Genomic DNA, 72,089 nt, shown 5'->3' on the forward strand with positions numbered 1-72,089 from the left:
CGTCATCTACTCGAAGTGTATACCTAGTGAAATACAGTCAGGCAAATTTAGAAAAATTTCCTCTTTGAAGCGACTTTGCGAAGGCGATAATTGCCTTGTTCACCCAAGGTTCTGCCCGAGTGCTTCATTGGTGCTGTAGTCTTGAACACCATAGACACGGTGGAAACATTATAACATGGCGCTGAAACTCAACAAAATACAGAGATGGCTACCTTCCAAGACTACCTTCCATGGCTATCTTACAACAATTTGGTCCCAGCGTTCACTATTCAAACATCCACCATGATTACTATAGCTCATGGCTCTATGTTACTAGAGTGACGAAGGACATAAGAGAGTGATGGGCACCCAGATTTAGCAATGCTGATGTGCAGAAAACCACCAAAGCAAGCATTGCAAAGAAAAACTTTAGAGGCTAAGTGAGTGTCAAAACTATCACTTAAGAGAAGATGAAAGCAAAGCGGGTAGGAAAGACAAAAAAAAGTCTAACGCCTTTGGATGTGTCAAATATCATTCTGTTGAAGAACATAAAGACAAAAATTGAACTTTTCATACACCAGTGAGAACAGGGAAAGAGATCTGGCAGGGTTTATTTTAAATAGGTTGCTGAAGGTGGTAGTGGACATACTCACTAGGATGTGGCAGGGGTTTCATTATTTTTGAAAGTAGCAGGCGCATTAAGGAAAGTAGGCGACAGGGCTAGCAGTAGCACAGCCATTTGTTAGGGGGGGGGAGGAGGAGGTCGGGGCCGATGGTGGACGTGGTAGGCTATGTTGATGCCGAAAATAATTTGAATCAGATGCAGCTGTGAAATACCTTTTTAGTACTAAAATAGAAAGATGAGATTTGTCATTTGCCTACATGACATATTACCAAAACCTATTGCGGCATTTACCACCAATTCTGATTTATACTATGTATCAAATTTCACTTTTGAATATTAATTTTATTAATATAGTCATATTGATGTATTGGAACAAATACAAACAAAACTTCAAAACTTTTATTCAGCGTATTCTGTATGAACACATATACAATTGGAGTTTAATTTAATAAGCCCAATTATTCATCATCGTCAGAACTTGACTCCGAACTATAAAGGTCACTGCCTGAATGAGGTAGATTCATCAACTTTAGGGCATTGTTTACTTCACTCTCTGAGTCCAACAGTTCATGTTCATCAGTAACTTCGTCTTCATCGTCCCTCCATTATATCCACCGTGTCAGTCAAGTCCATAACCTGGTTGCAGTCAGTTGAGGAAAGGTCTACTTGCACTAAAGCATTGGAAAATGAAGAAACAGTTTTCTGGAAGTTACTTTCACTTTTTTTTGCAATTTTTCTTCTCTATTTTATTTTCATCCATTCCTTCACTGTAGCTTTAATTAGTTTATCACACTCGGATTCCGCCACCTCTGGACGTTTATAGTGATAGAGCACTCAGCATGTCATTTTTCATTGCGCTTCTCATTCTCGGCTGAAGTCTCTTAACTGCAGAAGCTCCCCTTTCAGGCCACGCATTACTTACAGAAAGTGAAGACAAATCTCTTCCCAGTACCCCTGATCACAGCCAAAAAAGTAAATATTTGTGCACAAAAATATATTTAAAGGGCTGGCTTAAAGCAAACTAAATTAGAGCATTTTTTTCATGAACTATTATGCTATATGTTTTATATCAACATTATATTGACTTTATTACAATATTTACCTGTTCAACATAAGACTTTATCTCATAATCATGAATGTCATGGATAGAGGCATATGCAATAGCTTTATTGATATCTCCAGTAGCAACATAATAATATTGGGAAGGTGCGAGATAGGGAAATCCTGGCCCATTTTGACAAAGACTGTGTGCAATCATGGTGCCTAGCATTTTTGGCATACCACACGTTAATGCAGTGTGGTTGTAGTGAAACTGTAGCTTATCAGAGGGGCCTTCAAAGATAAGAACTGATGGGTTGTTGACAAATTCCTTAAAATTCCTTGTATCTTTGCTGATCTTGATGCTTAACAACTCAAATACACTCTTGGTTGGAACCTTTTCATGATCTATTCCATCACCTTGGACACTTTCACTTGTGGTGACTGTTTCTACAAAGCAGTTACAAATTATTTCACAAATTTCGTTCTTGCCCATTTCCTGTTCCTTACTCCAAACCAACAAATTTACAAAGACCACTGTATTTGAAAGAGGATCCAGCTACTGAAAATCATGTAACTTTTTTAAACAAATTTGTTACACTTACATTTGTCCTGAACTAAACAATTTTAATAAATTAATTAAATAATATAATTAAAAAAAGAAAAGACCAATCTTAATTGGCCAAATTTATTATAAACAAACTTGTTACATACACACACTTCAAAAACAAGTTTGTTGGGTTGTGTAAAAAACTGGTCAACAAGATGACTATGATACTTTCCATAATCTCAATGGATCAATAAAGGAAATTATTAGGTTATACCTCCAATTTCAGTTGTAGTATCTAGCCCTTTAATAAGCTGAACATCATCATCTAAGAGATCAGCTATGGAAAGGTCTATATCTTCATGATTTTTTGATAATACTTCTCTGATTTCTGACTCTCTTTTTTGTGAAACATCATGCAAAGTTGAACTGTACTGCTACAATTTAATCTGGAAGAACCTGGAAAGCCAAGATCAGATCCATCTTTTTGAATATTGGACGATCCTAGCAAATCAGTTGACTGATTCAAACGTTCATAAAGTTTTCCTTCACCAGCAATCACTTTTACTTGTGAAAAATCCCAGAACTGGCCAGGGCTACACACTGGTGTTGAAACAGTTTTCCTACTAACTTTCACAAAATCAAAGTCAACTTCTGTAACATTTGGAAGTCTAACGCTGATAAGTTGTTCACTGTCATCTGTCATGACATCCACAGTCCTGCTAAACAGAACATCATCTTTGCATACAGAGTAGTTTGGGACAATACCACCAGATTCCTGTGATTCTACTTCAGCTAACTGAGAAACATGATTTAGGCATATAAGTTCAAATGTCTTCTTTTCAGGAGTTTTTTTCTTTTGCTCTTTTGCATATGAATGGCTTACTCTGCGGCACATATTTATGTAGCAGTTTATAACAACATGTTGTAGGTTTGATTTCTGTCAACTCATTCATACAAGCATTAATAAAATAGGCTGTTTGATTTTAAACGTTACTATAGTTTGCGTTGTTTAATACTCTTAAAAAAAAAGCGATATTATATTATAAACAATACTGATATGGTACATACCTAGACGACTTTGACTTGTGACTCGACTATCTGATTGCTAGTCGATTGCAGTCCACCACTCACAGCCGTACGATTCCTTTCGGTGATAACCTCCTCTACAATTTGCGTATTTCAGACTTTCTCTCCATAGATTATAAATGTAAATTTATACTGCTCGCAAAAGAAACTTGGAAAAAAAAACGGCAGAGCACATGCAGCCTCGCTCGCCTCGTTTTCAGGCAATAATGACCACCGTATATGGACTATGACTATGCTATGGTCAGTAAACTGCTATGGTAAATTGGGAACTATGGTCCATTAATTCTTTTCCTGTAGACCGCTGTTCCAAAGCTATTGAATATTTTTCGAGATTTTATTGAATATACTTTTTTCTGAGTTAAATATTTTACAGTGTAATTTAGTGAAGATTTTGCCTGTCGCATTGAATATTTAACGCAGTTACAAAATGTTACACAAAGGGGTATATTGAACACTTTTGCGATTATTGAATATTATATGAGTTTATTGAATATTTTAACAGTGTATTGCAATATAAATTGCCTGTATTGAATTTTGCTACATTTCGGCAACCATATACTCGAGCCCCAACGGATAGAGATGCTGTATTAGTCTCTCCAACACCAATTTCCTGACTCGAACTGTTGCACCCCTCACTACACCATCATTTCCCTGTATTAAACACTTCACAATTCCCATTTTCCATTTCCTGCAACTCCTTTTGTCTGACTTTATCAGTACAACGTCACAGACTGTGGGCGCTGTTAGTTTGCCGCCATGCATCATGTTGTGCCGTTCATGAAGACTCTGTAAATACTCCCCCGCCCATCTCCCCCATACTGCCTCTTTGCATCGTCGTAAACGTTTTGCACGCTTCCCAAGCTCTTTGGATTTGAATCGGTGTGGGTCTAAATCAGGGGCAAATTAAGACCAAACAGGAGCAAATTTGGGGTGACGATGGGAAATTGGACGTTGTCTTCTACATAACTACGTGGACGGTTATGGTTGAGGGGTTGCATACACCCTTGCTTGAAACCTGTAACATCCTTTGCATAATTCAATAATTCTTCTTGCTAGTCTTCGAAGCAGAGGAATCCAATATCGTTCTCGAACTCGGGTCATTGTAATCCTAATTCCGCTGTGTAACAATCTCAGGTGTCTGTCAAAAGTATCTGTCTCCTCACCCTCGATCTGGCTCAACAACTTCAGTGCAGGAACATTGGAGTACCACTTATGTAGCTCGAAGGCAGAGTTTGCAAATATCTCGGTGGCAGTGGTCTTCATTCGCAATGCTTCAGTTGAACTTTGGCTGCCAGCGATTAGGTCGTCCACATAAAGCCTCATCTCGATTTCTTCAACTATTTCAAGATCCATGGACCAAAGGTTCTCGAGGTGATCCGTTAAAACTCCCCCAAGCAGGAATGGTGAAGAAGTGAGACCAAACAATGCTCAAGTGAACTGAAGAACTTCAATAGATCTCATCTCTAGATCCTTTAGCCGATGGAAACATAGCGCATATTGGTCTTGTTGGCGGATTCGTACTTGAAGAATTGCTGAAGCTGTTCTCAGAACTTGTCGTAGATAACCATCTGAGCCCCGGTTGAGGAATCTTCTAAGCCAAGCACATCCAGACGACATAACTTATCGTAATCCACGCTAGACATTTGGGTAAGGAACAGTTTGTTTACATTAACTTCCTCATACTTCCGCATACTCATTTGCACAAATGACAAGGTGAACTGGCAAATCAGGCTTCTTTTCCTTGTCTGCCATCTCGACACCCTTTAGATGGTTGTATTTTGCAATGGTTTCGGCATATCTTGGATTCTCCAAACCCAAAAGTTTTTCACAGTCAACTTTACTTACTCGCATTTCTAAGGAATAACTGCTGTTGAGTATAAATTTTAATCTGTTTTGAGACCGATCCAAACATTATTTCAATATGCCGCTTCTCAGTCCTTATTGGCTTAATCTTCAATGTGTTGATCAAACCACTAGATGAATAAGAGCTACCCACCCCAGTGTCAAGCAAGGCGCGACATTTAACTCGGTTTATTTCAACAACGACCACTGGGTAACATACTGATCGGTTTTCCTGACACAACGCTGTCAACAAGAGGTTATCTCGCTGATCGCAAATAGACGTGTGATGTCTGCATCGGCATTTGCAGCATGCATATTTGCTTTTGCATTCCGCGGCGCAGTGCTGTCCCCTCGTAAAGTTAAAGCAAAGGCAGCTGTTAGCAAGATATTTCCAACGCTCTTTGTTAGTTTTCACCTGATCGCAATCAATGGATTTGTGGCTTTCACTATTGCAGTAAACACATTTTTGACTGCCAGGTTGTGCCTGTTCGCGAGTTTGGAAGTGCGATATACCCCCAGGCAACTTCCTTTTCTTATCATAAGGCTCTATTGGGTTAATATCTTTCCACAGCTCTAGGGCTTGCACTAATTGTGTAAAATCCCAATCTTACCACCCGCTTTGACCTCTCACCAGATCCGCCTTAATTCCCTTCAGTTTATCAATGACACATTGCCTTTAACATCTTGGATCCAGGGTCTCGAGAGATTGAACATTGTATAATAACGTTTTGTAAAATTCATGCATTTGAGAGGGCTGGGACCCACTGATGACTTGTAAATTCATTATGGTTTGTATATAGGCGTTCACAATTTGGCTTGTTTTCCCATACTTGCTCTTCAAAACTGCTTTCACATGCTTGTATCCTTCAAGGGAAAATGGCAACCCGTCTATTTCTGACCGAATTTTTGGTTCAAGCACTTCTTTAGCAAGGTCAGACTTATCAATCTCTGTCTTGAATTTCTTCCAGAAAATCAACCACTTTTTCACATCACAGTCAAACTTCGTTATTTTTAGTTCTAGAAGCTTACATTTGACTTGAATTTTAGACGCATTTGATTCATGATTTTTGCCTTTGTTTACTCGGTTTTCGTCAAGTTTATTTTCGAACTCAAGTTTCATTTTGTACTGATGTTGCTCGAATTTTAATTGTTCCTCCTGTCCTTTCTGCTTTAAGGCATGCTCCTTCTCTCTCTTTTTAGTAAGTTGGTTAGATCTTACCTCTTTTAATTTGTTCGTCAGTTTGCTAACCATGTCATCTGTCTTCTCTGCCTTCATTAATTGCCGTTCCCCACAATTCCACCACCTCGGGTTTCTCACCCTATTTATAACACTCTTAATGATATGCAAAGATAGAATTTGGAATAATAATCAAGATAAATATTAATGAATGGATGGATGATGTTGTGGAGATCATACAAGACACGTCCGGCCAAAGTAACGCTCTCTTCTCGCTTGGTTTTCAAACAACGGCTGTGTTCCGCTGAACGTTTATTGTAGCCGTTGTTTGACCGCCATGAATTTTTGAAGATTACATCTCTCATTTTATTTTCCTCATGGCAGAAGAAAATTCAGATAATATACAATTCCCTAGGGACGGACCAAGTTGTCGGGGAAAAGAAACCACAGTACAAAATGTAGTAGAAAGCGGATCCAAGTACACGCAGATAATAACCTCAAGGTGAACTCAAGGTATATATAAGCTACATTTATACCTTTACACATTGTATATCGTTTGCTAAATCTTCCTAATTCTATCCAAATACCTGTTTCTATTAATATCATCTGATATATATATATATATATATATATATATATATATTATTATATGTATATATATATGTATATATATTATATATATTTATATATATATATATATATATATATATATATATATGTATATATATATATATATATATATATATATATATATATATATACCTTTGATGACATCTCCCGCCCCTCAGTAACAGCAGTTAAGAAGAAAGTAATTGATTATGCTATGCATCCCGCCGTGGAGTTTAGCAAGTATGAAACTCTGGAACTGCTTGAGAATCTACATAATACTGCATCTGATACAAAAGATGAAAAACGTGATTACTACCGGCTTGTCTACCACACTGCCCGCGCGAAGATGAATTTTCCCACGGAAGATTTTTGCTCTTTGGTACTTCGCCTACTCAGAGACAAAGATCACCAAAAAGTGTTTGACACAGTTGCGAAAGTGGAGAAAACGATGATAAAAGCCTCGTCTGATTTACGCTATCCTTATGCTTATAGACGACAGACACCAATGTTGGGCGGATATTGTGGCCAAGGGAGAGCCCGAACATTCATGGCGTCTCAAAACTGCTATTATTGTAATCAACCTGGACATCGTGTTGCAAAGTGTTTCTTATGGATGTCACAATCAGCCTAGTCATTATCAAAACAGCCCCAATCGAAGCCGGAACAACCAAAATAACTTGTCTTAAGTGTGATGATGAAAATCAAATTACCTTAATTATTTAATATGTAAAAGAAATATTTGAATGAAACACCTAATTGTTATAATTATAGTTGTCATTCGACTAAGAAAAACACTATATGGGGGAGGAGGATAACTTTGAAAACAGGGTATCTAAATCAATCCTCCCGGTTATACTGGGTCAGAGTTGTCCTCCCTCTGCTGTCTGGCGCTTTCGCCATCATAATTCTCCCTATATTGATTTTCTGCTTTTAGTCGGACATGTTCTGGTCCTGGGAAAAATCCTCAGCTTTTGACCATTTGATATCTGAGACCCAAAAATGCACAGATGAACATTGGGTCAATGCTGATGGCAAGACCAGTTTGATTGGCGGAGGGAGGACAGCCAACGACACTCGTTTTTTAAACCTTTGGATGCAAGATAAGCCTTTCGTCCTTGATAGATAACCAGATCTCCCCCGCTATGTTTTCCACGATTCGTATCAGACAGTGTTAGATGATAAATCCGGTTATGACCACCTTTTCATGACTACTGATAGTTGCACATATTTCGGTTTCCAGTGGGGCAAGCTGCCGTTTTTCTTGTTGTGCATACCTTAATACGTCTCGGCTACTTCCTTGGTCTTAAAAAGTTGATCCTGATACCCCAGAAGAGTGTACCTTATCTCGGTTTCCTGGCTGATTCTGCAAATGAAGCTTTCCATTTGATCCTCGAGAAACAGAACAGGTTTGTTGCCCTAATACACACTACCTTACAGAAGAAATATGTGTCAGTTAAAACACTCCAGTGCCTAGTGTGTGTCTTTTTCCCTTGCTGTCCTGGCGGCACGTTTGTTCACCTGTGAAATGAATTCAGCGATTCCGCGTGGAACACTCACAAAACAGCTCATCCCACTCACCTCCCAACTCCGCGCAGAGATTGCTCACTGGCTCTTCCTAGAAGACTGGGATAGTCCCCTGCCATGGAGAGATGGGCGTCACATGCAAGTTAGAATGGCAACGGATGCGTCCCAGTCTGGCTGGGGTGCAACTCTTTTAGGTGATCAGCAACACCACACGTCTGATTACTGGAATGAGGAGAAGATCTTATGGATTATTGCAACAAAGGAAGCAATTGCCATTGATTGCGCTATTCGTGCTTTTTCATTTCTTGTTACTAATTCACGCGTGGATGTGTTGGTTGATAATCAAGGAGTTATCCAAGCGTGGAACAATCAAGGGGGTCGCAGTAACTCCCTGAACACTACACTGAAAACCTTGTTTACAACTACAACTGAACTGAATGTTATGCTACACCTCTCTTATGTTCCAACCAAGGAAAATCCAGCAGATGCACCGTCATGGAGATTATTTTTGTTAGATACGAAGTTTGCACCATCCATGTGGCAAAGAGTACAACATGAATGTGGTGGAGATACTGGTCACTCCTGTGATTTGATGGCCCAGGATTCAAATGCCATGACAGACCTCGCTGGATCACCACTTCCCCACTTTAGTCCATATCCCTCACCTGGTGCCTTAGTGGTCAATTTGTTTGCTCAAAACCTCACCTCTTATCCTTCAATCGTGCGCCGACCCTACGTTTTTCCCCCTCTCGTACTGGTGGGTCCTCTGCTTAAATTTCTCCAAGCTCAACATCAACTGTGCACACTGATTGTTTTGGATACATACCCTCGCAAGTACTGGTGGCCCCTCTTGCACTCATATTCCAGCAGGTCATTTGTGTTAGCACCTCGTGGTCATGATCATGCTTTGTTGATCCCCACGAACGCGGATGGTCCCCCCATGCCACGTCTTTCAACTGATCTCTGGGTTTTTATGGTCGAATTCCCGTAATACTTTAGAAAATGTCTAAAATGCACATAATTCATTCATGTCTGGCCTACCCTTTGTGTGCCTAAGTGTATGTAGAAGACAAAATTATTGAAAAAAAAAACAAAAAAAAAAAAAAAAAAAAAAAAAAACAAAAAAAAAAAACAAAAAAAAAAAACAAAAAACAACACATAAATAAATGAATGAAATAAATGAAAATTCTGCAATAGTAATTTTGTCTCTCTTTTCTTCTGTGTGCTTCTTATAGGTTCTCCCTTTTATAGCTAAGCTATTCTGTCCCTCTGTTCGATGTCCTTCATGTGGCCACGCAAATGACCATACCTTCCGATTTTGTCAATGCTGTGGCTACTGTCGGAAAATTATTAGCAAATCCCATTCTCGCGTGGCTCAATGTGACTTTAACCATATTGATGCCCGTCTTAACCACCTGTTAAAGACTGACAGCAATTCCAACTACTCGAAGCAATAAGAGTCTCTAAAAAATGAGTTGGAAGCGTTCCTACATCTTTTTTCTACTTACACAACCTTGGAAACTGTGACGCCCCGTGATCTTTGCTGATTTCTTATTTACAAAGATCGACATGGCAAGACCCAGGTCCACCAACATGAGTGTCCACATCTCGGCCTGAAAGGTCAACATAAATGTGGATGCCCAATGAGACTCTCCTACAAGACTGTTGATTCCTACATAGGAAAACTTCAAGCTATATTCCATGGCATAGGCCGAGGTGGTGAATGGGATAAGCGCCTTGGTCTTGGCAATCCCGCTGCTGACAAAACTGTGAAAGATTACCTCCGAGTCGTGACCGCGGAACAGCTCCAGGCGAGAATCGCATCCAAACAGGCTACTCCTTTCTTTATTGATAAGCTTACCCAGTTATCCCTACACCTTGAAAGAAAATCGTCCAAAAAATCTCTGGATAAGTTTATTATTGCGCATGACCAGGCATACCTTAAGATGGCTTTTTTCAGTGGTGACTGGCTAGGTGATTTGGGCCAAATAAAAGTCGCCGAAATTCTTCAATTTCCCAACGATGATGGTTTTCTTTTTAATCATGTGTGGGGAAAAACCCTTAGAGACGGGGATAGTAACGTTTTTGGCATTAGACGAAACTCACAGACAACTATCTGTCCGATTCGCGGTGTTGAATTATACATGGACGTAGCTCGTCAACTAAGTATTGACCTTACGTGTGGCTATCTGTTCAGACCAACGACCCCTAAGGGTGGTATCCAAGATTCCCCCCTTACCTCCTCCACCGCCGAAGCACCTCTGAAGCAATATTTACATGAGATGAATGCAGATGCAGGTGAAACAATTCATGGTTTCCGGGCGGGCTGTGTGATAATGCTAGCTCTTTCTGGGGCAGAGCTTTCAGAGATTATGGACCACGTTGGGTGGTCTCGACGACACACGGCTCTGTATTATATGCAACTGGCAAAAGTTCTTAACCCTACTGGTGCGTCTGCAAAATTGGCATCCAATACGACTACAGATTCGTCCCAAATGGTACAGGATCTGAACAAGCTAAAAACATTTGTCTGTGCATTTCCACCTAAGAGACCTCATAAGCAACTCCGGCCTGACAATTGATTATATGACAATGCTTGAAAATCGGTTTTTGGCTATTTAGGGTTAGGGTGCTAGGGTTTGGGTTTTTTAACATTTGGGGATTGAGGTATGGGAATTGAGGCTTGGGGCTTTGATTCCGGGTAATGGTAGTGGGGCCAATAGGGGAGGTGGGTCACCATAGTGCTAGCTGTATGGCGATGCCAGGCACATTTTTCCCATTCCTTATTCTAGCTAAGCAAGAAGTGGAGTGTTATAGTGAAATAGTTTACTATTCATAACACTCTTAATGATATGCAAAGATAGAATATGGAATAATAATCAAGATAAATATTAATGAGTGGATGGATGACGTTGTGAAGATCATAAAAGACACGTCCGGCCAAAGTAACGCTCTCTTCTCGCTTAGTTTTCAAACAACTGCTGTGTGCCGCAGAACGGCCCACCCATGCTGCCCACCCCAAATTTGTGTGGGTCGAACTCCGGCACATCGCATCCCAGCCATGCTGCTGCAGTCTGTCTGGGATCATGCCAGGCACATTTTCCCCATTCCTTATTCTAGCTAAGCAAGAAGTGGAGTGTTATGAGATACTTTACTTTTCAAACTTGTGCTGTTCTATTCGGTTTGCTAAGGATGATGGTTCTCTTAACATTGCAGTTGTTTTTCAACAACACCAAATTGGAACCGCAGACTGTGGCCTTTTCAGTACAGCAAATGCTGTTGCTCTAGCAAATGGAATCGACCCAGAGACAGTTTCATGGCATCATGACAAAATGCGCAAGCATCTTTATAAATGTTTTGAGGAGAAAAGAATAGAAATGTTTCCTCATGATGAGAAGAAAATCGCTTGCACAAAGAGCTACTATGTGGTGAGCATTTATTGCAGCTGCATGAAGGATGTTCCTGTAGCTGAAATGGTTCACTGTAATGTATGCAAAAATTGGTTCCATCAGGTACCACAACAGAAATGTCTTACACTTTCAGCAACTGAGGTCGCAGCACTGGCCACAGATGATTCTTTCATATGTCAATATTGCAAGAGACAGTTCCAAGAGCGTTTCTACGAGTTCTATTCTAATTTCATAAATTTCACCTCAAACAGAGTAACTTTTTTTATCTGCTGCCACAACTGGAACTTTGCAGATCCTTTCCTTTTGACCATTTTACTAAAGATTTACTGCATGTGTTAAATCTGCCACTGTTGGAACATCTTTTGCCTTTGAACATTTTAGGCAGCAAACCTTGGAGAAAATACAGTTCCTAAGGAAAGCGATACAATGTCGCAGAGATTTGGACCTGTGACATTGAGCGCCAGCTTGCCACCAAAGCCAAGATGAGGGATTTCTTCGGGGAATTGGAGGTATCTGAGCCTTTGGAACCACAACAAGCTTTCTTTGGTGGTCGCACAAATGCCACACGTTTTTACTTTGACGTCAAACCAGAAGAGAAGATCCGTTAAGTGGATTTCTGCAGTCTCTACCCCTGGTATGTATTTTGTTAAAAAACTTTATTTAAACTCAAGGGTGCTTATCACTAACCTTGTTAAGCAATTTTTCTTTTTTAGGTGCAACAAGTACGGAGAATATCCACTTGGCCATCCTCATATCATCACCGAGAACTTTGCACCAATCAACCAGTACTTTGGTTTGGTGAAATGTTCCGTTCTTTCTCGTCGTGCCCTATATCGTCGTGCCTTATTCTTTTCTCTTTTCCAGGCGAGTGGACTTCCAGCAGACTGCAATACAGAGGAAAGGAAAGCTCAGTATATTGCTGACTACGCGGTAAAGGAAGGCATTCAGCTGAATTCAAGAAAAATTGTGAAAAATTCCGGTCTGAGGGCGTTAGCAAAGCTCATGTGACCGTATGCAAGGTTTGAGGAATCACCCTAAACTACAGGACCAAGCTACACGTCAATTTTGATGTTATGTCCGAGATGGTGAGAGGCATTGGACCTCATACTATAACCGTCGACATCCCATACAAAATTGTAAGAAATAAGACGGGAAAGAAATAATCACCAGGAGCGAGACAAAGGACTACAGGATTGTATATAACAAACATGTTATTGTAAATAATTTTGATACTTTACCTTCTGGTTTTTAACTTTGCATATTTTTAATTTTGTATGTAAATAGGAAAATTGGAATTATATCGATCTTAACACCACTTGAGATTATTTGTGATTCTGGGGTGAGAGCCACTGATGGGTAATGCCACAGTTTCGGGCCATGAGGCCACAAAAAAGGCCCGCTAAGTTAAAGTCAAAATAGTTTAAATAGTTTGGGAAAGTATTTCAGACCTCATTTTCAACATGTATTCTATACAGTTAACACATCCATTCCGTCTCTTGGTCTCTGGTAGTACAAAGTCGGGCAAAACTACGTTTGTGAAAAAACTTTTGAGTTATGCTAATATCATGATAGACAAACCTCCAGAAAACATTGTGTATTTTTATTCTGAATATCAGGAAACATTTGGAGAAATTCACAATTTAGTGCCTAGAATAAAATTTATACAAGGCATACCTGACGATATACTAGATAGTATTAATCAAGAAACATGCAATTTATATGTCATTGATAATATGATGGGCGAAAAAGACAGAGTGATTTCAAAATTATTTACGAAAAAATTGCACCACAGTAATCTGGGTGTAATTTATATCGTGCAAAATTTGTTTCAACATGGAAAAGAACACCGAACCATTTCATTGAATGCCCAGTTATTTGTGTCTTACCAAAAACGTCCACGATGCTAGTCAAATTATACACTTAGCCAAGCAGATATATCCCAGTCAAACGAAATTCTTTCAACAAGCTTTTCAATTAGCGACGAAAGAAGCCTATTCATATTTATTTGTCGATTTGACACCGACTTGTCCTGATGAAATTTGATTACGATCCGATATCTTTCCACCAGACACTCATTATGTCTATCAACCAAGATAACGTGTGACTAAAGTCGAACCTTCTGTGACTGAAGATAAAGAAGAAAAATGCCAGAGATAAAGGACAATGACGAGATTGAATCAGACATACTGGATAGTGTTCCAGCTACAATGAAATCTAGAGCATGTCAGTTGGTGAAGAAACTTAAAGCAAACAAAGATGTTGTTGGATGGAATGAACAAGGTCAAATGATGTTCAAAGGAAGATCAGTACCCAGAACAAATATCGTCGATTTGGTCAACAATTCATTGCGTCAGAGGAAAAACTTTAATCCACAAGGTTGGGAGTTATTTTCGAAGGCGTTGGGACATTTAAACGTACCTGAAGGCATTATCAGAAACGAAAATCGCTTAGCACTTGTTCGCGAATATCAAACTAAAGGACTTTCTGATCATGTCCCCCAGCCCTCACCCGAACCACATCTTACCCTGATGCAGCAAAAACGAAAAAACAGCGTAAAGTCATAAACAGTAGTCCATATAAATGGTTAAAATAATTTATTTCTTTTCACACACTTCCGAGTTGGGTGCTTGCAAAGCCCTCGTGTTCCAACTAAATGTACTGCAATGTTTCTCAAAAAACCTAGAAAGTGTTGACTGTAGAATCCTGGCGCTTTCACGTACGAGTCCCAAAACTCTCCTCTCCCATCTTCTGTGACAAACAAAGCACACCAATGACTTCCGGGTTTGTTACTCGGATCAGTGTTGACAACGAAACCTTTTGGTCTTCTTCTTACTAGCCCAGGTAAACGATCTGATGGTAAAACGTCTGTAAATACCGTATTTGTAAACAAGTCACTTTTTAATATATTCAAAATCTGCAGCGTATTCATGTTCAGTTAGTGAAGTCACACAGAACGTTCCTGTTCGCGTCAATTTCGATAAGACTTTGAAATTCACCAAGCACCACAATATTTATAGCCGCCGCTAAGGCCCTTCTAAACTGACATTCAATCGAGACATTTCCGTTTCTAATTGGTTGTGCATGATCACCAAGGCACAGGTCTGGAGTGAAATCGAACACCAATAGTGTAAAACCGTCTGCATATTCTTCATGAGTTATACCATAGCCCTGATTTTCAAACATTTTATGTGTCCCAGCGTACAGTGTTTGGAACGCTGAAATGTAGTTACTTCCTCTCGCACTCGCAAATTTTAGTTGAAATGGTTTGCCAGGTAGATGTGGCAATGGTTTACCGTTTACATTCAGCCCAAAATTTGTGATGTCATAGTTCTTGAAGTTTAACGCATTCTTTGCATAACTACCATTGAACGCATCTGCATCGACCATACCAATAACGACACGATTTGGTAGAATACCTTGAAATATATTGGGTTGATTTCCCGACATGTTTCCTCAAGGGGCAGTGACAACTTTACATTCGACGCAATTGATTGGATATTTTGCTGTCGTATGCTGTAGGGCTTGGGAATGGTTTATTATTACACTTGGCGATACATTGACATGTCGCACACGAAATACATATTCTTCAATAACTACTTTTAAACCTGGGTCCTCAGCAGATGAGGCTAAACAAAATAGGTTTCGTGATCTAACCAGTTTAATCTTTATTGGAACAGCCCTGAGAATATAGCGCCCTTGTGCAAATAGATCCCAATGAAGTCTCCCTTCCATAGCAACAGATCTACTCCAACGAGTATGTGTATGACGTTCTTTTAGACCTGTATTCATATCTGCTTCAAGAGCTAGCGAGTTAACATTGTCCATTTTTCCCGCACTATCTTTGTAAAATAAGGCAAAGGTGAGATGAGAATCCTTGGCATCCTTTCTAAAGTTCAGGATAGTTTCCATATAAGCTCGGTAAGGATAGGCCGTACTGGACGGGGTTACCAATTTGTTGTTTAGGAACACTTCTACTTGTGAGAACAGTGCATGCATCCATAGGTTCACAGGACCGACCTGGACATCTTGAGCAACATTTGCACCGTCTGGCATAGTAATCTTTGCTTTAACGTGTAGGTAATTGTTTGCTAAATCAATATAAACTCCAGAGTTTGCTGCGCAAAGGAATTCCATTGTGTCAGAGGCTGTTATGCTTGTGACAGGATCAATATCCTCCCAAAATCCCTTTTCCATTTCTACTTGCGTCGGTGGTACAGAAAATAATTCAAGTTCAGATTTGGAGCACATACAAGAGTCTTTATGAATTGTTTCAACGACTTGAGCCATGCCACTTTGGTTCATAGTTATCAAGAGATGTTTTCTGCTTCTTTGCTCGAAAAGAAACGATGGATTTAGCTTGTGCTGATCTTTTTAAACATTTTTTCTGTCCACTACCAGTCCTCAATTTCTTGATAGCTTTATCGGTGACATCAGTGACAGCTTGTTTCCCACAGGCTTTTATTGACTTCGAAATATTCTTTCCTTGAAGTACATCCTGACCTACTTCTGTTGCTGCTTGTAGTGCCCTTTTACCCGTCGCTTTTGCCCCTTGCTTGAAAAGCAGAATAGCAAACCTCGCAATGCTCTTGAAAATTCCACCAATACCATAACCCCTCTGCATGCGTGCATCACGAAATCCCGCAATATTACCACTTCGTTGATTATTTAAATAATGTTCTTTTAGTAGTTTTTGATCAACAACTAGTCTTCCCCACATCTTCAAATAAAGTACTGTGATCGCTTTTGTCTAAAGTGAAGTGTCACGATTGACTTTCCAAACTCAAATGAGACATTTTCGTTGCGGTCGTTTTTTATATTGACTTCAACCGTTTCAAAAGAGTTCACTTTAACTGGAACGTATTGTAAATTCCAAAAACTGGCGTGAACCGTCTTTCTATAGTCGCCTTTGATGTTAACAATTCTTAAAAGTGGAACTCTAACATCGCCTACAAACTGCGCATCTACAATGTCCGTATAGATATACATTGAAGAAAATCCGGCATTTATATCCGCTACAAAAGGGCTTGTTGTTTTCTTTTTGATCACGATTTTATCACCAAACCCCAGCGTCGCAGCTATGTCACCAGTCATCCACACCCAAGCCCTGTGTTTAACATCAACGCTTACTTTGCGAGTGTTACGATTATAAGCAAATTTTATTTTCGTTTGACCTTCCTTATTTAGGGATGCATTAATCGCTTTAACAAGGTCTGCAACGGTTGCAAAATGTGTGTCTTATAACAAACCAGTTTCATGCTTGTCCACATGATAAATAAATGACTGTTGCACTCCCTGTCTTAGTGTACTCCATGTGTGTGGGTAATGAAGTCCGGCCAGCGCGACCTCCCACTGCCCGGGTAGAACGATAATTTCAGCTAATTTTACCCAAAAATTTGCAATGGTATTATTTGGAAAACACCTCATAGAACTATTATTCGGCAGGGTGAGATAAAACTGTGTTGTCATGATGAATACTTGGACACAAATGATGTTGGGTTCAATGATATTTTATTTATACATCTTTTACACTTTCTGCTGGCACCCATGAATTAAACTTCTCCGGGTACTCACTGTCTGTCTTATTGACTTTCTGCAATTCTTGTTCGTAGAATGTTCCGTGTAACTCAACGTTATTGTAGTCAGCAATTCTGTAGACTGGTGGTCGTCCAGGTATAGGTTTCGTTACAGTAAATACTTCCTCGGTCCAATTTGGTAGATAACCTTTCTTGAATGTTCTTTTTGCCTTGCTGATCCGAACCTGATCGCCAACATCAAACTTAAATCCAATGGGTTTTTCGGGCTCTTCGCTGTAAAGTTTTTGCCATACAGCGCTTTCGTTAGTTTCGTTTACGTCTACTGGTCTCATGCCAATACTGCGATGCCTTGAGTAATGATAGGACTGAACCAATTTCTGGAGAACGTCCATGTACTTTAATGTGTTATTTGCTGTAAAGTATTTCCACATTTTTCCCTTAAGTGTACGATTGAATCTCTCTACGATTGATGCTTTCGTTTCATTTTGCGTTGTAAAGAACCAAATACCTTGTTTTTTTAAAAATGTTTGAAATTTTCGGTTGGTAAACTCCATTCCTTTATCTGAGTAAAACATTTCGGGTTTGCAATGGTTTTTAAGAACTTTCGCAAACGCACTGACCAAATTTTCACCCGTCTTTGTTTTTATCGGTTCAACCCACGCATACTTGCTAAGTACATCTATCACGGTTAAAATATACTTGTAGTTATTATTGTACTTTGCTAAGGAGTCCATAATGACTAAATCTGCCTCCCACTCTTCGTCCATGGCTGCTACTATAACACAATTACGCTTGAAACGAAATCGAACTGGCTTGTGAAGAGTGTACGTATCTTGAGTTCTCAACCATGCTCGTATTTTATTCCGTGATATTTGATACTTGCCATCGTCTCTAACAGCACGATAAAGGGCGTCTATGCCACCAAAACTTGCTGGACATTCTGGGCTGTAATACAGGTTGCTCAGATATTTTTCGGCCATCAAAGTCAGAAGCCTGAATTACAATACTGCCCCCGCAACAGGCGGAAATGCAACATATTTTGCGAAAGAAATTTCTGATTGAGATTTCAGGGAGCGCTTTACCACAGCAAGTCATCCTCTCGCCACAAAGGTTTCAGCAAAGTGAATGTCCTGAGGTTTACAAACTGATATATAAAGCTAATCACGTACATGAAAATGTTAAAACAATCGCCCATTTTTTGCTTGGTTGTGCTTTTGGAACGCTTATATTCCCGAAAGACGGAATACAATACCTAACATTGCGTTGTATACACTTCTCGCTTTTGCAGTTTAAGTATACGCAAGCTAAATAGGCACAAAGTTGACCAAAGTTTGAAACATTTATTTCTTTGTTACAACTGTTCGTAATCACGGCAATGACCTTGCAACATATCCCCATGGTTTAAAAGCATAGTGTCTACATAAAACTTTAAAGTTTCTTTATCGATTTGAACATGATTTTGCTGCAGCTCGTCAACAATCATGTCGAAACCATTCATTGTGCACGACCAAGATCCAAATGAATACAGACAAGCAAGCAGCGTGATATTTATGCAATACATTTATTGAAATTTAAATTTGTACAGACAGCTGCGAAATTAAGGATAAACATTTATCTATATACACACATAGTTTCACTCTACACTATGCATTATGTTATGCAGTCTATTAAATGTTATGTTCAGGATTACTTAATAACATTCTGTTTGTGCCTTTGTTGTCATCGGTAATTCTCCCATGTATTCAGCGTATGCGTGGTGAAGATTTTCCCGTGCGCTGGAAAAGGTAAGGCCTGTTTCGGATACCATATACGTGTACAGAGCTGGATTACTCTGCAATAGGCCAACTCTCTGAATGTGAGGAAAGTGATCTTGGTTAAAAGGATTCTCTAGTACGATTTTCCATTCAAAGAAGCCACAAGATTTTTCTCTGTCGTTTGGGCAGCAGAAGAACAGACAACCTTGATTTTCTCCCTCCTTTTTAACTTTTGGTACACAACAGTTTAACCCGTGCTGGCACTTTGGTTTGGGAAGCTCTAATCTGTCACCCCATTGCCAAAAGTTACAAGGATTTTTAAGATCGCAACAAACAAAAAAGGTCTCCCAAACTTACGTTTACTTTGATCCTTCCCAACTTTCATCTTGGTCAGTCTTTGGTGAGTATCACACAGCGGATGAATCGCACCATTCGCCCTCCACATCATCCTAGTCGTATCAAAGAGCGAACGATCTTGTTCAGGGCAAAAGAATTCACAACATTTAGGGTTGTTCTTGTTACAAACCCAAAACTTTCCTTTCTTGGTAGAGAGATTGCGGTCGCAGGCACTCCATGTAAGCACTCCATTGCTATGTTTTCTCGGGCAAATTCTGTTCGATGTGCGATATTTATGTGCAAGCTACCCTTTGTTTAGAGGCGAACATGTTCAGGTTTGTCCAGTCATTAAAACCTATTACCAGTAATGTATGCATAAACATGTTTGGACAAGGTCATTAACTGACAATGGGTTCCGTCATTTAGTTAATTAATGCTCAATTAAAGACGTGCTGCTGGAACTTGCCTGCTTAATGACTTCTTTCATTGTCCTACTGCGTGCAATTTTTAATTCTGCCTAACACCTACTCGTTTGAGAATATTGGTTGAAGGAAATATTCAAGTTGTACAAATTAATGTTGACAATTTGGTTGACAACCACGAAAGCATGACTTCAGATCATGAGAGGTTTATATCATAGCTGCCTAGGTCAATTCGTCTTAAACAAGGTACAGTTGTTCTAATGATATCGCTTGCTTAAAAATTAATATCGATTAAACTGCAATTCTACCAAAATTTAATGACTGCAAACATAAAAAAGCATAGTGCTAGGAGTAGGAATCAAACCCACGAAGTGCAACGCACATTAGATCTTGAGTCTAGCGCCTTTACCAACTTGGCCATCCTAGCATTTTGTATTTTAAAGTGATAAATATCTAAAAAACTTGCGTTGTTTGCGACTGGAATAAATTAACTGAAAGTTGTTATGAATACATAATCAGTGACACAATCTTCGGGTGATTGTCGGATGCGAATCGGGTTGAATAATTAATTAGGGTTAAGGTCTTAAAGGAGCAAGGCACGTCATGAATACATAATGTGCACCAGGCCTTTGCATACTAATTACTTTCAACATGCCTGCATGCATGCATATATACATACATACATACATACATTCATACATACATATACACATACACACATAGACACATATACACGTGTACGCAAATACGCATATACATGTACATATACATCCTAGAAAGTCATCCTAGACAGCATCAACACAAAAATTAGAGGTACCACAAAAGTCAACCAATCCGTCTGGTTCAAGAACATTGAAGAAAAGTCCAACTGCACCTTTCTGTCTTTTGACATAGATGAAGTTGACCCTTCTATCACGTTCTCGACCAAGCCAAGTCCTTAATATCAATCCCGAAGAAGGATATCTCTATAATCAAACATGCTCGTAAATCCCTCTTATTCCACGGCGGTAACGCTTGGACAAAAAGCAGCGATTTGTTTGATGTAACTATGGGCAGTTATGATGGTGCTGAGATTTGCGAGTTGATTTGTTTATTTGTCCTAAATAAACTTGCGGACATATTTGGCAAAGAACACGTTGGACTATATCGAGATGATGGACTTGCATTAATCAAAGGCATAAATGGCAAGGGTGCTGACAATGCGAGGAAGATCTCACATGACATGTTCCAACAAATTGGTCTAACGATAATGGATGAAGTTAACCACCAAGTTGTCAACTTTTTGGACATTACATTGAACTTAAACAATGGAAAATACACCCCTTAAGGCTAATTTCCACTCCGGAAAACGAGCAGCGGATCAGATCGGAACGAGAGATGATCCGCGTGTGGGCCATCAGTTGAAATTTTTGGCTTATATTGATCCGAAAGCGTCCGAGACCGGATAAAAAAAAAGTTAAAATAGTTTTATCTTTTTTTATCCAATCCGAAATCACTTAATGGATCGGACCAGCTTGGAAAAAAGTCCGATCCGCTGCTCGTTTTCCGGAGTGGAAATTAGCCTTAATTTCCACTCCAGAAAACGAGCAGAGGATTGGATCGGAATGAAAGATAATCCGCGCAGTCTGTTGAAATTTTTGGCTTATATTGATCCGAAAGCGTCCGAGACCAGATAAAAAAAAAGTTAAAATAGTTTTAACTTTTTTTATCCAATCCGAAATCACTTAATGGATCGGACCAGCTTGGAAAAAAGTCCAATCCGCTGCTCGTTTTCCGGAGTGGAAATTAGCCTTAATTTCCACTCCGGAAAACGAGCAGAGGATTGGATCGGAACGAAAGATAATCCGCGCAGTCTGTTGAAATTTTTGGCTTATAATGATCTGAAAGCGTCCGGGACCAGATAAAAAAAAGTTAAAATAGTTTTAACTTTTTTTATCCAATCCGAAATCACTTAATGGATCGGACCAGCTTGGAAAAAAGTCCGATCCGCTGCTCGTTTTCCGGAGTGGAAATTAGCCTTAAATTTCCGCTCCGGAAAACGAGCAGAGGAATTGATCGGAACGAAAGATAATCCGCGCAGTCTGTTGAAATTTTTGGCTTATATTCATCCGAAGTGTCCGAGACCGGATAAAAAAAGTTCAAATAGTTTTAACTTTTTTTTAACTGATCTAAAATCACTTCATGGATCGGACCAGGCTCGGAAAAAATTAAATCTGATCCAATCCGCTGCTCGTTTTCTGGAGTGGAAATTAGCCTTTAGCCTTTACAGGAAACCAAACAATGAACCACTGTACCTCAACAACTGATCTAACCATCCTCCATCAATCCTAAAACAAATCCCTACATCAATCAACAAACGCATCTCATCTCTTTCGTCCGACAAACAATCCTTTCATGAATGTAAACCATTCTACGAAGATGCGCTTGGGTAGAGCAATTACAATGATGCCAAAGAAACATCATCTGCTTCAATCCCCCGTTCAGCAAATAAGTGAAGACAAAGGTCGCTTGGACATTCCTGCAACTTATTGATAAACACTTCACCTCTACAAGTGCTTTGCATAAATTATTCAATTAAAATACAGTCAAAGTTAGCTACAGCTGCATGCCCAACATTAAAAACATAATATCTTGTCACAACAAACAAATATTATCAAAACCCGTAACTGCTCCAACTCAAGATGATTGCGACTGCAGGAATTCGGAAGAATGGCCTTTGAATAAAAACTGCTTAAATTAAAACATTGTGTATAAGGCAAGGGTGGCATCAGTCAACGGGAAAATTAAGGAATACGCAAGTATGACAGCAAATACGTTCAAGGAAAGATACCGTAACTACAAGAAATTGATTAACAATGAAAAATACAAAAAATAGGTCCGCTTAAGCGTACATGCGGCTACTGTAGTTTAGGTACAGTCACATTGTTTGAATTAGCCCTATTACTGTAATGTTCGTAAATAGTTTAATTTGTACATTGCCACTGTAGCAAATGGGTATGGTAAACACTGGTATTTAGCAGCTTAAACAAAGTTAGAAATTGCACAAAAACTCAAGAGGAGCGGACGAAATTTTTGGCTTATTATTTTAAAGGGGCGAGATTGGCAAATTTTACTCCGCCGTGCAGGGTGAATATCGCTGAAAATTGCTGCACGGGCCAAGAGCAGAAAAAACTTGCAGCAAAAACTTGCTAGCATGAATTCTAAATTTTAAGACGACGAGGTTTTGGATGCAAAATGTGCAACCCAAAATGCTTGGAAGATTTAGACGCTTTAGACAGATTTTATAGTTAAATAAGGAGCGGGCATGTTCCGGTTTGTCTCACAATTAGGTACTGCAGGTTTCGCGTAAGTACGAATGTACAATACGTTTGGGTGACCTGTAAATTAATATAAATGTGTTTGCTTCCTTGTGCATTTTGCATTGCAAGATATTTTGTGCAAGCTAATCATTTTATTATGTCAGGGAAAGGCGGAAAGCTATTTATGGTCGATTTCTTACTGTAGAGTATCCGATCCTAGAGGCATCTACTCCATAGAAGGGTTAAATTTCGAGATTAGAGAGGTTAAGATACCCCAGTTCCGGTGTATGGGTGCGGGTATTTTACCTGTACCCGTAGTCGTAAACCGGGTAAGAAATTCCGGTTAAGATTCCCGTTCGTTTTGGAATCCGGGTAAAAAACAAACATGGCGGCAGCCCAAGAAAGGTAAATACTTATTTGACGTTGTTATACCTTTTTATTCTTATTTTCCTCAAAACAGATTAAATTTTTTATAATTGTATTCTTGCAGGAGACAGTTGGATGATTTATTGTTTTGTCTTGCTGCTGAGGGCGATGAGGATGAAAGTTTTGAGGAAGATATTGAAAGTATCTTAGCATTTTATATTATGAACGAACCACAAAGCCATTTGTCATTTACAATAGATTTGGATAAAATTGATGAAAATGCGTGCATTAATTTGTTCAGGTATGTCATTGACTGCATCATAGTAAACTATTTGACTACGGAACAAATGGCTCCGATGTATTAAACCATATACTTACATTCATATCTTATGATTGCTTTAAATTTTGTTACAGATTTGCCAAGAACGATATTCACCAATTATTGTTGCATTTTTCTATCCCTGCATTTTATAAGTGTCCAAACGGAACTGTTGCTAGTGGATTGGAGGCGTTCTTAATATTGCTGAGACGGCTAACATATCCAAATCGCCTTTCAGATTTATGTTTCTTGTTTGGAAGACCCGAACCAGAACTTAGTATGATTGTCCATCAGGTAAGGTCAAATAGGATTCTGAAATGCTGGCTTCGGCTACTGAGACACCATGTATACTACTGGCCTGAGAACATTACCGTCAGATCTTTATTTGAGTTGTGTTTGATATTTTCTCTAGATTCTTAATGACATTTATGAACGGTATCATTACCTGCTTGAAGAGCTTGATCAAAACTGGATTCAAGTTGATGTATTTGCTCGAGCTATTCATGATTCCGGAAGTCCTATTAAAAATGGCTGGGGATTCATCGATGGAACGTTGCGGCCATGCTGCAGACCAATAAGAAACCAAAGAATTCTCTTCTCTGGACATAAGCGTGTACACGGTTTAAAATTTCAGGTTTCACTCATAGGTTTTATGTTTACTCCCATTTAATTAATTAATTTTGAGCTTTTGTCTTTGTTTAGCCATAATATTATTTATATTGTAATGTAATTTCAAAATGAATATTTTTATTCTTTAGAGTGTTGTTTGTCCTAATGGACTTATTTCCAACTTATATGGTCCAATTGCTGGGAAACACCATGATGCATTTATGCTGCATGAGAGCAAATTGTTACCTAAGCTTGAAGATTATTTTAGACCACCCCAAATATTTACATTGTACGGAGATCCAGCATACCCACTTCGACCACATTTACTTGCACCATATAGAGGAGCAGCAGTAACAAGAGATCAACAAAGTTCCACCAAACCATGAGTAAACTACGTGTATCAGTTGAGTGGACATTTGGTAAACTGGTTCAGTACTACTTTGCTTTCCTCGATTTCAAAAAGAACCTCAAGGTACTTTTACAACCAATTGGCATGTACTACGTTGTGGGTGCCATTCTAATGCCTTTATGCCTTTATGGCAGCACCACATCAAGATTTTTTAATTTGGCTCCCCCTGATCTCCAAAATTATTTGGGTCATTAAATTAAAGTCTGTAATTATACGCAATAAGTTGAACGATTCATTTTTAATAATTTAACGGCGTCACTCTAACATAATTTTCATTAATGTGGTGCTAGCAAATTATTTTATAACAGAGAAAAGCATTTACAATAAACGTGTGTAAACATGAACATTGATAACTTATTTGGCAAGGGCTATGAAGATTTGAATGGGGGGCAGATGTTTTCTAGGAAAAATTAGGAGAATCGACAAAATTTGTTGACCTTTATTCATTTCTAGTGTTTCCTGACAGTCAGTTGCTGTACTTCTAGTACATTAGTGTGAAATGTTTTGCTTTAAATACATAGCCCCATACCACAGAAGTTATGAATGCTCTCTAAGTGTTAATAATAAAATAATTAACATTTAATCTTCTTTTGAGAACTTGCTCATTAACGATTTTAACATTTCAAACTGTATTGCAATTTGCTTTTCTTGAACTTCTAATCTTTTCTTTTCCAATGCCATTTCTTCTCTTTTTAATTCAGTTTCAATCTCCAATGCATGGTTTTGAAACTCTAGCTCCTTTTCCTTCATTTCATTATTTGCCTCGCTCTTCTGTGACAGGTATGTAACAAGATCAGACTTGTTGATTCTTTTTCTTTTCTTACCTATCATTTACAATAGCACAAAGTGTGAACTGGTAAACATTATATTTTTAGTATATGGTAATTATTAATATGGTAAGGTTAGAAGAGAAACTATAGACTTGCCTTTATTAGTTGAGAGCTCACTTTCATTTGCAGCATCCTCATCTTCAGTGTCACTATTGTTTGGTTGTTCTTTTAAAAAAATATAACCATATATGCCAAAAATATGCCACCAGGACCATTCAAAGGGATGGGGGGGGGGTACTCTGGGCCTGAATGTATGCAAAACATTAATGATGATGCCTTAAAAAGCTGTTTTAATATTAACTACCCCCCTTCCATACCCGCTCCAAAATTTATTTGCAGCCCTGTTTGCCCCAAACAAAAGCAATTTTTTAACCACTCAGCTTAGGATTGCATCTTTATAACCTACTTTCTCTCATTGAAAGCATAGCAGCATCTCGAAACATTTCTGCATTCTTTCTATCAAATTCATCTTTCTTTCTTTTGGTTGTTGTGGCCTTTTGCATATCATCAATAAATGCAGATATGTCATCCAATAATTGCTCAATTTCACCATACTGTTCTTCAGTGCCTGATCTAAGAAAAAATAATAGGAATAACAAAATCTTTGGTTGAGAAACGGAAAGCCTCACAAAGACTGATGCTGGAGTTGAACATAGGTATTTCTCGCTGTTGTATTGCCGAAGTAGAATATTACGAGCCTCGTAGTATGTGCCTTCTTCAACGACGGTCACAAGCTGGTTGATTTTCATGTCTCGCAAATCTTGTACTTATGTAGCAGCGGGGGCTTCACTTCGACTTTGCTGTAGGGCAAATTGACTTGCGTATCGGAGCATCATCAATTCTGGTATTCTTGTTTATCCATACAACGTTTTCGCTGCTGTCTTGACTGCTTTTATTGTATCTGCTAACTTTACAAGGTATGCAGCTTTCCGCTTTGCTTTCGAGCATTTTGCGCTTTTCAGGCGAAAAGCAAATTGCTTTGGACACTCTTTGTTTGTCTTGTATGTAGAATGAAAAGTACGATGAACCTTTGCCACTGACTTTCGTGGGACTGACATCGTGAATGTAACCCACCAGGGAGTCGTCATTTATTTTACGCTTGGCAGGCTGTTTATTTTCTTGGCCTTGGGCATTTGTTGCTGGTTGTTGTTCAATAGCTGGGCTATTAAAGGCGGTGGACGGCGGTGGACGCCCAATCTATAAAGTATAATAAAAAAGTTAATAATTATAAAGAAAATTTCCGAGTTTCGAGGTTTATGTCTATTGTATTTTCGATTCTTTTACTGTAAGTATAAGACACATTACCTTTTCTTTGAGTATTTGTCGCAGGTGATTGTTTACGGGAATCAGCAGGGCCAGGGGTAGCCGAAGGCAAATCTATTAAACGAGAAAAAATAAATGCTTGAAGTTTGGGAAAATTAATTTGGTTTTGAATTTATTAAGAGTTTGTCATACCTTTCCTAGATCTTTGTTTCGCTTGTCTGCTTGCCATGTTTGATGTTTGCGCTTAGCCGTCAACACGAAGCGACAAACATGCCACATGCGTGTTATATATAGTAAGTTAAATCACGTGATGCGGGTTTTTACTGGCAATTTGCCAGTAGTTTTACTGGTGGTTGATAATTTTGCACAACTAAAATTAGCAACAAACGTAATATCTTTAATATTCCGGCTGAAGCGCAAAACTTTTTGAAATAGAGGGACGCCCCCTGTTGGAGAACAGGAGAGCAAAATTACTGCAAAAAAATAAATGCATGAAACAGCCTTTTGTATTGTAAAAATACAACGGTTCACACTTTGAAAAAATATAGTACAGTGCTACGTTTTGTAGAATTAAAATGAACACAATACAAAGAATAAGATAAAATGAGCAATATTTCAGCTATAGACGTCATACATAGTATATATAGTATATAGCAGGTATATAGTCAATAGATAGCTGAAGCGATTTCTCAAGCATTTATTGGTTCACAGTGGGACTATCGTTTGACTGTTAGTACATTTTAGTCAGTTGCAAGAGAAATATAAATATATATTTTTGTTCAATATTGCAATTAGACTTGAATGAAAACTTGTGAGATTTGTAAAATCTATTAGTACTATTAGTTTGCATATACTATCCAAATTGCTTTGTGATCACTAAAATATGTTTCTATAACACCAGAATTACCTTTATCAGCAATATTTGTAAATATGAGATCAATAATGGTTCCATTGTCGGTTGTTAAATCATTTATTGATTGTTTATAGCCTTTGTTTGTGACCATTATATTGTAAAGAGCCTGTCTTTGAGTGTCAACCATCCAATTTATGTTAAAGTCTCCAATGATGATATTTTGCTGGGAAGTATCTTGAGCAAGGATATCAGCTAATGCAGAGTATAATCGAGTAACAGGAATTCTTGGCGAACGATAGATTCCTATTATTGTTAATTCTTCATTGTTGTTAATTTTAACTATAGTAAATTCAATACCATTAATATTGTGAATGTAAGGATAGCCTTCTAGAAATGGTAACTGACTATATACTGCTGTCTCACCAAATGGTCTGCCATTGCTATGGTGTGTCATGTCGCTGTCATTTCGAAATAGTTGAAAACCGTTGATAGTGTAGCTTTCATCATCATCAAATGGACTGAATCTTGTTTCGGAAAATATGTCAGCAGAAGTCAAATTGAAGTCATTTCGGACATTTTCAATGTGTTTATGCAGTGAGCGAGCATTTAAATAACAAACCTTCAGATGCGAATGATCGATGTTGTAAAGTGGAGTAAAGCAAAGTTTCAGTTTCCTTTGTGTTCTCAACTGCTTCATCTCAGCAGTAACCTTTGTATCGACAATAATTTTTTTCTCACATAAGTTGGTCCATCTATCGTAGTTACTCTACTAAGGGCAACATAGTGTATATGAGGGATAGCTCTTTAATATCAAGGTTTACCACAATCTGAGACTGGGTATCACCTTGCGATCTGTGTACAGTTTTAGCTGCTGCTGGTCGCAACGGAAATTGTTTTCTCACTACTTGAGCTGACTTTGTTCTACCTATTAAAAATTGCGTGGTAACTGGTTTAATTGGCGTCCATGTATTCTGAATATCTTTAACATACAAATGTCTATTTTCGTGTCTAGTTTTCTTGCCAACATTTTCATCGTCAAACTGCACCCAAATAATACCAGAAGGTTTCTTTGGTTGATGAAGTTTGATTAATTTTATCACATTGCCAGCACCATTTGTTAAACCATCATCAGTTCTTACATTGAGAGCAATGTCTGTTCTTTCCCCTTCAGCTAGACCCAGATTTTTTGCCAATTGCTTTGTATTTTTCAATGAAAGGTGAGGTACTTGCCTTAGTATTTTGTCTCTCAGTTCAGTAGAAGTGGCTCCAATGACGCTATCTTGTGCCATGATAATACATTTATTTCTACTAGATGCGCGGTAAACAGAGTCATTATATCAGATTTCTACTAGATGCGCGGTAAACAGAGTCATTCATCTGGACATCTTGTTTCGTCAACACATCTCTCTTTGATTTTTGTAATATCATTCTTTGTATGTTTTCCTTCTCGTAAGCAATTCAAAATTTCAGCAAATATTTTGCTTTCGCTCTGCCTCATTATTTCTTTAAGTTCATACATTCTAAAGTATTTTTTCCATAAATTTGGTGAAAGTAAACTATATTCGGAATCCTGAATATCATTGAAAACATATCCGTCAAATACTGGAGGTAGTTGAAATAAATCACCAATTGCAATCATGTTAACACCTTCAAAGTCTTCTTTGCAGCCTTTTATGTCCTTTAATCGGTTGTTTATTTGAACAGTAAACATGTTGTTTCCAACCATTGATATTTCATCTAACAAAATTAATTTAACACCACACAGTACACTTCGTAACGTGTTTAATCTACTTGAGTCAAGTTGTCTGTAATTTTTTAACGATTGACTTGCTGGTATTGCAAGTGCACCATGAATTGTATTACCTCTGATAAGAAAAGCAGCTTTTCCTGTTGGAGCTAAGAGCAAAATGTTAACTTGATGAAAATCTTCACCTTCACAAGAATTATAGTACTTAAGTGCAGCTTGATAAATTGATTTGGTTAAATGAGATTTACCAACTCCTCCGCCTCCACTTAGAGAACAGTAAAATGGTTTTTCAGAAGTTTTAATCAAATGCAAAGCATGTGAAAAGAACTCTTTCCGCTCTTTGTTAAGTTTCTGTGCCATTGCGCGATATTCATTGTCTTGCATTTCATCTAGTATCAATGGTTCAGCATTGGGTTGACGTGACGGTACTCCAAGGTCATCGGATAAATCGTAGCTTTCATTGAAATCAGGATGCAAATCTTGGTTACCTTCATTTTCATCTTGTTGTTCAATGTGTTGTGTTACTGGAGCAATTGAGTCATATTCATCATCGTCGTCTAGGTGCTGTTGTATTTGATTCAAGTCCTCTGCACGAACGGCATACTCTTTCATCTGCTCGGCAATTTGATCTGACAAAGCTAAATATTTGTCCTTATATGAAGAATATTTTCCTATTAAATCAGATTCTTCATTGCGCCAGGGAGTAAAAAGCATAATCAGTTCAGATAATGTTTTTCTAGATGAGATTCTTTGTTAAACCGGGGACTTCTAATGATTCTGGCCTTTGATCTTTTCTTTATTTTTGTTGTTGTTGTTGTTGTCGTACATGAAATACTGTCATCGCATAGATCATCTTCATTATTTTCATCGTTAGCAGATCAATATCTAAGCGTTTCGTGCCTTTATCATACGGTTTACGGGAAGAATCATACCATGCTGCCCAGAGAGCCCACCTGAATGAATTTCTTCACTTTCATCTGGCATCTCTTCGATTTCATTTATTAGTTTTAAAAGCTGAACTCTTTCAGCAGGAGGTGATGTATTAATAAATATTACGTCGCGAGAGGATTTTCTCATTGGTAATTGCAAAATGATATACACTGCTTCCTGAGCACTGATTTCAACGCTGTTTAGAAATTTATTTCCAATATCCCTTACTTGTTGTTTAACGTTAGAATGACCTTCTTTTACTGAAGCACAAACTTTTTGCAACAATTCGCTCATTCCTTTTTGGGCTTTTGAAATGTAGGACACTATGTACATTGCACAAGCATACACATCAAGAATAAACTGCACATCCATATTAGCTCTCCAAGCACTTAAACACAGGGGATTATAGTTATTGATCCTTAGTTCATTTGGTTTTCGTTTTAGAAATATAGTGGGACAATTCAGGGATGACCTAATTGCCAGAATATAAGTTTCCTCAGGTACACCTAAATCACTCAAAAGTTGGTCAAAAGTGATATCTTCTCCCTCTTTCAGATCATTTAGTTTCTTCCTAATATCTTTCCAGGTTTCTTTTAGTTTTTTCACATTCGTTGAAGAAACAGTGCTATCCAGAGGATACAAAATCTGGGTTGAAGTCATAGGTGGCTGCGGATAGTTAAATCTACACACATTTTTCGATTTCTTTCTGCATGTACGAGAATGTCTGTGAGTTTGTCGGCTAACCAAATCAAGTAGGCTAGCATTATCCTTTGGTTTCGCACAAGTAATTATCTTATCGATAAATGATGTAACATCTTCATCTTTGTCAATTCCAAATGCTGGGGCGCCTTCTAACCATATCATCATGTGAATATGAGGTGAACCTCTTTGCTGGTACTCCACTCTGTAAAACCAGTCCTTCGGTTTCCCTAAAGGAGCGATGTTGCTCATAAGAAACTGTCTAAGAAATATGTTAAATTGATAGTCAAAATGTCTTGCACAAGTTACTGGGTCACTTTGAATTAATCTGCATTTTTCTTCCCAATTTAAATTTTGAAGTTCGTCGTCACTACAATTTTTTTTATCGACAAGTTGTCCTAGTATTCTAAGCAAATGAATCCATTTTGTCTCTGCAGAAGAAAAGCTACAGAACAATGTTGCTGGACCAAGTTACCGAATCATTGCGAACAAATCTTTCTTGGCTTTTTCAAAATATGGTGGAGATCCTCTAATAGCTCTTAAGAACTTGTAACCTTCATCATGATGTATTAGTCTTTCTAAACCACCTGGGTTCTTCAAATGTCCTGCCGTTAATACTCTATCATTACCTTTGCACTTTCTCAAGGCAATTTGTGACTTTCCTAACAGAATTTTCATTTGAAGCTTTTTTGCTTTAAAAAAAATGTTTTCAACACAAATTGCTGCTCTTTGGTCAGACTGTCTTAATTCTGATTTGCAAATGTCATTGTAGTAAACACTGGTTAATCGTTGTTTGTCTTCTGGTCTCTTTTGGCCCAAAAATATGTGAGGTTAAGCTAACTCTTCCGAATATTGATCACGAAATAGGCTAAGTGGTCTGCTGCCTTCTCTGGGAGCAAAATTATAAATTTGTTGTCTTTCACTGTCATCGAAAAAATCTGTTGCTGTTAACATTGTATCGGTGACGCCAGCTGGTATTTCTGCTTCGCCTTCACTAAAATCATCACTATTTGAGTTATCTATATTCTCAGTCGCGCAAGGAAACTCTGCATTATAATCACCAGATGTTTCTTCAGTACCTTGCTGAATGAAATTTTCATCCCAAGCTAGATTAAGTAAAATTCCCTCTTCTTGATAAAGGGCACTATTAGTTGCTAACCAAGCTGCTGCTTGAAAAACCTTATGTGGTCGAACATTAAGCGACAACACTGCACTCTTGTATTGTAGTTTGCGTTTCAGCTGAACCTTAATTGTACCAGTTTCATGAGGTAATCTTGGTAACATACTAACAGTGCTGTTAACATCTGCAAGTACATTAACGACATTACCATTTATTTTTAATTGATTTCCTCTAGGAGCCTGCATTATCTTCTGAAAAGCTAGTCTGGGAGCAAGTAGCCTATTCTAGTTCATTAAGATCGAAAAAATCGGGCTTCTCTGGAAATTGCATTCCATTTGTCACTGCCCAAGGAGGAACCTTACTTTTCTTTAAGTGTCTATTGCATGATTGACAGAGCCACTCTTTATTGTCAACACTGGTTGTATTTTGCAAGTGCTTAACCATGTTTGGATTACTTAATCGAACTCTAACTGCTGGACAAACACTATGCTTATACCATAATTGATGGCAACAACTACAAACGTACAAAGGTCCCTTCAATACAGCCTCGTGGAATTTTGCAACAAGATCAGAGATCGAGTTGGATTGACAAATTTGGGATTCATTTTGCCGAGACAACCTTTTTCTAAGACATTCAGTTTGATTTAGTCGATTTCGTTTGTAAATATTTCGCTGGTTCAGCAACCTTGTGTCTCTTTTTTCAGGTGTTTCATTTTAAAGTATTTTTCTTTTATATTGTTTGTTTCTTGACAAATGTTCGTCTCCTTTCTCAGGCGTTTTATTTCCGAGTGCTTGTGCATTATGTTGCTTGTTTTTTGACAGTCGTTTCTCTCTCATTTCTTAAGTTTCATTTTCACGTACTTTTTTTTGATATCCCCTTAACAATCGTTTTTCTTTTCTTTCTGGTGTTTCATTTTTACTTACTTTTCTTCGATATTTCTTTTGCCTTGATAGTCGTTTTAAAATTGCCAGTGTGTTGACACCGATAGTAAGCAATCCATAGTTATAGTTTAATTCAGAAGGTAAAAATATTTTACTGAGAGAATCTTCAAGTGAAAAATAGGGCTCATCACTGTAGGGTATAGAAACTGCACCAGCATATGGTTGACTGTACTCTAAATTGTAAATTTTACCATAAGCAGAAATCATTTCAGGGACATCAGTCAGCAACAGCAAATCTTTACCAACAGAATTACGAATACAAGTATAAAGACTGTTGCCATTCAATAATACATTATTCAAAGAAAAAGAAGTCCAGGTACTTGCGTTTTCTATTTGATTGTGTACTATTGATGTTAGTGACATTGCTACACACTGTTTACCTGCACTTGCACCAAATCTTCTATCACCTTGGCTGAAGTCTGCACAAACTGTTGCAGTTGGATCAATTATATCATACAATGTAGGGCCTGGGTTAGTCTCTACGTCATTTGATAATTTTAACAATAAAGGAACATATACATGATAATAATGTAAAGCTTTTAGTAACCAAACTTGAGTTTCAGTATTTTTTATATGCTTAATGCTGTACACCCATTTGTTTTAATGTGGGTAAATAAAACAAATTTAGGTAAAATAACATTAACAGTGTGTTTCGGAATTTATCTTTAAGATGCCTTTCAATTTCCTTTTGCTTAACAAAGTTTGCATGGGAACCTACTTTGGCTCTGTACTGTTCAATTGACACACCCATACTTACAATCAACCCAATTACTTCCAAGCTTTAGAAGAGTATGTACCTTTACTTTGTAGTATATGTAAGTATTTACTGACTTGTTCAATTTAGTAATATCCTATACAACTCAGTGATATTTCAATACTTTTTCAGTGATACTCAACAATATTTCAAGAATATGAGCAATACTTTTTAGTTCTGTCAACTGGTGTTTTCAGTACTTCAATTTCTGTATCTACTTTATTTAATACTCAAATAATATTTGCAAAGAGATGATTGCACACAAATTTAATAAAGAATCAAATAATATTGCAATTTTATTTAGTAATATATCTCAATGTAATATTTAATTCGATAAGATTTCTTATAAATTCAGCACTATTTCAGTGAAGTATTTCAATGAGTTGCTAGTAAGATCTGGTAAGATTTCAATGATATTTCAATGAGATTTTTTTGTTGCATGGACCACAATCTAGGACCACACTGTGAATTCACACAATTTGATGCCTGATTGATGGTGAGTTTGGTCACTTTGATCAGTGATGTTGTTACTAGTCACAACACAGCTGTCAACACTAACACAGCACACCTGAAAGAAAATAAGAAAGTATTTAGTTGACCTGGTTATGCACAAGTTTTTGTCTTTTTAACTTGTTATAAACTTGTCGGGTGCTGATATATACCTGTCACATTTTAGGAGGAGTTTATATTTTTTGAACATATGCTTCACTTTCTTTCCAACTATTTAAGCCCTAACCCTATAAATCCAACCCTAACGTTAACCCAGCAAGCACTCTCCCGGCCTTGACGAGTAAAATTGTCTGACGCTAGACACTGGTGCTAGACAGAGTAAGCAAAGCCACTGAATGGGTTAACTAGACACATGGACAGACACTAGACACTGACAATGAGAAATAGTCTTTACACAATAAAGAAATACATTGGTATTCCATGCGATCGATGCTAACGACAGTTACTACCACATACACTTAAGACAGAAATTGTTAAACTATGAAAAGTAAACATAAATATAAGGTGCAATTTTGACTGAAATATGAGGTGAAATTACAAGGTCTTCCTTAATTTATAGAATTTGTGTAGAAGCGATCCCGACAATAGGTGGTGTTCCTTAATTAATTTTATTAGAATTTATATATCCCGCAATATCGCACACATCACGATAGGTAAACATAATACGCCGTGGTTATAGGCCATTATAGGCCTGACACGGGATCTTTTAGTTTGATGGCTATAGATCCCACATTAACTATATAAAAACAATTGGAGATAAGACAGCTCGGCTGCAGAGTTCGGGTCTTACCTGATTGTTAAATAAGATAATATTCTTCCAAGCCTTTCTTCTTCTGATAATAACGGTATCCAAGCCAATAACGAACTTTTCAGGCTAAAATCGCTGAATGCAGTAGCTTTACTTTGTAATCATGTAATTGTAAAAATTCCAAAACAGGTAACTGAGGTAAGGTTATATATCACTATGTGCGCGAATGCACATAAATCACGACGAATCTCTCCTGTTATGTATAGAAGCGTAAGCAAGCGTAAATGCTCGTAAAATCTTCGGTAAAAATAGATGACGTATGTGCAAAGCGTAACTATCCCTCAATCCTTGAAAGACATGCTGGCATAGCAGGCTACTTCTTTGAAGTAGCTGCAAAAAGAGACAGAAATCTCGATGTTCATCTGGGGATAAAAAGACGGTACAGAATTCGAGTTGAAGTGGTCAGTATTGCAACATGCTTATTCTTACAAACCTGGTGGAAGACGTTGTAATCTCTGCATCGAAGAAAAACTTTGCCTATTGAAAGCCGATGAGTATATATTCTTTAAACAAAAGATCAGAACTGTAAGCTAAGCGCCGGCATCGCAAGAAGTTTTATACTGGAAACTCTACATGCACGCACAAGCATTGTCAGCTAACGGTAGATCAATTGATCACGCGATCCAATGTAATGAACCGAATTTAATAGAAGATCAATTAATTAAACTTAATTTAATTGAAGATCGAGGGAAACATCAAACTCTGAGTAGCAATAACTAGATAAATTTATTTTAAAACTTAATTTCATCTAATTAATTCGCTCTACTAATATCTTATAGTATTGAGCACTCTTTTGACTTTTCAAACAAGATTATACTTATTATATATATATTATCTGCTCTATTTATATTTAGATGCTCAGTCACTCACAACAAGCTTAGCAAAGCAAATTAATCATGTCACTAAGTCTTTAAAAAGAGACATAGAGTAGGACAACAACAACAACCATAAAATAGTTAAACGGGAGTCTCTTCTATTAGCAATAGCATTCTATGAGATAAAAGATCCTGATTCTCAATTTTGGTCAATATTAGATGGGCCTTGCACCAATTCCAATGAAAGCCAAATCACTACTCCATTCAATATTAAAAGGAAAGGAATAGATTTATGCCATTTGCTCGCAAGAGCGAGAGAACAGCAAGTTTTGTTGCAAAACGAAACGCGCAATATATGTATATATATATTTCAGATTTTCTGACCATGGAATAGCCAATAAATAGACCATGTGATTCAAAATGATTAATTTGCATACAAGCTGAAAAGGTCTATTGCTCAAAGCATTTTATTGGCATCGTTTCTGTTGAGGCTTTTGTTTACAAATATGTGAAGTGGGTACTCAGATACATACAAGCACACTGAAGCATGCTTTCTCGTAACAATTTCAGACAGATACAAGCATACCAAAGCATGCTTTAAGATAACGATTCATGTGCAGTATTTTATTCTTTTCAACCTTTAATTGATATAGATCACATTAAAAATCTGCTTACAAACTTTGAGCTTTGGGATTTAGTCTTAAACCAAATATGCTTACGGGGGCCTTGCGCTTTACTGTGCCACGCCCATTTTATGAGCCTTGCGCATTTAGGGTCCTCGCGCACTTGGGGCTATCTCAGTTCCCACATATAGGGTATTCTTGATTACTTCCTCTGGGTTGAAATTGAATAAGTGGGAGAAAATGGTTTGGTTGAAAGGTTGCATCCAAACCAGGAAGAGTCGTAATACCATCAGTTGACCACAAAAAGATGAGTTGGACATCTTTAACAGATTTTCCTTCAAATAATGCATGTACTGCTCTTGGAGAGATTTTGCCATTCAAAAACTTAAAATACTTAGTCTCCTTGCCAATGTTTTCTGGGTAAACAGTGGTGATGTCCATTCCATCACAGTTGCCAAAGCAAACATACAGAGAAGGGAACAAAAGGTACCATTTACTGCATTCCGTAATGCCTCTCGAGTAACAACTACAGCTCTAGTAGAAGGATCCATTCTGTCATAACCATTAGCCAAATCACCATCAGAAGCAGTTGCAGAAAAAGCAGAATTCTCAGTATGAAAGATATGAGACTTCTCTTTAACATAAGGATGGAATGTATAAAACTGTTGATTGGTGAATAGCTCTATGCTGGTCAAGTCTGGCAATAAACACCAGAGGTCCTCTTTTCCACATAGCAGTTTTGAGAAGGCTCTGTAAAGACAATTACTATCACCTCCAGCTTTAGGAAAATTTTAATAATTATTGAAATACTGAAATCAGTAGGGTAACAGAGTCCTGCTGATTGTGCGTCTATCTCAAATAGACCACTTGCATCACGCATGAGTGCCTGTGATGCATGATGGTAGGAGGCTGTAAGTTGCTTTACGAATGAAATGGATGCTGTGAGTGGCAACTGTTCTGTTTTGGAAAAGATATTCTCAGTTTGCTTCTATTCTCAACATTGATCGAAACTTTTTTTGACATCGCTTGAGAGATTAGATTATTTTCTTCTGGTAAAGGAAATTTAACGACAACGAAAATGGGCTTGGAATGTGATGAAATATGAACACGCGAAGAGAAAATTTGCTTGATGAAGTATGGCTACTCGAGCTTTAATAGGTATGTTGTCTTTTCTTTGGGCAATCGGCTCTATATTATTTCAAAATAAGGTTTTTTGTTTGTGTTTCTTGGCAGATCCGTAGTTACTTCACTCCTAAGCCACTAGTAACATCTTTTAAGACCAGTCTAGTCCTCAGTCTTACTGTGTTTATTTTGGCGGGAAAATGCTAAAATTTAAAAAGCCTGTCTTTAAGAACGATAATTTTGAAGTTTTAAATCGTCTTGCTACATTTGGTTTATTTCTATCCTGAAGAGAATTGTGTTTCTGGCTCGTATTTGCTGTTTTTAATATCGAATTCGACCTTTGAGAGGAAAAAATAACAGTTTATACAGTCATAATGCAAGCTGAACTCAGCACCTCAGCTGAGGTAAACAATGACCTTGCTCAAGAATATGAGACAACTAAAAAATGGACAAAACGTTTGACTGGACCTCCACCTTTTACATATGAATTACTTGTGAAACACTTAGAAAGTGAAGATATTGGTGGTCCATGTTCTCACAAGAAACAAGGATACTAAATGTTTAAACAAAAATACGTGCACCACGTTCAAGTTAAAGCAAATATAAGCAAAGGTCAAATTTCTTGCTTTTTCGTAAAAGGATTTGTAAATGTGGCAATGAAAGTAATATATATTCAGTCTATATCCATTTAACAAAGTTAAATGCTGAAGTACAATATAATAATTGCACATGTCCTGCTGGCAAAGGTGGAGAGTGCAAACACATTGTTGCACTTTTATTTCAAATTATTGAGTACAAGCAATTAGATTTTACTGAAATTCCTGATGAGCCTACATGCATACAATTACTACAACAGTGGCATGTGCCTAGGAAGGATGAATTGGACGAAGCAGTTCTTTATGAAGATATTACTTTTCAAAAAAAAGTTTATGAAAAGGATGAGCGGGTTAGAAAGCGGAAATTTATTCAACCAAATCTGTTGTACAACCCCACACCTGAGTTTGCCCAAGTTGTCAATGACACCAAGATTCTCAGATATGATTGAGGTACTAAAGCAAAGCACAAAAATAACACATGAACAATTAGTTGAAATAGAGCAGAATACCAGAGATCAATCTGGGAGTTCAGCATGGTTTGAAGAGCGGCAAAAAGAATAACATAATCAAATTTTGGAGTGGTGATTAAAAGAAGGAAAAGCATTTACCCAAAGTAAATTTTGTCAAAAATCCAATGTTTAAAGTCAGGTGCTTTCTCCACTCCAAAACCATGTCAGTGGGGAAAGGACAAGAAATAGTTAGCTATAATGGAATAAATTTAAGAGTGCTGGATGTTGCGTTGATGTGTGTTCAAAATGTGTGTCTTTGACCCAACTGAACAAGCACAAATTGTTGTTGAAGAAGTGAAATGCTCTTTTTCAAAAAGAAACATTTCATTAGAAAAGGCATGTAAGGACAAAGATTTTTTTCTTCAAATGAATAATGGAAAGACAGAACTGAAAACAAAACATAACTATTTTTTTAAAATTCAGGGTTGCATGGCCACTCTCTGTGTTAAGTGGTGTGATTTTGTTGTTCACACTGAGGTTGATTTGCATGTAGAGAGAATTTATTTTGACTATAAGTTTTGGGCAGTATTGTACCTGAACTAACCAGTTTTTATTCACAATATATGTTACCAGACTTGTAATATTTTATCAAATGTTGTCATGCATGTTTTAATTGTTTAATTTAGAAGCAAGACTCTAACTTTAATCAATGGAGGTAAGAACAGAGTCAAATAACAACAAACTCTCCATATATGATCTAAATTATCAGCTAATGATAAGGGTATAATAGGTTGCAAAATTCTGTAGTTCTTAATTCTCTCAATATGGACCCTTACAGATGCAATCTTTCTTGTTAACTCTTCTTCCTGGGAAGATAGTTGGGGCTGCCCATTTAGAAAAGGTGGAATATTTAATGATACTTCTTCTGGCATATCTGTCTCGATATCAAACCCTCTATCTGCCATAACCACATCACCCATCTCCAGAAGTTTGAGTATTCCACAGTCAATAGTAATTTTTTGTCGCTTGTTCGACCAGCATATAAGTTTGAGACAAAGCTTGGATAGCCATTGGAAGAAATTCCAATTAAGCCCTTAGCAGTGTTATGGTTTTTGTAATTTGAAAATGTAATAGACTGGCTTCTACATGATGACGGTGTCTCAATGTACAATTCTGTGCAGTCTATGATGACTCTAGTTTTTGGATGTACTTTCTTGAAACATTCAGGCATGTTATCTTAAATAAATTTTCGTTCAGGCCATATAGGAAGGACACAAAGGTTATGTTAAAATCGAATGTTAAACCGGCGGGCAATATCTTGTTGAAGCAAACCCAAGCGCAAGCAGACAAGAACAAGAAAAAGTTCATTTTCTGGTGATAGGGATCTTACTTTGCCACATTTTGACTGCACTTCTGAAGTTATGGGGGCAGTTTTAGAACCATGGTAGATAAGATGTTCACAAGCTGGGGAAAGATAGTCAAAAAATGCTTTGAAGGTTGAATAATTAGGAAAACCAGTGTAAAATCGGAACTCGTATCTCAAATAAGCGAAGTGTCATTTTAGCCATTTCTTCATTATGTTTGGTTTGTAGTGCATTGTTTTCAGCTCGAAGATGTTAAATTTTCTCATTTAATTGTACAACTACTTTCTCATGCTCCAAAATGCCAGCTTCATTCTCCTTAAGAACTTGAGGTAATATTGTCAAATCAGGTGGAAGCAACATATCATTCTAAACTTGTGCGTTTTCCTCAATTTCTATTGTGTTTGGAATTGCAACTTCATTTCGAACAAATGTTCTTACAGTGGAGGGTTTTCTTTGTTTAATATTCTCTTGAGTTGTTAAAATAGCTGGAATGTTATTTAAATGTCTTTTTACCACCAGCAAAATGCAAGGAACACACTCTATGGCTAGAACCGAAATCGTTCACACCTTTTCTCTTTAATATTCGTAACCACTTGCATTTTAAATCCTGATTTTTTGGAATCTTATGGAATGACAATTTGGGGTTTCTTCTATTGTTACTTGCAAATTCTGGTACACAACAGTACCTTTTCCACATTCCAGGTTTTCCTTCAAGTATGTCATTGTTTACCTAACCCGAGGGGCTGGGTTCAGCTTGCAATATGACTTTATAAACAGTTATTTTTTCCTTTCAAAGGTCGAATTCAATATTAAAAACAGCAAATACGAGCCTGAAACACAATTCTCTTCAGCATAGAAATGAACCAAATGTAGCAAGATGATTTAAAACTTTAAAATTATCGTTCTTAAAGACAGGCTTTTTAAATTTTAGCATTTTTCTGCCAAAATATGTAAAACAGTTTCTATCAATGTTGAGAATAGAAGCAAAGCAAATCTTTTCCCAAACAGAACAGTTACCACTCACGGCATCCATTTTGTTCGAAAGCAACTTACAGCTTCCTACCATCATGCATCACAGGCACTCATGCGTGTGACGTCATAATGCAAGTGGTCTATTACCTATTGGGAAGTGGGAACTTTTAAGGGTTGCATAAAAAATTTCCCTCTAGTAGTTTTTGTGTACTTCATGTAATAACAGCAATATGTAGTATTAGGCTATTAGCCTCAAGCCAGAGGGCTCAAGAACATGCCATATTTTAGTATTTTGTAATATGTAAATTTATGCAAATTTCAGCATTTCACAGAATGCTAATATTTGCAAGTATGAATGAAATAATGACAAAGTTCATCGTAATTATCGCTACTCTGGTTTTAGTAAATGAAAGTAATCACCACACAAAGATTAACTTTCACGACCCAACGTTTCGACACTCCGGTCTAGTGTCTTCATCAGGGGTGATCTGATGTTGAAACTCGGTTCCTTATATACTCTCAAAATGACGTCATCTATTAATCAGATGTAAATACTCTTTTGGCAAATAGCTTCCGTCATCCCTATTAAGGGCACAAAGACTCGCATTAATATGCCAGGCTTCCAAACAACGCCTTTGTCCATAACGATCATTAGTGGTAATGACTTTTGAATCGTTCCACCCAATTTTATGGTTAGTTTGACACACGTGTTCCGCCAAGGCTGATTTTGAACTGTTTAAGTTCGATACGGCCTTTTGATGTTCTTTTAAACGTGTGTCGAACTGGCGTTTTGTTTGACCTAGATATTCTTTCTCGCAATCACCACATGGTATAGAGTATACAGCATGAGTTTTTCTGTTTAGTCGCTACGCGATCCTTGGGTTTCGCGAAAATATGTCCTAATGTCTGAAAGGGTTTTAAGGCAACTTTTATACCACAATTATTCAGGATCCTCCTGATTGGTTCTGCAATTCCCTGAATGTATGGAACTATAGCAAAACCTGTTTTTGAGGAATCACCCTCTGAGGGATTGCATCTAGTCGAGACAGGGGATTTTAGACAATCATTTAAAAAGTTTCGAGGATAGTTGTTTTCTCTCAGTACACTGAGGACATAATCACGCTCGTTGTCTCTAGCAACGCGATTGGATGGTAACGATTCAGCTCTTTGAAACAAAGTTTTTGCAACAGACTTTTTATGACTTTTTGGATGGTGTGAGTAGAAAGATAGATATTTGTCCATATGTGTAGGTTTACGGTAAACGTCTGTTTCTAACTGCCCTTCGATATTTCTATGAACATAAGTATCCAAAAAAGCCAACTTTCCCTCACTCTCGCGCTCTACAGTGAGTTGAATTGATGGCTCAATAGAATTCAAATGTTTCAACAAATTATCGATCTCATTTTTGTTAACCGCAGAGGCCACATCGTCAACATATCGTTTCCAAAACAAAGGTTTGACCGGACTAGAGGCTAAAGCTCTTTGCTTGACATCTTCCGTTACTAGGTTAGCAATTACTGCCGAGGCCGGGGATCCCATCGCCGTCCCAAAAACCTGCTGGTAATAGTTGCCTTCGAAAGTAAAATAAGTCGTATTGAGACAAAAGGATAAAAGATCGATTATATCCTCCACAGGTAACGATGTTCTTTGTGATAAAGAAACATCTTCTGTGAGTCTTTGTTCAGCAACTTTGATGGCAAGATTGACAGGGATTTTGGTAAACAAGGAAACGACATAAAACGATACGAGCACTTGGTCTGCGTTTAGAGTTTCACCTCTAATAAATTCCGCGAAATGAGTGGAGTTTTTTACTGTATAGACAGTATTCCCAACAGTAGGAGACAATATAACGTATGTTATATTGTCTCCTACTGTTGGGAATACTGTCTATACAGTAGCAACCTACTGTTGGGAATACTGTCTATACAGTAACAACCTCTGCGGTTAACAAAAATGAGATCGATAATTTGTTGAAACATTTGAATTCTATTGAGCCATCAATTCAATTCACTGTAGAGCGCGAGAGTGAGGGAAAGTTGGCTTTTTTGGATACTTATGTTCATAGAAATATCGAAGGGCAGTTAGAAACTGACGTTTACCGTAAACCTACACATATGGACAAATATCTATCTTTCTACTCACACCATCCAAAAAGTCATAAAGTCTTTGATACTGTTGATCATTCCATACTTCTACATAAATTACATCATTATGGCATCCGTGGAGTGATCAACAACTGGTTCAGATCTTACTTAACTGATAGAATACAAACAACCCAAATTGGTGGTAACATATCATCAAAACATACAGTTAACTTGGGTGTTCCACAAGGTTCAGTTCTTGGGCCTTTACTCTTCTTAATTTATATAAATGATATTCACAAATCATCTGAGGTATTCAAATTTTACTTGTTTGCTGATGATACGAACTTAGTATATTCCAATAAAAAATTAAAGTCTCTAGAAACGATTATCAACAGAGAATTGATACAAGTTTGTGAATGGCTAAACACAAATAAGTTAACTCTTAATTTAAAGAAATCCAATTATGTTATCTTTCATCCATACCAAAAAAAGCTCGATTATCAAGTTCAATTAAAAATGTTTGACAATGATTCCAATATATTAACTAACATTGAATGTAAAGAATTTATAAAATATTTAGGTGTCGTATTAGATAGATCTCACATGGAGATATCATGTTGATAATATTGCATCTAAAATAAGTAAAACAATTGGCATAATTACAAGGCTTAGATATTTTGTACCTCTGTCTACTTTACAAAACATTTATCGATGTTTAATTTTACCTTATATAACATATGGTATAGCTGTTTGGGGTCAAGCGCCAAAAAAATATTTGAACAAGATACTTATTCTCCAAAAACGAGCTTTACGTCTAATGAATTTTAAAACAAACAAGGAACATGCTATTCCACTTTTTATTCACTCCAATATACTTCCTTTAAATATGCTTTACTTTAAAACTATTTGTAATCTAATGTACGATGTTACAAATAGTTCTTATTCAATCTCTGATTGTTTTATCCAATCAAAAGAAGTCCATACTTATAACACTAGACATTGTGTATCCAATAATCTTTATATTGAATACTCAAAACTAACTATAACAACCACATCCTTTGTAAAATCAGGGGTAAAAATTTGGAATAGTATTCCCACTGATGTTCGAGAGATGGGGAGAAAAAATTTCAATTTGAAAATTCAGAAAAGTCTTTTAACTATGTTTGAGATTGAGGATGACTATGTTGATGTACCCACATTAATTCAATATATGAGTAAGCTTTGAAAACAGTGCTTTCAGGGAAATAAACAGGAAATTAATGCTTCCTTATAATAATGATATTTTATGCTGTCAGTATATTGGGCCACTTTGTAAAATAGATAAGGAATACTCTAATTTCTTATTTAAACACTGAGCACATCTTACCTAATTTCGCTTCACTATCCGCCCCGATTAGCTTTGCTATTAGCGGATAGTATTATTTAAATACAGACTGTAACTATTTCCTTATTAATAAAATTTGATTTGATTTGAAAATTTTGATTTTGATTTGAAAAAAAAAGTCTGTTGCAAAAACTTTGTTTCAAAGAGCTGAATCGTTACCATCCAATCGCGTTGCTAGGGACAACGAGCGTGATTATGTCCTCAGTGTACTGAGAGAAAACAACTATCCTCGAAACTTTTTAAATGATTGTCTAAAATCCCCTGTCTCGACTAGATGCAATCCCTCACAGGGTGATTCCTCAAAAACAGGTTTTGCTATAGTTCCATACATTCAGGGAATTGCAGAACCAATCAGGAGGATCCTGAATAATTGTGGTATAAAAGTTGCCTTAAAACCCTTTCAGACATTGGGACATATTTTCGCGAAACCCAAGGATCGCGTAGCGACTAAACAGAAAACTCATGCTGTGTACTCTATACCATGTGGTGATTGCGAGAAAGAATATCTAGGTCAAACAAAACGCCAGTTCGGCACACGTTTAAAAGAACATCAAAAGGCCGTATCGAACTTAAACAGTTCAAAATCAGCCTTGGCGGAACATGTGTGTCAAACTAACCATAACATTGGGTGGAACGATTCAAAAGTCATTACCACTAATGATCGTTATGGACAAAGGCGTTGTTTGGAAGCCTGGCATATTAATGTGAGTCTTTGTGCCCTTAATAGGGATGACGGAAGCTATTTGCCAAAAGAGTATTTACATCTGATTAATAGATGACGTCATTTTGAGAGTATATAAGGAACCGAGTTTCAACATCAGATCACCCCTGATGAAGACACTAGACCGGAGTGTGGAAACGTTGGGTCGTGAAAGTTAATCTTTGTGTGGTGATTACTTTCATTTACTAAAACCAGAGTAGTGATAATTACGATGGATTATATACCTGGTTGCCGTGAACTCATAAACTTCAATTCGTAATGACAAAGTTAACACCTAACAGCCAAAACTTACTGGAGTGCTCGCAGTTTGCCATATCTTTCACACTGCTTCGTACTTGCATACTTTCCGCCATGATGACTCAATAATGTGCGTACAATGTTGCATGCAAAGTATCACAATTGAGCGCTTATTATGGATTTGCGCATCAGTCAAACGCGATATTTTGGATCGTGGGCTGAACGCATCAGTCAGCACCCATTTCCCAATGTTGCGTATGCACAATAGTTTTTATGATGTTGCCTTGGGGAAATTCGGCCAAAGGGACTTGGAGACTGTTGCACCATTTATGTGCATTTCTCTCAAACATTACATAGTGATGTAACATATCCTCACTCTAAGAATACCTATTATAGGTATATGTCAAATGCCATCAGAATATGTATAATACATAGTTCAAGCCTCAAACACTTGTAGGACCCAGAGCCCAGATATTGGTCCGTGTATATGCGCATATGGTAATATCACACAATATGGTGGCTGCCAAAGAGTGCGCTAAATCGTCAAAGTGGTCATCACAACAACAGCCTTCCTTGGAGGCTAGTTTAGAAAACGTACGGGAGTTAACCGGTACAATAAAGAAAAAAGACCCCGAAGCAGAGTGACTTCTTTCTCACGTACGATAGCAGTGGTAAAAACGCATTCTGATCTGAACGTGTTCCAGAACGCGTTCAAAACGCGTCCTTGAACTCGTCCGGAACGCATTCCAGGACTTCGATACAGTTTGAATGCTGTGTTGTCGCCGACAAGAAATGAAGTACAGTTATGAACAAACATGCAATTGTTAACTGAAATAGCTTAGCTGAGAGCATGATCATTATAAGACCTTGAATACCAACAGAGTTGCCTGCAGAGGAGGCTAGATGTAAGCCTGCACAAGTGAGTACATAGCCTGTTCTATTCTATGCCATGACTATGTTGATAAGAAGACTGATGAAAATGGTACAAATCTGGTGAACGAGGGGGTTCAAAATGTAGAAAGTATTTGATGGGGTTAATGTAGCTGAAGGAAGCAATGATGTGATAGAAAAGTCTGGAAGTAGTAGTGATAGTGGGAAAGTGAACTAAGCACAATCCCAAATCCTGAAGCAGTAAAGCCCAGTACAAAGTTGTTTACCGTTTAGCATGATGTGATGCTTCGGACAGTTCACTTTCGGACAGAACTTTACCTCTTTTATTAATTATACTTGTTACGCCATATTTAATTTATCTTGATTATACTCTGATTCAACTTGATTTGCTTGCAATAGGATAGGTGTTATTTGGTAATTTGATTCTGGACAGTTATAAAATATTAGGATAAGAACAAAGGGATTCATTTTTGTTATTGAGCACTGCTTATGCATAAAATGAAGTGCTGTTTCAAGCCGTAGAGACCCACTCTTCAGGTAGTATAATCTTTATTTGTAATGTGTTAAGTTCTTTATTAACCAATCAATAATATAGTCCATGTAATCTAATCAAACACACTTATCATCTGCAATTTCATGTTGGTGAAACTCAAATCAAGGACGGTTTAGCAGTCAGAAAAGCCCTCTTGGATGGGTAGCCTTTGGAGTACACAAGGAGCCAACAAAGCAGAAATGCACATGAGTCCTGACTTGCTCAATAACCTCCTTGGGGTAGTGCTACGGTTTAGAGAAAGAGGAAAACAAAGAGGAAGTGATACTCGGAACAAAGGAAGGGAACAATGTGCAAAAGGTTCTCAGAACTGTTTGGCATCCACAAGAAGATCGGTTTTCATTTGTAGTTAAATAATGATACTACTCTTGAAACACCCCGTAATGGAACAAAGTCAACATCAGCAATGCCTGGCAAGATGACAAAACGCGTTATCCTCAGCAAATTATCTGACATCTTTGATCCCATCAGGGCTGGAGCGGCGATGTTGGTGAAAGCAAAGATTGCTATGCAAGTTATTGGTCGCCCCCTCAAAGGAGGTAACCATACCCCGTCTTGAATTGCGAGTTGCCATTGCCCCGTATTGTATTGCCTGCCATATTGTATTGCAAGTCGTCCCAAATGAAGTTCATAAGAACAATCTTTTTCTCTGACAGTAGAGTAATGTTGGCATGCATTCGAGAAATGCCACATGTGTACAAGCCATTTGTCTCATGCCAAGTCAGTGAAATTCAGTCGAATTCCACTCCTGCAGATTGGTATAATTGTATAAAATAAAGTATAATTGTATAGAATAAAGTATTGGATCATTAAAGCCCACAGAATTGCAAAGGTTGTCACTCAATATGTGTACTTCCAGCTCTTTGCACTTTTGTTAGTTTAGGTTGACCTCAGCCTCAAAAACATTCTCAAAAAAGGCTAGTAGACCTTCCTTTGCTAAAGTTTGTGGTTCTCTTATTCCATAAGGTTTTTCAATACATTGAACAAAATATTCATTGTTTTCTTTCTTTAAAACTTTCCCTAAAAATACCTGATCCTCATATAACACCTTTACTCACTGTCCAACAGTAACATCATTGTATGTCATTACCCTTCAGTTCTGTTGGAATCGTTGAGGTTGTTTCAGTTTCAATTTGTTCAACATCATCATCACCATCATCATTGCTTAATCCTGAGCTACTATACACAACAGACGCATCTTGAGCTGACCAAAGAAAGCTACATCGAGTGGCTGTAAAAGATGAGTGCTGTTGGAAACCAAGCAAACAAAGTGTATTTCTTACCCCTTTTGAATATCAATTTTTCTTGGACAGGGTCATCAGACAAGTTAGTTTCGTAACAGTTAAGAATATTCTGTGTTGGTACATTTTGCACAACACGGCTCAGATTGTCAAAGTACTTTTTAAAGTCGTCCTGTTTTAATTCAGCACAAGAAACCTTGATATTTTGACTAAGTTCTTTTGACTAAGTTCTTGATCACTTTGGCTAAGTTCTTTTGAATGACGCTTCAAAAAGCTTCTTGCCCAGTCTTCGCCAGGGGTGTTATTTTTGAATTAACTTGGCAGTTGGCTTTACCCAAGTATGCTTTCACCATCAACTGTAAGTCTAAATTTGAAAAGGGAAACCCCCACTCAGCCACTGCTATAAGATGCCTGACAAAAGATTCTTCTCCTGGAGATAAGTTTAGCGGGTGACCAAATGGCTTCATTTGTATCCCTTTAAACTTTCGAAGTAACATTGATTTTGGAATATTAAACCACGAGCAAAGAAGCCTCACAAATTGACATACCTCCATTGACATGCCTCAATTAACATACATTCTCTGCAATCGCCATATTTTTTCTTTTTGGATCCAATCACCCTCTTGTATTTCCTCATTTGCATAATCTTTCAGAATTTAAGTTAATATTTAAAATAAACATGGATGCACATCAACCGTTTTGACTAACACAAATTGTTTGAATGTCCCAAATTACCCCAATTTTACCCTTAGGTCAACAACTAACCTCTTATAAAAATATGTGTCAGCAGCATTAAAAACCCATTAACTTAGCTTGGCTAGGAATATGTCCTTTAAAAAAATTTTACATATAAATGCATTGAATGTTTTTGGAAGCATGGAATTTTTTTTCAGTTTATGGAAAAGTAGAAAATTTAAAAAATGTTAAAATTAGAAATATCCTGAGATTAATTATAAACATTCAACTTGAGTTTGTACTGTAAAATTGAGCTTGTACTGTAAAATTGTTATGAAATGCAAAGCAACAAATGTATATCCCAATTTACACCATTGGTATATTGCTTCATTCATATAAAATGTTGAGAATGCCCTGGCCTGCTCAAGCCTAGCAGGGCAAACACCATCATCATATGTACTCTTCAGTCTTTACTGTGAACTCTTTTAATGGTGCTTGACTGTGTGTTCCTTCCTCAGGTCGTTCCATTGAACAAAAAAGAATGGAAAGCTACCTCCAGCTGGAAATTTGAAGCCAAATCTTGGGGGTTGTGTCCAGTCTTTCCATACGCAGGTTTTTAAATGTCAAAACAAAACAATGGTTCTGTAGCGGGTGGCATGACGCGTAATGTTACCCGCGAGTATTTTCGCGTGTGTATCCCGCGAGTCTCATGGTGGCGGGAAATTTGTATAAATAGGAAGGAAGCCATCTTGAGTAAGTAGAATTGCTGTGTATATTCAACATTATAGTCGACAAAGTTCAAGGAAGAAGTCGTTTAGTATTAATTTAGATGTGTCTTGCTAACCTTAGACACAGGAAAAGAGGTACGAGACAAAACCATGAATTCAATCTACATTATTTAGTTATTAATTTAGGTTAATTATCGAACACGATATAGAATGTTTATATGTTAGTATTTTGTACTTATTTTATCTAGTTTTACGTGCTACTTAATAAAGCGTTATAGATGTAGCTCAGTACAAGTTCTTCCCAGCGGTTATAGGTTCAACATACAAGCAATAAAAAACATTGTCAAGTGGAGGTAAAATGCACTCCCATCAGCATTTTATTTTATTTTAAATCTCCTTCAACACTACAGAGTGATATATTTTAAACTTATACATAAAGAATTCGTATTTAAATTGTCTTGAATGAAAAACGTCAAATGATCAGTGCAACTTGCATCTGTACATTTTCTTTTAATTAATTTTTTAATTAATATGTCTGAAAGTTTGTAAAAGGTATTCTAATAAAATTAAACTACCAACCACAATTCAAATTTATGTTTTGCACCTTTTAACAGTAGAGAATATAGCTAAAAAGTGATCTGAGAGGCCTAAAAAAATCCATTGTGTAATTTTGTATTGTAAAAAACATGCCACTTATATGCGTCATTCATGGGTGCAAAAACAAAGGCATTCCTCACAATGAAGGAGAAAATACCATTGCGTTCCACAGGTAATGACAGCCATTCAATAAGTGCTTTCACTCTGAGATTCTGCTTATGCATATATCATAATAAAAATTTCCATAATGCCACTTATATGCGTCATTCATGGGTGCAAAAACAAAGGCATTCCTCACAATGAAGGAGAAAATACCATTGCGTTCCACAGGTAATGACAGCCATTCAATAAGTGCTTTCACTCTGAGATTCTGCTTATGCATATATCATAATAAAAATTTCCATATTTTGAGTGGAATTTCCATAGATTCACTCCCAAAATTTCTATAGATTTTCCATTAAGTAAAAGCGTAATACAACTTGTATTATACAAGTTAACTCACTGGTGCTAAACAAGGTAATAAGACAAGTGTGTTTAATAAAATTCTTGCCCTAGTTTAGCATCTAAACATTTTCATTTTCAATAAATAACAAAAGGATGTAAATGTAAATGAAAACTATTTTTGTTTCCTATCTTATCTAAATATCTTAATGTTGGTTTTGTTAGTTTCAAGCGTTGTTAAGTTCTTTCAAAAATTCAGCTCTTAGTTTTCCCGCATCTTCGTCATCAGCATTGGATTTCATTCGTTTGTGCAGGTAAAGCATTTCATTTGAAGGATCCATTATAACAGCCTGATGTTTTCCTTTCTTTAGGAAGGAATACTTCGTTGAAAGCAAAGCCAACAAACTTTCTTGCTTGAGTGTTGCCCGATGATCATTCTTGATAAGCTTTAGTTGGCTAAAAACACGCTCAACAGCATCATTGGAAAATGGCAAAGATAAGGCTGTAGCTACAACGTTGGTTAAATTAGGATAAACCTTCTCTCCACCTTGGATTTTTTCACTGAACACCACTTTCCAATATTCCTCAAAACTCTTCTCACCATTCAAATTGGGGCTAAGTGCATGTTGCCGTCATTCTCGATCAGTTTCCCTCAAGTCTGCAACATCCTTTAGACTTGGAAATTAACTGTAGACTTGCAATAAAGATGGTGGAGACAGGGAGTAAGCGGAAACAGGTGTGAGAAATGATAAAAAGTCAAACTTGCTACAATCATCAAATCGTAGCAAAATTTGCTTTACAGATTCTATTTGAAAATTTCTACGATGAGTGAAAAATAGCTGCCCATCAAGATGGTCCTTGCCAATACCATCCTCTATGGTTTGGATGGTATCAATTGCATAAGGTCCAACATAGACTTTGTTGAGTGAGACGTAATGCTTCTGGTCATTAACATCAATATGCCATGGATCATTTTTTCGCACATATGATACCTGTAATCAGAATTTAAAAGTATGAGAATAAAAGTAATTATTCACTTGTTTTGTATGTCTACCATATCTTCATTCGGTAACAGGGCCACTTAGATCTAAGTTATTTTCTACTTTACTTACCTCCATGAAATCTGAGAGTATTGATGTTAGCAGGGTTTTGAGTTCACTTTTCAGCAGATACAGCACAGGGATTCCACTTTGGAATTAAGTGTTGAAAGAAGTAAATCTATCAAGGTTGAAAGCCATGAACTCAAGATATGCTAGAGTGAACTTGTTGTTTAGACTTTTGAGAATGCTGTCATTGGTATGTGTTGGATCCTCAACTGCTGCACCTGTGAAATAGAGCTTCAAAGCATCATATTGTTGATGAGTGAAAAATAGCTGCCCATCAAGATGGTCCTTGCCAATACCATCCTCTATGGTTTGGATGGTATCAATTGCATAAGGTCCAACATAGACTTTGTTGAGTGAGACGTAATGCTTCTGGTCATTAACATTAATATGCCATGGATCATTTTTTCGCACATATGATACCTGTAATCAGAATTTAAAAGTATGAGAATAAAAGTAATTATTCACTTGTTTTGTATGTCTACCATATCTTCATTCGGTAACAGGGCCACTTAGATCTAAGTTATTTTCTACTTTACTTACCTCCATGAAATCTGAGAGTATTGATGTTAGCAGGGTTTTGAGTTCTGCAATCATTTTAACGGCCTCCTTATGTTCTTTCACCTGCATGTGTCTACTAAGGGCAGTTTTCGAACAAGACAGCTTCACTTTAAAAACCTTGCAGTAAGGTACGCTATGCTCATTAGTTTCTCGTTTCTCTTGTATCCATTCCTTGAAATTTGCATAGGAAAGCCAAGCATTACAAAATTTCTGTTTGTATGTAGGCTTTTTCTTTTCCGTTGGTTTATTCCGGGCATCTGTTTGCTCATTATCGGTGTTATAAATGCTTTCATCGCTTGTGTCACTTTCACGCTCCATTGCATTCTATTTGTAATTTAATGTTAACTTTTGGCGCCAAATTGCCACACTATTATGTTTCGCGCCAAATTGTCAATGTTGCCCATGTTCCCGGTTATCCATAAAATTAACTTAATATTCATAAGTGTAAGATTGAAATTTAAAGCAGATTTATGACGATTTTCTCAAAAAACTCTAATTTCCACAGAATTTCTACATTTACTTCATTTCCATAAAAAATTCCATTTCATGTTAAAATTTCCATAAGATATAGAAGTTTCCATAGATGTGGAAATGCCGCATTCAATAAATTATATAGTAAAAACAAAAGAAACAAAAAAACTAAGTTTATCCCTTATATTCAATCATGAACTTTATAGATACAATCATACAAAAGTAAATTTCTAGCAAAGCAATATTTTTATTCAAAGAATCATTAGTCAAATCTGCACAAAATAAAAAAATTGTTTTGATATATGAGCAATGACAATAGAAGCTGGAATTAGAAAACTGGAAATGTTTTGTTCAAGAAGCTAATAAACACGCATCATGGATGGCAACAAATTACAGCCGTATAAGCAGTGACCACTGTAAAACCACAGACTACATACCAGGTGACAGTTGTATGAAAGTCGGATAGTGCTATCCACCGGATAGTGATTTTTTCAACCGTTCTAAAAATGCTCGATAAGCGATAAAATATCATTTTTGGAACAAGCAATTATTAAAGAGGATACTCAATTTAAGAATACTGAGATTTAATCAAAGTTATAGCAAACAACGGGCAATTTTAAAGCGATTGAAAAAACCACTATCCGGTGGATAGCGCTATCCGGCTTTCATACAACCAACCCCAGGTAATCTTTCCTTCATCAAGTTGAATATGCTGTTTAAAAAAACACGCTATACCATCAAGACCCAATGCCACACACACAGCTCCATCACTCCTAGATGAATAACCAAGTGGACAGAAAAAAACAAACAAGAGGCCATCTATTTCATGAAGAAAACCTGGTTACCACACCAGCCACAGTTGTCAAACCTCTACCTGAAGGAAAAAAGGATACATTGGAGGAAAAACTGACAAAGAAAATACGTAATTTGCAACGAAAGCTACGCCGATCAAAACAGAAGGCCAAAAACTTGGGTGAAGTGATCAAAATCATGAAAGATACAAATTAGAAAAATACAAATTTGTAATTTCTATATAATTTCAAAGAGATCATCGCAACTTTGCCATGTGGAAGGAGGACACAGACAAAATGAAGGAATTTGCAAACCATTTTTGATAAAAAAATGGTCCACTTTCGTTAAATGCGACCCAGGATTTATAGAAGAAGCATTTACATTGTTATCCAACTAGGTCCAGGTTTCCCCTATTAATAGGGACTGCTGTCTTGTTATCAATGCTATGTTAATATGCAAACAAACATTATAGAACCCCAAGAAGGGCTGGTATTCAGGTTTTGTTGATGTTGCAACATGCTGGCGCGAACTAGTCATAAAATGAGTAATTCCCAGTTGATTTTTACTATGCAATTTTTCACCTGTGCCCCCCGGAACGAGTTTGGGCAAGATTAATTTTGTTCTAACCTGCAATTCCTGTCTGGCAAATGGGCTTGTGTAAAAATGGGTAATATTTAACCAAAAATGGTGGCAACAGGAAGGATCTTTGATTTCCAAGCTTCAATTTGATATGTATTTTTCAACTATGTTTTTGCTTGGAATTGTTTGATATTTATCTATGGTTGGGAGCAAAAATGTGCCTCTTGGTGTTGTGCAAGATAATTCTAGAATTAAACGAGACTTACCTGTAATTGGAAGTTTGATTGGGATTCTACTAGTTATCAGTCCGAAACGAAGGAGTCACATGAGAAGCGCGCTTGTGTTTCGCTGGTATGGTTCATCTTTCGTGTTTTGCAGTTTTTAACTTGAAGAGTTGCAGGAACAACAGAACGAAGAGTCACGGGAGGAGCGGGTAAATTAAACCCAGGGCATGTGACTCCTTCGTTCCGGACTGATGACTAGTAGAATCCCAATCAAACTTCAACTTACAGGTAAGTCTCTTTAATTTTAGAATTCTACTACATTATCAGTTCACGTCACTACGGAGTCACATGAGATTTCAAAGTACTGCAGCTGTGAAATGGAGTGCAAATTCATAGCCCAATGAACAGGAACATAAATATATTTTACACAGTACAAAAGCCTAACACAACTCTAATTAGTTATTTATTTCCCGCTTTACTGTTAATAATCGTGGATCCAAAGTTTTCAGTTTCTATATACTTGTCATAAAACCTTCCAAATGTACAGGAGCTCAACCAAACAGCCGACTGCATTATGTGTGGTAAACTGAGTCCCGCTGCTTTCGCACACAAAGTTGACAGAGCATGAGTGCTGTGGCAACTAAACTCATCTGTATTGATACAAGAATTCCTTAGAGTTGACTTTACCCATCTTGCAATAGTGTCTTTGGTTACTGTTTGATGTGGTTTGTTAAAGCTGATTAACAATTGGGATTCATCTTTTCTCAAGGTCTTCGTACGTCTAATGTATTCTTGGAGGTACTGTATGACACAAAGGCTTTTGTTGTGTGGGTATGACCGTAATTGTAGAGGTGTTTGATGTTTCCCTGCCTTTGTGTGTTTGAGGACTTCCTGAATTGCAGTAACACATTCCTCCCCATGAAACTGGATGAAATTTAGGTTCATTTTATAAATAGTTTGGCATCTTTGTCCGGTTAGCAGACAAAGTAATGTGGCTAAGTTCAAAGTGAGATCTTTTAGGGCAGTCTGCTCTACTGAATCAAAGGTTTTCAAAATAGCTAAGCAGTTTATTTACGTCCCAAATTCGAGAATACTTTGGCAAACAGAGTCTCGACTCAAATACACCTTTTAAGGATCTACAAACAAGAGGGTCTTTCCCAAATGAAATCCCTCTATCTGGTATAATAGTTGCTGAAAGTGCTGACTGGGAAGTGTTTACAGCACTGTATCCCGCTCCCGAATTGAACAGTTCAGTAAGAAATTCAATACCTTTGGCTGTCCCAGGGTTATGAAGCGGTAGTTTCTGTTAACTGCAGAATTTGTTCCATCGTAACAAATATGAGCTGTATTGCTTTGTCGTACCTGTACGCTATGAAGCCAAAATAATGTCTTGTGCAGCATGTGATAAGTTTTGGTATACCTAAATTTTCCCTGATAAGAGGCAGACCATCATTGATAAATTTTTGTACAGAGGATGAGTTTCTTCCAAGTGACTTGGTAGTTGTAATAAGGTCTTTGATGCTTGTAGATGTATTGGCGGCTTTTCCAACATCGCAAGTGCCTTTGGGTACCATGGTTGGGTCGGCCAGTTTGGCAGCACACACACAGCCCTCGCTTTGTCTTCTCTGATTTTCTTCAGCACACTCCCTATAACGCTGAATGAGGGAAAGGCATAATGTTTTGGCACTCTGCCCCGCTGCCTCCCAACCCTGACCGGAGGCATCTGTTGTAATAACAAGGAATGGCATGTCCATTGAGATTGGTTTAAATGATTTTAAGACATTGTGAGACCACCAGGTCAATTCAGAGACAGCTTGATGGGATAATTTCATTTTGGCATCAAAATTACCATTATTAGAAGTTACAGCTGAACTCTTATCTCTTTCGAGATGGCGATAGTAAAGCGGTACCCATACAGTACCCCTGGAAAACTTGAAACTAATTTTCCCAAAATTTGAGCCACTTCTCTTATTTGTAATCTTCTTTGATGATTTTATGATAAATGCTTCACAGTCTACTTTTAGAGCTGTGGCTTTGTCTCGTGTTAAGGTAACAGTCATTAATACAGAATCAATTTCAAATCCCAAAGTCACTAATTTTTGGCAAGGTAGGAAAATAGACTTTTCAGGTAAAAGTCGTCTAGATGACCTGAAATAATATGCCCTTTTGTGTGTAATAAAGCAAATGGAGGTTTAAAGATTTTTTTTAAACTTTCTAGGCCAGCTTGATAGACCATTGGGTAAACAGGTAAATTGAAAAAGTTTACTATTCCATTGGAACTTTAAGTATTTACGATCACTCTTCCTGATAGGTATAGAATAATATGTGTCTTTGAGATCGATATATGCCATGAAACAGTTTCTTTCAACAAGCTTTGTTATGGTAGTTAATGAATCCATTTTAAAATGGAAATATGATACACATTTGTTAAATTCTTTAAGATTTAATATCACTGTATGAGTGCTATCCATATTTGATCTATGAAAAATGTTGGAAATAATTTCATCTGGCTCATGTGCAACTGGTTCAACAATATGTTTAGTAACCATTTTGCTGACCTCATGTTCAATTATCTCCCTTTCTGCACTGGTAAATTTAGTTTGTGCAAAATGATGCTGATGAGGCATTTCTGACAGTTCAATTGTCATGCCCTTTATATCTAATAGGATCTCTCCATTAGTCCAGGTGGAAAAATATTGGATGCATTGGCACAAAATCTGTCCTTTAAAACAGGAACAAACTTTTCCCAATTACTTACCGATGAGTTCATTATTTTGTCCAAGTGTCCAATTATTTCTTCTGTGCTTTCGCACCTTTCTTTCGGAAGTGATGCGGCTTTCCGCCTCGGTAAAAATCCGACCCGGAGCTAGCATTGTAATTTGACCCGCCCTGCCCTTGGCGCCAATTCCGTCTGTCGACATTATTTCTAACCTGATATGTACTTTGCAAACGCTGTGAAGGGCAACAAGCTTTGCTGTTTTTGATTACCTGACCTACATTACTGGTCTTTTGGTGTCTTTTAACCTTTTTGGTAGATCATCCCCAAAAAGAAACTTGCTTTGTTGGCCATGGTCCCCGCAAACGGGGGCATACTCCGGCTTCAAGACCGACTTTATTTTATACCTACGAAGACTTGCTAGCTCATGACAAGCATGGCCAAGAAGAGCTACCGAATCGACTTGTTGAGTCAGTAGTCCCTTTATGTTAAGCTTGTTTGCCCTAGTGTTACTGGACGCTTATGCCGTTTGTATGGAAATAAGGGCTGCTTTCCTTATTGCCTCCTGTATGTGTGAGGTATTCAAATCCGCCCGTTGCTGATAGTATGGCAGTTTCGACCATATTTCTGGGTTAATGGTCAGTGTACACACTGCTGGACAATTGGCGGGTCTTTTGTGTCTTAAGCGTCTGATTGTTGAGGAGGACTGTGTTCGCCCTGCAATTGTTGCCAAATGGCTCCCTTTGAAACAAATTCACATTAAAATTCATGCTTTAGCGTTCGTTGCACTTTAACTTAGAGATTCTACAGCAACTTACAGCAGAGTACCCCTTGATGCAGATTTGATTGAATCATTAGATGTTAAATGCAAACAGTAGTATTTCGATGCCAATTGCTTGTTTTTTTTTAGTAAACCCTTCTGTTTGCTCAATTGGCTTATGCAATTCCTTACCACACCAGACAGCTGTTTCAAAGCATAAGGTTTGGTTTAGGACTGAACACTATGCAAGGGTGTGAAGCCAAGCACATTAAATTGGCAAGATATATTCAAAATACATGCAATATCAAGAAAGACCAAAGATGGTGGACAGTGTTTCGACATGAGTTTATTTCATTGGTTTGGTTGAGGGAGCTCGATCCGCTCAGCATATCCTGTCATCAGAAATGTGAAACCAACTTAAACCAAACATATGTCCCAAAGAGAGTTTCATGTTAAACAGGGGATTACTGCAACTGTGGAAACAAGAAATCAAGAGAACAGAGTAAATGTTCTATCTGTAACAGCATAATTAATGCAGCTAATACAGCAGAGTGCTGTTAACCAAGAAGTTGCCAGTGAGCGAAGAAAAATGTTATAAACTGTTTTTCTCATGTTAAAGATCTGTACATGTTTAGTGGCACCAAAACTGCTCATACCTATGCTTGACAGTATATCAGGGCATTGACAATGATCTTATGTGGAAGCAAAAATATGTACTGCATTAATGCTCAAAACTGATTTAAAATTGCGGGGAAGCTAAAACAGCTAGTTACAATGAAATGAATTTTGTTACATCAATATTTCAAGGTTGTTGGGATACAAACTCAAATTGTATTCATACAATTTCATTGCAATACATCATGGCCCTCCCTCCCCCATTCATTGTTGTCTAAAAGCTTGCAAGTCTACAACACTACAGGCAACATTGAACAAGGGAAGGGAGTACATATCCTTGTTATTGTGGTCAGTATCATATTCTGCACAGTCAGTGTCAAGTATGCTAACATTTTTGACCAGGATTGTCGAAAGGGTTAGTAGCCATTCTAGTTTTCCAGTAGCCATTCTATTTCAAATCAAATAGTGTCCAGGTTATAGATTCACACAAATGAATTAAATGGCAATGCAGTCAGACAGCAAGTTAAATATAAACTAATTCACTTCGCCATTCAGTATAAGTTCAACTTATATAGTTCTACTGTCTACAGTGATATAAAATCTAAAAACAAACAGTGAACACGGTAGATTGTCAAATTCCACTTAGCTACAAGTTTCAATTAGTTCAATGTTGTGGTACCCCAAAAATATTCCAATAGCCCTAGTAGAAGTGCACTGAGATTACCTCTGAGTTTTTATAATACTTTAATTTTAGTGGTTTATCACAACTTCAGACCTTTCCAATGACCCATCTTGTGCGATAGGCAATTTCTTTTAGAACATATCTTCCTTGGGTATTATCAGACATACACCTTTCCTTATATTCGTGATCGAATTATCAACACAGCCAAGTGTTTCTTTGTATGTATGGCCACAACTGTTTCTTTGGATAGTATGCTTGCAAATTATCTCAAATATTTCTCTTAGGATGTCCATAGTAAAAATCACCTCGCCATGGTGCACAAATATTGGCCAAGGATCACAGCTTTTGGCATATTTTAAAATGCATCTTCTCAAGAACATTTCTAACCATACTTCTGCTGGTTACAAGGTGTTAAATACCAGGTAATTTAACCGTAGGTTGCAGGTATTTTGCCTCCAAGACTGCCATGGCTGCTTCTGCTTCACAGTAAAATTGTGAAATGTTTTGATGTGCATCAGTGCTTTTCGTCTGTGAAAAATACTTATGTTTTTACCACACAAATAGTGTTTATTTCTTTTGTTGGCAGATTATCTGTAAACAGATTACTGACACTGACATTCACCATGTTTAATAATAAAATAACCTTGCCACTGATCTCTGTGAACTGGAATGCCGAATGACACATTTTCCGGGGGAATGGCACCAGCGTGCAATGATACTCCAAATTTACAGTGTGACAAACTGCTATCAGAGGCATTGGTATTTCTCCTGGTTGGAACAAGAAGCTATTGGAAATGCCCAATCAGATAAATAAATAGCCATTTAACAGAGAGAAAAAGTACAAAAACTGTATTTTCCCCAACCAACCCTTTCAAGTATCTGTTAGTCGAGAAATGATAAAAGACTAAATGCAAATACTTTAGGAGGGGCGTGGGTCGGGAAGGGCTATTTGAGTTTGCTTTCTTAGTTAAAACACTGTCTAAAGAATGTTGAGTTGCCTAACAATTGGGTTGATTTAGTTGGAGATGGTGGATCTGGGGTTGGGTGAAACTGACAAATTCTATATTTTGGAGCTGTTGAGTGTGAGATTGAGTAGATTGAGAAGGCTTGGTAGGTCGCAGTTGTTGAGTACTAGGTAGAGTGCACTGGGAAAACTGGGTAGGTTGGAGTTGCTGAGTGCAGGCTGGAAGTGCGAGTTGAAATATTAACCATATTTTGCGAGATGAACCTATGAGAGGCAACAGTTTTTCCAACAGATGGTGTTTGGTTTGTCCTTCCCTTGCCATTTTTAGTGCAAAGTTTCTTTGAAACTTTGCAGTATTGTGATGAGTGGCGAAAATTCAAACGAGTCATGCAGTCAGTCAGTCATAGTGTAAACTTTACGGGGGGTGGGTTGATTTATGCATATAGTACCTTTTTGTATATGATGGGTGATTTAGAGTTTTTGAATCAGTTTAACTTTGATGCTCTACATCTCTTTTTCTAAGTTCACCAAAATACTGAGGAATTTTGACCGTTACTGTAAATTTTAAAGCATTGCTTTAATGCTTTTCCGTGGTTTGGGTTTTGTTTCAAAGGGATTTGTGCAGATTTACCCCCCGGAACACCCGATTTTTTTTATACGTCGCAACTGCGCATGTGCCGTTGGGCCTTGGACATTGTTCACGATGAGAGAGAACCAGGAGCGACGAGCATTGCTTCAAAACATTCCGGGCGTAAAAATCGAGCAATTCTTTAAGAATCTATGCAATGTATCAACTTATGTTATGAATTACGAGCATTCAATTTATCACAAATATAATTTGGAAGGTTTATTCCATAAATAGAGCTAAGAGGTTACGAAGAAACGACGCTGTGTTGTTTATGTATTGATAGATCTCTAACACGAATATATATTATATCGACAGCAAGTCGATACCTGGTATTCTGCATACAGTACTGACATAAATGATAATATACAAAACGGACATTTTGTGCAGTAATCAAATCATTTTGGCGGTATACAGTACTGATTATAATTATATTGCTTTGTGTCGATTTATGCGTCTAAGTCTTCACATCATAGACATAAGTCATAATATGCACGCAGTTTATTCGTTTGAAATGACGGATAAGTTGTTCAGTCATACATGTAGTCACACGAACACGAGAGACATGGTGTTTTTTGCTGAACTTTGTAATACTAAATGCTGACTAAACTGAGAAAATCGCGCCCGCTCAGTTGCATAAGACACTAAAATTATAATTTATAATTCGGCGCAATCCTCGAAACAATCTGTGCAAAATATAAATGCGTGTCGTCCACTATACGAGCATTTAATTAAGTACAGATATAATTTGGGTCTTAAATTCAATATGCTGGGAGAAATGACGCTGTGTTGTTTACGTATCTTTTACCTAAGAATATGATATAACGATGATTGATATTATGGTCAAAACTAATTTACACTATGTAACCCAGACAAACAGGCGCGAGTCCAAGACGCCTGATTTGGCGTTAACTCCAGCGGGCCGCGCATGTGTCATCTTCAATATAATAGTAAAGCTTCCGAACATAAACACTACAGTTCAATCATTTAGAAGCCTTGCGAACGAAAATGTTGTTCAGTATTCAAAGAGCGCACCGTGTCGTTCAAAGTATAGAAGTGTTGTGATTTGTGAACCTAAGTGTTGTTCGACATTCAGAAACACATCGTACTTTAAATGTTCAAAAATGTGAATTATTATCTTATATAATACAAAACAACAACATTGCCTATAAAATTTTAATTTCGCCGAGGAAATTTGAATTGTCGCCGAGTTTTATGTGTCGCAACGTTAACACAAAGATAATGACAGTGTAAAAGCAATCTGCAATTTTATTTTTCAGTTTCGGCAAAGAGAACAAAATATCAATAAAATAAAAAAACAATACGAATACTGCATGTCAATGGCATGGTGCAATTATTCCACAAACTTAATTTTGGAAACAAATAAAAAACTTTCGATGCTATGTCTTGCACCATTTTCAAGTAATTATGATAAATCTACATGATTGCGTTAGCTTTGTAATTTAAATTACAAAGCTAACGCAATCATGTATATTGAAAATAATGCAATAGCATCGAAACGTCATAAAATCAAATTTATATCGCTTTTATTTGTTTCCAAAATATGCCCTAAAAGTTTATTACTTAATACTTAATTACCCCAAATTGGCCAAAATATCAATATAACAGTCAAACCAGGTGTTCCGTTGCAAGCAATATTCCTTTGACTTGTTGCTATATTGCCACATAATTCTATATTTATAATGTTTCTACAAAGGAATATCATGCAATGTTTCCCATCAATAGAGCGTTCTAATAATATCTGTGTGCAAAGTCTAGAAACGCATAACGGTAGATTTCCGCCATTTTAACATTCCTTGCATTCGACAGCTAATTCAGTGACCACCATAGTGGAGGTATTGTATTTGATGCACAAATTTTCAAAATTTAGAAGTATATGCGCGATTTTTTCGTTATCAAATTCCGAAAGATCGCCTTCTACAACGCTTGGCAATGTACTCTGAAAAATTGTCAAATTCAGTTCATCAGTTCCACATTTGACAGCAACGTTCGCACAAATTTGCTTGTTGCAGTCTCGTATCCTCATGGTCGAACCACACCTGTCACAAGAAACAAATTTACAGTCGGTAGATTGTGACACTTTTCTTGAACAGGCGAAGCATCTTATCGACGACTCAACTTTCTGTACGAACAATATATTCAGGACCGTAATACTTCTAACCAAATCAGTTTGGATATCTTGCTGTTGGACAGTAATTGGTTCAAAGCTGTCGTCGTTTAACGGTGTGATAGTGGAATTTATGGTCGTGCTAATTTTCTTTTTACCATTCCAAATTCGAAGGCGAAGATCCTGAAGTAGATACATTTTCTCAGTTTCGATCATAGAAATATGTTGTTCCCAAATATCAGCAGTAATTGATGCCATTTCATCAGCCAATGTTGCCTGCGCCAGTTTTAATTTCTTTTGGCCACCCACCTCGGTTGCTTCAGACAGATGAACTACTTTAGCACGTATAGAAACCGTATCCCACTCTTCACCTGATTCTAACACTTCCTTGATTTGGGAGATTTTGAAATCCAACGGCTTATATTGAAAAGAATATTCACTTTGGTTAGCGATGGATACTCTTGTCATGTCGTTATAATCAATTTTTGTCTGTCAGAAGTTTTCGTAAATCTTCGTATTTTGACTGGCGTATGGCTAGTGATGCTGTCGGAAAGCAAAGGTCTTTTGCTTTTGGAGTAGATGTTAGGCTCATCCGTAATGTACAATTAGTTAATTAATCTATGACGTAGTTTTGAACTGACAACTGACAGGTTGAAGTACTGTTGAGATATCATATATCATGGGAGTCTGTAGTATTATTGTTGTAGTTTTGAAGTCAGATATATACAGGGGAAAAGGGTGTATAATCACCAGTATTAATAAAGAGTTTCGGAGTACAACGTGTAGTTTTGGAGTATATACATATATCAGGACCTGTACCAACGAGGCTAACATTTGGCGACCCCGCCAGGATAAGGTTATTTAGACAATTTATTATCGAAACGAAGCGAGACAGCGAGTCAAGGACGCGCAACTTATTCGAGGTGAGATCGTTTTAATTTGCTTGTTAAAGGAAAACATGTTGGTAGAAAAAGTTGACGCTTCGTGCGTTTATTCGTGAAAGAGACTGCATGAATCGGGAATTCGCTTTAAAGAACGATAACATTGCTATTAGACAATCGAACAGTGTTTGGATCAATTTGATGCTAGTATTAATATACTATCATACTATAGTCTGTATGATTGAATTTGCGAAATCTCGCGTTAATTGTTAAAACGGTAAAACGTAGACATTTTAAGTATTAAACAACATGACTACGGAAGAGCTCGAAGAGTTACAGTTTGAGCTAGAGTCCCTATTATACACTAAAAACCAGGGTGAATTAAAAGAATTCGCGGGTTGGATTAAATTAGACGTTGGACTCGAGGGTAAAAGCAAAATAGCCGCAACGAAGCTTATTCAAAAAGCGATTGAGCAAAGTCTAAATGCAGAGGGAGAATTGGCACAGAAAATCGAGTGGGTTCAAAACGCTATTAAGTCTTTGAAACCTGAATCGCAGAAAAATAAACCCGACGATGCGCTAAGCGAATTAAAGAAACAAATTGATGAGCTAAAACAAAAACAACAAGCGGAAATGGACAACATGTTGTCTAAACTAGAGACAAAATCGAAAGATAACGCAGATAAACCAGAAAGCCCTAGAGAAACAAAACTTTCTGCCAGCGAGTCAATTTTGCGTCGCGAATTTAAGATTTCAGGACAAATTGGCGAGCCAGGTCAAACGGACAAATTAACATTTGTGTCACTCACTCATCAAATCGATTCCGGATTAAAGCGCAAGTATAAGGAATGCGAAATTGTCGACGCTGTAATTCGCGCTATTTCCTTGCACAGCAGCCTACGTAGTTACGTAGAAACATTGAATGATTTGTCCCTCCCCAAGCTAAGAAAGATCCTTCGCGTGCATTATCGAGAGAAATCTGCATCGGAACTGTACCAACAGCTGGCTACGATCTTTCAACACCCGAAAGAGACAGCACAGCAATTTCTCCTTCGCGCGCTCGACTTGCGTAACAAAGTAGGTTTCGCAAGCAAAGAATCAGACTGCGAAGTCCACTACGATGAACCTCTAATCGAAAAGACGTTCATGAAATCGTTTGAGACCGGTCTTCGAGACGATATTCTCGCGGCGAATTTGCGGCCCATTCTTCGATCAACGCCATTGACAGACGAAGATTTAATGAGACACGTCAACGAGTTGGCGTCCCATCAAGCGGAAAGACAAAACAAGCTCGCATCTGAAAGAAGGCTTGCCAACATTAACTCGTGCGAAATTGACGAGTCGAAGAAATCTGTTGACAGCAACCAACAAATCCTGGCAGAAATTCGCGAAATGAGGACGGAAGTTGAAAACCTGAAACGACAACAAGCCACTCGAGGTGATTATGTGTCGAATGACGATCGGAACGAGTCGTATCACGATCGGGGACCACCAAAGATCACGCGGTTCCGTGGACGAGGGTGTCAAGCCTGCAAAAAACGTAAAATTGGCGCCACCTGCAGACACTGTTTTGCATGCGGAGAGTTGGGACACATCGCGTCTGAGTGTGAAAAGAATATGCCTCGACAGAATCAGGGAAACGGAAGACGGCTACCCCGAACGTGGGACAGGGATTAGCCGAAGAAAAGAAAGGGTCCCATCAGTGCAACGGCTGCAATCAAGTGTTGGAAAAGACTTTTTGGCGTTGTGAATGTTGTAAACTTGTAAACTACTGTGGTACGAAATGCCAGCGGAAACATTGGTCACAGCATAGAATATTATGTAATGCCATCAAGCAGCACATCCAAAACAGGAAACAGACGACGGAAGACGGGTATTTTCGTCAGCCATCTAACACCAGAACAACACCGAAAGGTAGTTAGCCTGGTAGGTAGGAGATGTTCAATCAAAGCGAAGCTTAACGGGAAAAAAGCAGAAATTCTGTGGGACACCGGGGCCCAAGTCTCTATCGTTTCGGCCAGCTTCATAAAAAGGAACTTTCCTACCATGTTGGTTAGAGATGTTAGTGAGTTACTGGATGGTGATCTTACCTTGACTGCAGCCAATGGTAGTAATATACCGTACAAAGGATGGGTTGAACTGGATCTCCAAATCGGAGATTCTGAGTATGTACTTTCTGTTCCATTTTTAGTAGCAAGCGAGGAAATGGAACTTCCATTGATCGGTTTCAATGCAATAGAACATTTGATCAAAGTCAATAAGCTACAAGGTAGCGATATGGCAAATGCTTTAGTTGGCGTGAATGTTTGTAATGCGACGGCTCTTGTTGATTTCGTAAACAGAGTAAATCACGATGAACTATGCTTCGTAAAGACCTGCAAAAAAGATGAGGTCATACCACAGGGAAAATGTTTGAAAGTGAGCTGCAGAGTGAACACTGGTCCGCTAGATAAACCCACACCAGTTTTGTTCGAAGCCGATGAGAGCGGTCAGTGGCCATCTGGTCTCCAAGTTTCCGACACATTATTGACAGCAAAGGCTGGGAAATCTAGCCGTGTGGAAGTAGAAGTGAAGAATACCACCAAACATGATATAGTATTACGGAACAGGACGGTTCTAGGACGCCTACAACTTATTCAATCAGTTACCCCAGTCGAGGTGAAATTAAAGACAGACACAGTTGAAAAGTCATCTCCAAAATTAAAGGAAGAAACCAAAATCCCTAACGACAAGGGTGAGCAAACAACGAACTTGCCAAAACACTTGGGCGATGTGGATTTGCGAGATTTAAACGGTGAACAAAAGAAAGCTGCGACACAGCTGCTTATGGAAGAGGCTGGTGCGTTTGCTGTAGATGATGATGACGTTGGGTGCATCACAGAGCTTCAAATGGAAATCAAACTAACCGATACCACACCTGTTCAGAAGAATTATGTCGCCGTGCCACGACCACTATATCCGGAGGTGAAAGCATATATCGAAGACTTGTTGAATAAACACTTTATTCGCAGATCGACTTCATCTTATAGCTCGCCTGTGGTTTGTGTCAGAAAGAAGGATCAGAGCCTACGCCTGTGTGTCGACTACCGTGAGTTGAACAAGAAAAGCCAAGTAGACCGTCATCCAATACCGAGGATCCAGGAAACCCTTGACAATCTCGGCGGAAGCTCGTGGTTTTCAGTACTTGATCAGGGTAAAGCCTACCATCAAGGGTTCCTTAAAGTCGAAAGTCAACCTCTTACTGCCTTTATAACGCCATGGGGGCTGTACGAATGGGTTCGGATCCCATTCGGACTATGCAATGCACCAGCATCCTTCCAACGTTTCATGGAAACATGTTTGGGAGATCTACGAGATGACATATGCGTGCCATACCTGGATGATATCATCGTGTTCAGCAAATCCTTTGACGAACACATTGAACATCTCCGGAAAGTGCTCCAACGCTCAAAACACACGGTGTCAAGCTAAAACCCAGAAAATGTACCATGTTTAAACGTGAGGTCTTGTTCCTTGGAAGAGTCGTGTCTGAAGAAGGATATAAGTTGGATCCATTGCTCCAATCCTTCGCATGAAAGAAACTCCACCAAAGACTGTAAACGAAGTCCGCAAACTAATGGGATTCCTAAACTATTATCGTCGGTACATTGAGAACTTTTCAAGAATCGCCAAACCGATATACGACCTCGTCAAGCTGGTTGACCATGATGAAACTGACGTTAATCTCAAGCGGAAATATCGCAATCAGCCACCCCCAAACCAACAAATCACTTGGACGGTATCCCATCAATCGGCCTTGGAGAGACTCATTCAATGTCTTGTGAGCGTTCCAGTAATGGCTTATCCAGAACCTAATAGTCCATTCGTGTTGCACACTGACGCATCCGAAAGCGGTCTAGGCGCTGTTCTATACCAACAACAGAATGATATTCTACGTGTCATCGCTTACGGTTCGCGCACGTTAACGACAGCTGAGAAAAACTACCATCTTCATTCCGGCAAACTGGAGTTCCTCGCACTAAAATGGGCAATTTGTGAACAATTCAAAGATTACCTCTATTACGCACCAAGTTTTGTTGTATTCACCGATAACAACCCATTGACGTATGTATTGTCGAGCGCGAAATTGAACGCAACAGGTCTTCGGTGGGTCGGAGAGCTAGCAGACTTCAACTTTACAATTCGCTATCGACCTGGGAAAGCAAACGCTGACGCCGACACATTATCTCGAGCGCCAAAAGACATGGAGAACTACATGAAAGTATGTACTAAGGAGACAACACAAGACGAGTTACGGACAATAGTCCAAACAGTAAAACTCCAAGAGCAGGGAAAGATAAATTGGGTATCTTCATTGATCGACGACCCAAGCATCCTAGAAGTCGACGCATCAAAAACCCGAAAGAGCAACGAATCAACATTGGGGGCGGACGACATAAGACAAGCCCAAATCGAAGATAGTGTTATTGGTAAAGTGTACTCCTTTATTAAAGCAGGTAAGCGTCCAACGACAAATGAGCGAGCCCGTGAATCAACAGAGACACAATCGCTTCTACATGAATGGCAGAGACTGTCAATTGGTTCTGACGGAGTGTTACGGCGGAAGAGAGGAACACACGATCAAATAGTTCTACCCAGAAAGTACCACGCAATGGTACTAAGAGAACTCCACAACAACATGGGTCATCTTGGTTCTGATCGTGTTCTACATCTAGCCAGAGATCGATTCTACTGGCCTCGCATGCAACGAGACATTGAACATTACGTGAAGAAAGTGTGTCGCTGCGTGAAACAAAAACCTCCACGGCTGAAAATACGAGCTCCACTACAACCGATTATAACTTCGTCGCCATTCGAGCTGGTGTCAATCGATTTTGTTCATCTGGAGAAGTCGAGTGGTGGGTTTGAGTACATCTTAGGTGATCGTTGATCACTTTACGCGATACGCTCAAGCTTACGCTACTCGAAACAAAGCTGGAAAAACCGTTGCAGAGAAGCTTTACAACGATTTCGTGTTACGCTTTGGGTTTCCCGCCAAATTCCATCACGACCAGGGCGGGGAATTCGAGAACCAACTTCTCGGAAGGCTGGAACAACTTTGTGGTGTGAAGCATTCCCGAACCACCCCTTACCCCGCAGGGCAACGGCCAAGTGGAAAGATTCAATAGGACGTTGTTGGATATGCTCAGAACACTTCCTGAAAATCAAAAGTCACGCTGGAAAGATCATGTCAACAAAGTTGTACATGCATACAATTGTACACGGAACGACACAACCGGTATTCACCATTCTTTCTCCTCTTTGGACGTCATCCCCGACTACCAATTGACCTTCTACTAGATCCCGACCTAGTAACCACCAGTAAGACTTATCCCCAGTACGTGTCAGAGTGGAGAACGCTATGCATGAGGCATATCGGCTGGCTGGACGAAAGGCGAAAGAAAAAGGTGAGAAAGCGAAGAAACACTACGATCGTTGGGTACGGAGTTCAGTGCTACAGCCTGGCGATAGAGTATTGGTACGGAACTTGAGTGAACGGGGCGGTCCTGGGAAGCTGAGATCATACTGGGAAAAGGACGTTCACGTTGTTGTGCGAAGGAAGAGTACAGAAAGCCCAGTTTACGAGGTTAAACCTGAAGGTACTGGAACGAAGAGAAGAACATTGCATAGAAATCTTCTCCTTCCGTGTGATTTCTTGCCAATGGACAACCAAACGACCGGTGAAGCTCCATTACCACGCCCAAGTAAAAGACGGCGACCGGAACTCGTTAATACGAGAGCAAACAGTAGAAACAGTAGCGAGTTCTCGAGTGATGACGAAGTCGAAGTCGTAGTAAATGTCAATCCAGAGATACAGGCCCTAACCCTCCAGTCGAGAACGAGAACGCAGTCGAGACGAGAACGCAGTCGAGAACGAGAACGCAGTCGAGAACGAGAACGCAGTCGAGAACGAGAACGCAGTCGAGAACGAGAACGCTGTTGAGAACGAGAACGCAGTCGAGAACGAAGACGAAAACGCAGTCGAGATTGAGAATAGGAACGCATTCGAGGACGAGAACGCAGTCGCGACGGAGGTTGTACCAGACGTACCAGAACAGAATGAACAACTAAGAGCAAGAAGATCAAGACCCACCTGACCGCTTGACATATTACGGCCCTGGCCAGGTCGAACCAGCAAATGTATTCTACATGACAGCAACAACCCACCACCACCTCCAGTTATGTGGCCACCTCCCATAACGTTTCCAGTGAATAGACCCTTTCCCTTGTACACCCACCACCTGTGTATTGGCCACCCTTCGTGGACAACCCACCTTATCCATTTCCCCATTCAAACATACCCTTTCCACCAGCCAACCACCAGCAACCAGTGTATGGACAGCCAGCGATGCCGTATCAAGCAAACTGGAATTTCAATTATTAGATAACCTTTACTATTTTTTATATAGAAAAAACGCTCCAAACTTTACAAAATTATTTAGGATGTACAACATCCAGAAGCTATCGAGCAAGATAAGTAGACGTTTACACCACGGTGATACGAGCTGCAGCGTATTATTTTGGTTACGAAGTTAGCAAAGTAGATATTTGATAAGTAGGATCCTGGAAAATACTTAGTAGGGCTGTGATAGATTCATGAGAAACACACGTTTCTGGACTAACAAAGTAACACATAGTACTGTAATTAGAGTAGGAGCATGTTGAAAAATCCCAAGTGTCACGGGACGACACTTATTTCAAGAGGGGGAATATGTTAGGCTCATCCGTAATGTACAATTAGTTAATTAATCTATGACGTAGTTTTGAACTGACAACTGACAGGTTGAAGTACTGTTGAGATATCATATATCATGGGAGTCTGTAGTATTATTGTTGTAGTTTTGAAGTCAGATATATACAGGGGAAAAGGGTGTATAATCACCAGTATTAATAAAGAGTTTCGGAGTACAACGTGTAGTTTTGGAGTATATACATATATCAGGACCTGTACCAACGAGGCTAACATTGACAATAGTGTCAATCCTTTCGTTTTCGGTCTGCAGCGTAAGAGTAGCGTAGTCTAGAGTGTTTTTCTTGTTTCGCTTTTGAGGAGAAAGCTTATGTACATATCCAATGATTGAATCATCCTCACTCTTTGACGCCCAACTCTTCAGCGAAGTGCCTGGCGATTCATGCTCAACACCGCTTCGATCAGTTTCTGTGCCAATTGGAGCGCTTTGTTTTACGCCTTTCGTTACTTTTGAGAATTTTTCGTGACATTTCGTTAGTTTCTTCCTTGAAGACATTCTTCTCTCTCACTCTAGTCGCTATTAAATTTAGTAAATGTACATGTGACTATCGTACCGTATCGAAAAACATGTGATTCAAATGTAATATTTATTGGCTATTTTGTAAATGTACATGTGACTATCACGCATGTCAAAGTAACAAAATCCTGACCAGCGCGCGTGAGCAACACGCTGCTCATAAAAAATTTGATTCCCTTGCGTATAAATTTATTAAACATTTATTATGCGACGGCAGCATCCACCGCCGCTCATACATCGAAAATAGCAGAGTCTGTAAAAGTGTAAACAAGGTTGTGTAGAATGGAATTTACAAGGAAGAATTGTTTACAAGGCAAAACTCATATTAGGAAACTCTTGACTCGTCAGAGCTTTTTATTAAAACGAGGAAGACGAGAAGATAGCCAACGTGTTATCGCCAATCGCTTGACTTGCCAGCGAGCCTCATGTAATCGAGGAAAAAGGCAAGCAGATAGCCAACGTGTTATCGTCAATCGCTTGACTTGCCAGCGAGCTTTAAGCAATGGAAGAAGAAGGCAAGGAGGTAGCCAATGTGTTACCGTCACAAACCCTGTTCACGGGTCTAGCACAACGGTGCAAAATAGTGTTCATTGCAAAGAGGAATCTATGACTATGGGATCTTATGAGAAACTATGTCAATCAAAGCTTATTAAACCTGCTATAAACACTGCTATACAATTTGTAATACAATTGAAACCTAAAATGACATTGAATGACAATATGAAAATGGTTAATGTAACACAACATGATCTTGCGAATTTAAAGTCAAAGGTCAATGAGACTTGTTCTAAAACATGTCAATATCTTAGTACAGAAACAAAGAACGGTAACTATACTGCATTACCAA

General features: G+C 38.1%; 1 protein-coding gene and 1 non-coding gene across 2 annotated transcripts; one reads left to right on the forward strand and one right to left on the reverse strand.

Moving 5' to 3' along the window:
• Positions 1-20,229: 20,229 nt before the first annotated feature.
• Positions 20,230-20,313, reverse strand: Trnal-caa. Its single transcript has one exon. It is a non-coding gene; the product is annotated as a tRNA-Leu (tRNA).
• Positions 20,314-23,737: 3,424 nt separating this feature from the next.
• Positions 23,738-24,865, forward strand: LOC114518596. Its single transcript, XM_028538613.1, has 4 exons — positions 23,738-23,852; positions 23,966-24,164; positions 24,283-24,504; positions 24,629-24,865. Exons 1-4 carry the CDS (start codon positions 23,773-23,775, stop codon positions 24,863-24,865), a joined length of 738 nt encoding a protein of 245 aa, XP_028394414.1. The 5' UTR covers positions 23,738-23,772.
• Positions 24,866-72,089: the final 47,224 nt, after the last annotated feature.

The sequence above is a fragment of the Dendronephthya gigantea genome, unplaced genomic scaffold, assembly GCF_004324835.1.
Source record: "Dendronephthya gigantea isolate DGI-Jeju-01 unplaced genomic scaffold, DenGig_1.0 000011F, whole genome shotgun sequence".
Lineage (NCBI taxonomy): Eukaryota > Metazoa > Cnidaria > Anthozoa > Malacalcyonacea > Nephtheidae > Dendronephthya > Dendronephthya gigantea.

Bases quoted from the DNA above. Each gene is read 5' to 3' on its own strand.
- LOC114518596 (XM_028538613.1), top strand. From the start codon at position 23,773: ATGAACGAACCACAAAGCCATTTGTCATTTACAATAGATTTGGATAAA. The intron at 23,853-23,965 runs GTATGTCATTGA...ATTTTGTTACAG, and splicing joins GCGTGCATTAATTTGTTCAG to ATTTGCCAAGAACGATATTC. The intron at 24,165-24,282 runs GTAAGGTCAAAT...TATTTTCTCTAG, and splicing joins TTAGTATGATTGTCCATCAG to ATTCTTAATGACATTTATGA.